The 66,555-nt window shown below is 32.6% G+C and overlaps 3 protein-coding genes and 1 long non-coding RNA gene across 4 annotated transcripts; 2 read left to right on the forward strand and 2 right to left on the reverse strand.

The window, feature by feature from the left end:
- Positions 1–17,946: 17,946 nt before the first annotated feature.
- Positions 17,947–19,635, forward strand: LOC132276387 (uncharacterized). The gene is made up of 2 exons (XR_009470878.1): positions 17,947–18,078; positions 19,436–19,635. It is a non-coding gene; the product is annotated as an uncharacterized LOC132276387 (long non-coding RNA).
- Positions 19,636–33,469: 13,834 nt separating this feature from the next.
- Positions 33,470–34,767, reverse strand: LOC132279467 (uncharacterized). Its single transcript, XM_059781449.1, has 2 exons — positions 33,864–34,767; positions 33,470–33,658 (listed from the first exon to the last, which is right to left on the reverse strand). The coding sequence occupies exon 1, from the start codon at positions 34,753–34,755 to the stop codon at positions 33,991–33,993; it is 765 nt and encodes a 254-aa protein (XP_059637432.1). The 5' UTR covers positions 34,756–34,767; the 3' UTR covers positions 33,470–33,658; positions 33,864–33,990.
- Positions 34,768–51,898: 17,131 nt separating this feature from the next.
- LOC132276390 (uncharacterized) lies at positions 51,899–53,770 on the forward strand. Its single transcript, XM_059777798.1, has 2 exons — positions 51,899–52,181; positions 53,095–53,770. The coding sequence occupies exons 1-2, from the start codon at positions 52,014–52,016 to the stop codon at positions 53,488–53,490; spliced, it is 564 nt and encodes a 187-aa protein (XP_059633781.1). The 5' UTR covers positions 51,899–52,013; the 3' UTR covers positions 53,491–53,770.
- A 491-nt stretch (positions 53,771–54,261) lies between these two features.
- Positions 54,262–60,094, reverse strand: LOC132276389 (UMP-CMP kinase 3-like). Its single transcript, XM_059777797.1, has 9 exons — positions 59,963–60,094; positions 59,077–59,137; positions 58,513–58,564; positions 57,794–57,911; positions 56,129–56,285; positions 55,858–55,938; positions 55,633–55,740; positions 55,481–55,553; positions 54,262–54,571 (listed from the first exon to the last, which is right to left on the reverse strand). Exons 2-8 carry the CDS (start codon positions 59,101–59,103, stop codon positions 55,485–55,487), a joined length of 612 nt encoding a protein of 203 aa, XP_059633780.1. The 5' UTR covers positions 59,104–59,137; positions 59,963–60,094; the 3' UTR covers positions 54,262–54,571; positions 55,481–55,484.
- Positions 60,095–66,555: the final 6,461 nt, after the last annotated feature.

Below are 66,555 nucleotides of genomic sequence, written 5' to 3' on the forward strand. Positions count from 1 at the left end.
TGCCCAAATAAGTAAAATGGTCTCCCAAAACTGTCAAAAATGGTGCGGGGTGAGGCGGGTAACCGCGGGGGCGGATCAAATTGCCATCCTTAATAAGATGTTGAGGAAGGTAAGGCAAAAACAGGGGCATGGCTGCTTCTTCACACCGACCATTAATCGCCATGGCTTTGTCTCGCTTACCATTTGGCAGGCCAATTCTCTTTTCTTCAGAGTCCTAAATATAACCAATCAATGAGGTCCCCAATTAAGTCAGTTACCACTTACTTCCCAACAAATAACCGACTGACTTACTTATTGTTAAAAAAAAAGATAAATGCTTAGCTATTCACCGGTGAGTAGGGTGAAACTACTCACCCCTATATGATCCAATAACAAAATAACACATTACCTTTAATAATTAAATAATCTACACCTTTCTCTACTTTCTTGGATCAACCACTGAATAAACGTGTTTTTATGTGTGAATTATTTTATTATTAAATGCGATGTGTTATTTTATTATTGAACCACATAGGTGTGAGTACCTTCACCCTACTCACTGGTGAGTAGCTAAGCATTATCCTCAAAAAAATAGATGACGTATCATAAAGGGTTCAAAAAGGAAATCCTCTATGATATATAATATTGTTTTTTAATTTATGAAAAAAAGGAATGCAATTAATAACAATACCCTATTATTATCTCTATTAGGATTCGGATTTAGGAGTTCACTTCTTATTGAAGACGGGTGAGTAAAATATAATTTAAAATAAATATTTAACAAAGTAATTAAATAATTGTAAATTTTAAAAGAGATAAAATATATAATTCCAAAATTGAACTTTACAAAAGGAATTCAATTATTGATAGGTGCATTTTCAAACTCCTAAACAATATCAAAATCAACACTATTTTTTATTACAATCTTCTAATATTTTATTTATTTATATATTAAACAATTATTTATAAAGATGTATAGACTAAATTATTTATATATTTTTATATGGTTCCTTTATATATTTCCTTGTCTAATAAGAAAAACTATATTATTTATTTTCTATGTGTATTTCCTTTTATTAAAAAAAAAGCTCATAAAAAATAGCTAATTTGAGTTTTATAAAAACTCTTTTAAATAGGTAATTTGAGTTTTATAGAAACTCTTCTAAATTTCTTATATTAATTTTTTAAAAAATTCATAATAATTAAATAGGTAATTTGCGTGTTATTCTAAAAAGAAACTTACATGCTGAACATATAAGTTTATTATTAAAAAATAATATACTATTGCTTGTGAGTAAAATCTAATTTAAAGTCAATATTTAATAAAGTAATTAAATAATTATAAATTTTTAAATATCCTTTAACATAAAATTTACACAAGGTAAAAGAGATAAAAATATAATTTTTAATTGAACTTTACAATAGGAATTTTTTTTTTTTTTTTTTTTTTTTTTTTCTTCCTAGTTGGGACTCACACACACTGCCTCCACAAAGTAAAAGAGAAAATATGTGGAGACTAAGTAGACTAAATTATTTATTTTTTTATATATTTCCTTGTCTAATTAGAAATACTAAATTATTTATTTTCTTTATATATTTCCTTAACGAATTAGATTTACTTTTATTATAAAAAAAAAACTCGTAATAAATAGATAATTTGATTTTTATAGATAGACTAAATTAATTATATATATTTTATTATATACTTCCTTGTCTAATTAGAAAGATTAAATTATTTATTTTCTTTATATATTTTCTTATCTAATTAGATTTTCTTTTATTAAAAATACTCATAATAAATAGGTAATATGAGTTTTATAGAAATTATTCTCAACACTTTATATTAATTTTAAAATAAAAATGGATATTTATTCATTTAAGTATTATAAATTATTTATATATTATTTGTAATATTATAAAACATGTGGAGACTAAATAGACTAAATTATTTATATTTTTTAATATATTTCTTTGTCTAATTTGAAAAACTAAATCATTTATTTATTTTATATATTTCCTTAACTAATTAGATTTACTTTTATTAAAAACCTCATAATAAATAGGTAATGTAAGTTTTATAAATAGACTAAATTATTTATATTTTTTTATATATTTCCTTGTATATTAGAAAGAATAAATTATTATATATATATATATATATATATATATATATATATATATATATTTCTTTATCTAATTAGATTTCCTTTTATTAAAAAAATTCATAATAAATAGATAATTTAAGTTGTACAGAAAATTCTTCTTCCAAACACCTTATATTAAATTTTAAAATAAAAATGGATATTTATTCATTTAAATATTAGAAATTATTTATATATTATTTATAAAATTATAAAAGACATGGAGACTAAATAGACTAAATTATTTATATTTTTTAATATAATTCCTTGTCTAATTAAAAAAACTAAATCATTTATTTATTTTATATATTTCCTTAACTAATTATATTTTCTTTTATTAAAAACCTCATAATAAATAGGTAATTTAAGTTTTATAAATAGACTAAATTATTTATATTTTTTTATATATATTTCCTTGTATAATTAAAAAGAATAAATTATTTATTTTCTATATATATTTCTTTATCTAATTAGATTTCCTTTTATTAAAAAATTTCATAATAAATAAATAATTTAAGTTGTACAGAAAATTCTTCTTCTAAACAATTTATATTAATTTTTTTTTTTAGATTTTAATTTATAATCTTTTTTTTTACAATTTGTGAGGTGTAGTTGTTGTCATTTATATATTATATATATATTTATATAATTTGATGGAATGAAAAGGTGGCAGCAAGGCAAACGTAACGAGGAAGGAAATTGAGATGGCGGGCGAGTCCCACCAAAATGATGTTTAGTGGGGGTAGGATTTGATTTACTTTTATATATATATATATATAGATTGAATGTTGAAGGTTGGGGATGAAATTGGTGAAAGTAGAGTTAATGGGTTTTGATTAATTTGCAATTGTATATTATATATACATATATATTTCGTCAGATGGAGACAATGAGATATTTTGAAGGCTGTAATGGGGTGGCTGTCGAAAGTTAAGAGCAAAAGGAGATGGTGATGCTATTTCTCATGGGTCCACTAGAAAGGGTGATTTAATGGGTTATTGGTTTTGGCATTTACTTGCATATTATATATATATATATATATACTGTGTGAATTATGGAGTGATGGGTGGAGTAGAAAGATGGTAGAAGGAAGAGAAAAAAAAAAATAGAAAATGAAAAAAAAAAAAAAAAAAAGGGAATTCGTGGGTCCCACTAATGAGACTTGTTGGCGACCTTTTTCTTTGGCAGGTTCACGTGGGTTTGGAGTGAGATTTTGTCTGTAATGATGTGAAAAGATGAACTAGTTCCCTATCTTTATGGTTTCCTAACTGGTTTAGGATTTCCTCGCCGCCGTCGAGGTTTGTGGTTAATCCACGTTTATATGGGGTCAGTGCGATGGTTTCTTCCTCTGTTCCTCTGTGATACCCCCAAATTTTTATGTGTAGGCTGACCAGGCCTATACCCGAAAATGCAAGAATATCAAAAGAATATAGTACTTAAACGAACACAGAATACAAAAGGAATAAAAAAAAATGATTAAATCACTGAATGGAATTCTATTAATAAAATTAAATCTCTTTTACAAAAATATTTTCATGAGTTTCAAATTCTGAAAATATTATACAACTCGGGAATCTCATAAGTTAAGGACCCCTAAACCAAAATCTTATAAACCATCAGTTTATACAAAACATTTAACAATAATTAACTATACTAATTAAAGGTAAACAAGATGAGTAGATGAATGACAGTCTCCCAGATGCGGATCCTCAACCTCGAGACTGAAACTTCTAATAACCTGAAAAATAAATCGTGGGTTAGATTCACGAGCAAGTTCCCTCTACCAAGCCTCTGAAAACCAATAAATAAAGAATCTCTAACCAACATCATCCTAATTAAAGTTTTAACCTTTAATATAAGATGTTACAAATATATATAAAAACTTTTATATAAAACAGTAATCCTATCAATTAATAGGTTCACTAATTTGATTAAACCATTCACCAACGATTAATTCTTAATCATCCCTAGACCAAAACCATCATTTATAAGTATTTAAATCACACAACTAGGCTTTGACAAATCATCTATGTCACCACCAGTAATATTTTGTTAACATGTATAAAATAATATACTATCCTGAAAATATTAGACTATTCTAATTTAAGAATATCTAATTAATCATATCCAACCTATACATGCAGTAATCATAGATGATATATTTTAATCATCTAACACATAGCAATAATTGAATTTTGGCAAATCAACCATGCCATTAAAAATATATTTATTTATATATTGACAATTCAACCATGCCTCATTTAAGTATATTTATTTATACCTTTGGCAATTTAACCATGCCTCTTTTAAATATATTTATTTATACATGTGGCAATTCAACAATGCCTCCTCTAAGTATATATATTTATACTAATAACCTAGCAACTCATCCATGCTTCCGATGTACATATTTTTATTCATACAAATACCTAGGCAATATAATTACGCCTATGGCAACTCATCCATGTACAAATTGTAAGTTTAATAATAACTAATTTATACATAGATATCCCCTACTGATTATAAGCACATACCTAATTTAATAACCAGTCTATCCAAATATATCAAATAAGAAAGAATAATACTAATAATCTTAATTCACATACATATATATACACATATTTAATATAATATATATGTGTATAATCTTTCCCTAATAACCCTTGGTTATTTAAATCCTATATATATATATATATATATATATATTTATATATACATATATACACATCCTTCCAAAACAATATAATAAATTATTATATTTACTCAAAAGAAATGTTACTAATCCTCGTAGTAACACTCTATAGTTTTCAAAATATCAAGACACCTCATCTAGTGGTTGTTTTCAACCCCAATAAGCTTAAAACAAATTCTGAAAATTCACCGGACCTCACAGGACCTTAATGGAACCCTAAAGAGTATCTCACGCGCCCCCACGCGCCACCACAAGCTCCTAAACACATCCCACGTGCTTCCACGCGCAACCACTAGCTGGCAGCTTCCTTCACGCGCTCCCACGCGCCTCTTACTTCTCTCTGACTGATGTGGCACACCTGCATTCGTTGGATGCATTCTTCTTTATGCAGCGCGATGCACAGGATCGGCCGCCCTTCTTCAGCTAAATCTAACCGCCAGATCCGCATGTGTACCATGTTCCTATGAACCGTACCACACTGAATCATCCCACACCCATCTACTTTAATCAACAGCCCAGATCAGCGATTGCAACCTTTCCCATGTATACGCTAACACTGGATTATTCGCTGGTCATCATGACCATCCCATGGTCTTTATTTGAGGCGCACTGAAGTTCTTTATACCGCATCACACCAAATCCCTCTCCCTATGATCAAACCGCATCCAAGGGTCAGATCCGCGGCACACCATAGTTCTTTGTACCGCGCCGCACTGGATCACACCCTCTTTTGAGGCGCCGATTCTACAGATGCCGCCTCCAGTGTATATATATATATATATAATAATACACATAAATAATTATATATATAATTTCTAAAATATCAGAAAAATATAAATAAAATCCAGAAAAATATAGAAAAATTTCCAGAAATCCTAGAAAAATTCCAGAAATTATAATTAACCCTCTTGGTTCACAAATCAAACCTATACTTAATTTTAAACAATATGCACACCTATATACATAATTAAAATCCAACGAATCCACAAATTAAATATAATAATTTATGTTTTTTTTTATTTCGATCTAACATGATTTAATTAATGATTTTAAACTAAATTCTGGCACCCAATGTGATAAATTTATGGGTCCTAAGAGAAGAGTTAGAGACAGCTTGCCTGAAGATTTCGAAACGAAATCGAAGCTTTAACCTTTGATTGTCTCTTCCAATTCCGGTATTCGCTTTCTCAGATCCGGCCTACTCCTTGTCCGTTCTCTCTTCTTCTTCCCTCTTTGTCTCTTTTATTTTTCTAACGTGAAAACTTCTTAACCCTAAACCTTATGTGTATATTTATACACATTAAACCCTAAATCCTATTCCTAGTAGGATTACAAAATAAAATAATAAACTAATATTATTTAAATAATATAATATATATATCTAAACATATATTATATTACTTATGCATATATATATCTCTCATAATTAACCATCGGTTAATTAAATCCTAAATCCTATATATATATATCCATAAACCTATATCCTTCTGTAACACTTATCAATTAATTATATTTATATATAATTAAATCAATAAAAATGATTATTTAAATAATCAAATACCCATTGGCCTTTATTAATTAACCCATCAAGGCTTCATCCAAGCCCAAGACCATATCCTTTGGTCCAACATTCCTTAAGCCCAAACCAATTAATCTAAATAAATAAAATAATTAAATAAATACTTAAATTAAAATACTAATTACATAAAACACATAAAGAAATAAGAATTTACAACTAAGTCACATCATATCAATACCCCACAATTCAATCAATAATTAAATATACACACATCAATCATCATATCAATTCAATAAATATATAATCACAAAATAAAATCTAACTAAAATGAGACAATTAATCTAAACACTCAATTAAATAAAATAAATCATTTAAAAATAAAATAAAATTCATTAATCCCAATTAATAAATCTTTTAAATTATCGGGGTATTACATTCTTCCCCCCTAACAAAATGAATTTCGTCCTCGGAATTCACGAACCCATGACATGAAACTCTAGTTATTTAATCCAAATTTTCATTCTTCCTTTTTTCGTGTGAAATTTATCCATCCACACCCACTCATACTTAGCAGACATATCTTGTAATTTATCAAGACTATGCTAAACTAATCCATACTTGTTGCATGTATGTGCAACGTGACCTCACCAACTGACATGCACTGGAATTATCCCTATTACTGTATTTTCTTGCAGTAAAATACATAAAAACTCCTTTACACAGATGGTGCAAAATACATAGTTATATCCTTGCTAACTATAGGCTATTGCCTAACAATTTAAAACATAACTCGTTACATAGTGATGTGATAATCTCATTTCCTTTCTAATCAACATTGCTTCCCCTATGGGATACAATTTGAGTAAAGACCCAAGTGTCCATATTATCTAGGACTCCTTCTTCTTTTTTTTTTTTTTTTTTTTTTTTTTTTTTTTTTTTTTTTTGCATGTACTTGCTACAACGAATAGACCACCTTGTCATCTAACTAGTGACGACCCCAATGGAAATAAACTTCCCTCACAACATGGATATTCCTACAATATTATTTGCAGAAATATCTCCCCTCCGCCACATTAATATGGAAAGTGACTGCACAACACTAATGATCTCTATTGATCACACCTAATAACGAACATACCAGATACTTTAGAAGTAATGATGGCTATTGCCACTATCATTCTTGTCTTCGATCTGAACATTCTATATTATGATACGCCTTACCTTATAGTCTACATACCTTAATATTTGTATATCTCTAATTAGTTAATTCCACATATATTTATATAATTGATAAATATAAGTACACACTAGAGACTCTCACTAGACCAAAATAGTCTCATCCGGATAGTGGGTATCTCATTCAAAACGCACCTAAAGGTGGTCACGAGTCCTCCTCCTACCAGGGCCTACACATCCATAAATCCAGCTACCCGTCTCAATCGGCAATATATGCCTCCATCCTATCCACTGATCCTGAGACTCAAGCTCATATCGTGGCACATATCTATACATATATAAAATTTATTATATCCAAGTATAAAAGTAAACTATCCAACCATATTATTTCAATGGCATGCCATCTAACTATTCCGTTGACCTAACACGAATAAGTAGGACTTAACTCTATGGTTAATCCGTTCCCTTATAAATATATAGGTAGGACTTAACTTCTTTAGTTAATCCGTCCCTAGTGCCATCCAACTATTCCGTTGACCTGACACGAATAAGTAGGACTTAACTCTATGGTTAATCCGTTCCCTTATAAATATATAGGTAGGACTTAACTTCTTTGGTTAATCCGTCCCTAGAATGCCACCGTCCCATACCGGTGCATTAAACCATACAATTCATAAATAAATAGGTAGGACTTAACTTTTTCGTTAATCCATCCCTAAAATACCTTCATATTATTTTAATGGTGCATAATACATAAAACCCATAATTCTTGCAATATATATATTTATACTTCAAATAATCCAGAAGTAATTATAATAAAAATCCGATAAATATATAATTATATTATATGCTAATACATGATTAAAATCACATAAATATACAATGAAATTGCTAGAATAATATTAAGCAACTAAATCATTCATTCACAACACATAAGTTAATTAAAATTCCATATTGTTCAAGTCCTTAGCATATTAATGTATATTATGCATTCTGAGATTTTAACCAGTCTATTTCAACCATTTAAATTACCTAATTTGATTTAAATAACCTTGGAACACTCCAATCCTCAAAACAGAACTTAAAAACCAATTGTGCAATGACATGCATCCTCCCTGAACAATCCTGATTGTAAAAGTAATAACTTCCCACAATATTCAATTATCTACTCTATCTCACATTTATGTTTACTATGTGAACATAAACTATCGACATTCGTAGTCTATGTCATTGCTCAGTTTTTACAATAAACGATTGTCTCCCTACATACTAATTTAGCATACAATCCGGGCACCTACGCTCTTGCCTCCTCAAATACCTTCCAAATCGATGTCCTACCATTTATTGACAAGACTAAACGATTTATCTTTAGGATTCACTAACGGACCGAATATAGAATACAATGAATCCTAAACTTAAGCTCTACGTAAAAGAGTACACAACGCGGAAGTCACGCAACGAAAAACACCCTAGGGATACTTGAACCTGGAGTGCTCTGATACCAACTGTGATACCCCCACATTTCCACGTGTAGGCTGGCCAGGCCCACACCCGAAAATGCGAGAATATCAAAACAATATAGTACTTAAACGAACACAGAATACAAGAGGAATAAAAAAAGATGATTAAATCGCTGAATGGAATTCTATTAATAAAATTAAATCTCTTTTACAAAAATATTTCCATGAGTTTCAAATTCTGAAAATATTATACAACTCGGGAATCCCATAAGTTAAGGACCCCTAAACCAAAATCTTATAAACCACCAGTTTATACAAAACATTTAACAATAATTAACTATACTAATTAAAGGTAAACAAGATGAGTAGATGAATGACAGTCTCCCAGCTGCGGATCCTCAACCTCGAGACTGGAACTTCTAATAACCTGAAAAATAAATCGTGGGTTAGACCCACGAGCAAGTTCCCTCTACCAAGCCTCTGAAAACCAATAAATAAAGAATCTCTAACCAACATCATCCTAATTAAAGTTTTAACCTTTAATATAAGATGTTACAAATATATATAAAAACTTTTATATAAAACAGTAATCCTATCAATTAATAGGTTCACTAATTTGATTAAACCATTCACCAACGATTAATTCTTAATCATCCCTAGACCAAAACCATCATTTATAAGTATTTAAATCACACAACTAGGCTTTGACAAATCATCTATGTCACCACCAGTAATATTTTATTAACATGTATAAAATAATATACTATCCTGAAAATATTAGACTATTCTAATTTAAGAATATCTAATTAATCATAATCCAACCTATACATGCAGTAACCATAGATGATATATTTTAATCATCTAACACATAGCAATAATTGAACTTTGGCAAATCAACCATGCTATTAAAAATATATTTATTTATATATTGACAATTCAACCATGCCTCATTTAAGTATATTTATTTATACCTTTGGCAATTTAACCATGCCTCTTTTAAATATATTTATTTATACATGTGGCAATTCAACAATGCCTCCTCTAAGTATATATATTTATACTAATAACCTAGCAACTCATCCATGCTTCCGATGTACATATTTTTATTCATACAAATACCTAGGCAATATAATTACGCCTATGGCAACTCATCCATGTACAAATTGTAAGTTTAATAATAACTAATTTATACATAGATATCCCCTACTGATTATAAGCACATACCTAATTTAATAACCAGTCTTTCCAAATATATCAAATAAGAAAGAATAATACTAATAATCTTAATTCACATACATATATATACACATATTTAATATAATATATATGTGTATAATCTTTCCCTAATAACCCTTGGTTATTTAAATCCTATATATATATATATATATATATATATATTTATATATACATATATACACATCCTTCCAAAACAATATAATAAATTATTATATTTACTCAAAAGAAATGTTACTAATCCTCGTAGTAACACTCTATAGTTTTCAAAATATCAAGACACCTCATCTAGTGGTTGTTTTCAACCCCAATAAGCTTAAAACAAATTCTGAAAATTCACCGGACCTCACAGGACCTTAATGGAACCCTAAAGAGTATCTCACGCGCCCCCACGCGCCACCACAAGCTCCTAAACACATCCCACGTGCTTCCACGCGCAACCACTAGCTGGCAGCTTCCTTCACGCGCTCCCACGCGCCTCTTACTTCTCTCTGACTGATGTGGCACACCTGCATTCGTTGGATGCATTCTTCTTTATGCAGCGCGATGCACAGGATCGGCCGCCCTTCTTCAGCTAAATCTAACCGCCAGATCCGCATGTGTACCATGTTCCTATGAACCGTACCACACTGAATCATCCCACACCCATCTACTTTAATCAACAGCCCAGATCAGCGATTGCAACCTTTCCCATGTATACGCTAACACTGGATTATTCGCTGGTCATCATGACCATCCCATGGTCTTTATTTGAGGCGCACTGAAGTTCTTTATACCGCATCACACCAAATCCCTCTCCCTATGATCAAACCGCATCCAAGGGTCAGATCCGCGGCACACCATAGTTCTTTGTACCGCGCCGCACTGGATCACACCCTCTTTTGAGGCGCCGATTCTACAGATGCCGCCTCCAGTGTATATATATATATATATAATAATACACATAAATAATTATATATATAATTTCTAAAATATCAGAAAAATATAAATAAAATCCAGAAAAATATAGAAAAATTTCCAGAAATCCTAGAAAAATTCCAGAAATTATAATTAACCCTCTTGGTTCACAAATCAAACCTATACTTAATTTTAAACAATATGCACACCTATATACATAATTAAAATCCAACGAATCCACAAATTAAATATAATAATTTATGTTTTTTTTTATTTCGATCTAACATGATTTAATTAATGATTTTAAACTAAATTCTGGCACCCAATGTGATAAATTTATGGGTCCTAAGAGAAGAGTTAGAGACAGCTTGCCTGAAGATTTCGAAACGAAATCGAAGCTTTAACCTTTGATTGTCTCTTCCAATTCCGGTATTCGCTTTCTCAGATCCGGCCTACTCCTTGTCCGTTCTCTCTTCTTCTTCCCTCTTTGTCTCTTTTATTTTTCTAACGTGAAAACTTCTTAACCCTAAACCTTATGTGTATATTTATACACATTAAACCCTAAATCCTATTCCTAGTAGGATTACAAAATAAAATAATAAACTAATATTATTTAAATAATATAATATATATATCTAAACATATATTATATTACTTATGCATATATATATCTCTCATAATTAACCATCGGTTAATTAAATCCTAAATCCTATATATATATATCCATAAACCTATATCCTTCTGTAACACTTATCAATTAATTATATTTATATATAATTAAATCAATAAAAATGATTATTTAAATAATCAAATACCCATTGGCCTTTATTAATTAACCCATCAAGGCTTCATCCAAGCCCAAGACCATATCCTTTGGTCCAACATTCCTTAAGCCCAAACCAATTAATCTAAATAAATAAAATAATTAAATAAATACTTAAATTAAAATACTAATTACATAAAACACATAAAGAAATAAGAATTTACAACTAAGTCACATCATATCAATACCCCACAATTCAATCAATAATTAAATATACACACATCAATCATCATATCAGTTCAATAAATATATAATCACAAAATAAAATCTAACTAAAATGAGACAATTAATCTAAACACTCAATTAAATAAAATAAATCATTTAAAAATAAAATAAAATTCATTAATCCCAATTAATAAATCTTTTAAATTATCGGGGTATTACATTCTTCCCCCCTAACAAAATGAATTTCGTCCTCGGAATTCACGAACCCATGACATGAAACTCTAGTTATTTAATCCAAATTTTCATTCTTCCTTTTTTCGTGTGAAATTTATCCATCCACACCCACTCATACTTAGCAGACATATCTTGTAATTTATCAAGACTATGCTAAACTAATCCATACTTGTTGCATGTATGTGCAACGTGACCTCACCAACTGACATGCACTGGAATTATCCCTATTACTGTATTTTCTTGCAGTAAAATACATAAAAACTCCTTTACACAGATGGTGCAAAATACATAGTTATATCCTTGCTAACTATAGGCTATTGCCTAACAATTTAAAACATAACTCGTTACATAGTGATGTGATAATCTCATTTCCTTTCTAATCAACATTGCTTCCCCTATGGGATACAATTTGAGTAAAGACCCAAGTGTCCATATTATCTAGGACTCCTTTTTTTTTTTTTTTTTTTTTTTTTTTTTTTTTTTTTTTTTTTGCTGCATGTACTTGCTACAACGAATAGACCACCTTGTCATCTAACTAGTGACGACCCCAATGGAAATAAACTTCCCTCACAACATGGATATTCCTACAATATTATTTGCAGAAATATCTCCCCTCCGCCACATTAATATGGAAAGTGACTGCACAACACTAATGATCTCTATTGATCACACCTAATAACGAACATACCAGATACTTTAGAAGTAATGATGGCTATTGCCACTATCATTCTTGTCTTCGATCTGAACATTCTATATTATGATACGCCTTACCTTATAGTCTACATACCTTAATATTTGTATATCTCTAATTAGTTAATTCCACATATATTTATATAATTGATAAATATAAGTACACACTAGAGACTCTCACTAGACCAAAATAGTCTCATCCGGATAGTGGGTATCTCATTCAAAACGCACCTAAAGGTGGTCACGAGTCCTCCTCCTACCAGGGCCTACACATCCATAAATCCAGCTACCCGTCTCAATCGGCAATATATGCCTCCATCCTATCCACTGATCCTGAGACTCAAGCTCATATCGTGGCACATATCTATACATATATAAAATTTATTATATCCAAGTATAAAAGTAAACTATCCAACCATATTATTTCAATGGCATGCCATCTAACTATTCCGTTGACCTAACACGAATAAGTAGGACTTAACTCTATGGTTAATCCGTTCCCTTATAAATATATAGGTAGGACTTAACTTCTTTAGTTAATCCGTCCCTAGTGCCATCCAACTATTCCGTTGACCTGACACGAATAAGTAGGACTTAACTCTATGGTTAATCCGTTCCCATATAAATATATAGGTAGGACTTAACTTCTTTGGTTAATCCGTCCCTAGAATGCCACCGTCCCATACCGGTGCATTAAACCATACAATTAATAAATAAATAGGTAGGACTTAACTTTTCCGTTAATCCATCCCTAAAATACCTTCATATTATTTTAATGGTGCATAATACATAAAACCCATAATTCTTGCAATATATATATTTATACTTCAAATAATCCAGAAGTAATTATAATAAAAATCCGATAAATATATAATTATATTATATGCTAATACATGATTAAAATCACATAAATATACAATGAAATTGCTAGAATAATATTAAGCAACTAAATCATTCATTCACAACACATAAGTTAATTAAAATTCCATATTGTTCAAGTCCTTAGCATATTAATGTATATTATGCATTCTGAGATTTTAACCAGTCTATTTCAACCATTTAAATTACCTAATTTGATTTAAATAACCTTGGAACACTCCAATCCTCAAAACAGAACTTAAAAACCAATTGTGCAATGACATGCATCCTCCCTGAACAATCCTGATTGTAAAAGTAATAACTTCCCACAATATTCAATTATCTACTCTATCTCACATTTATGTTTACTATGTGAACATAAACTATCGACATTCGTAGTCTATGTCATTGCTCAGTTTTTACAATAAACGATTGTCTCCCTACATACTAATTTAGCATACAATCCGGGCACCTACGCTCTTGCCTCCTCAAATACCTTCCAAATCGATGTCCTACCATTTATTGACAAGACTAAACGATTTATCTTTAGGATTCACTAACGGACCGAATATAGAATACAATGAATCCTAAACTTAAGCTCTACGTAAAAGAGTACACAACGCGGAAGTCACGCAACGAAAAACACCCTAGGGATACTTGAACCTGGAGTGCTCTGATACCAACTGTGATACCCCCACATTTCCACGTGTAGGCTGGCCAGGCCCACACCCGAAAATGCGAGAATATCAAAACAATATAGTACTTAAACGAACACAGAATACAAGAGGAATAAAAAAAGATGATTAAATCGCTGAATGGAATTCTATTAATAAAATTAAATCTCTTTTACAAAAATATTTCCATGAGTTTCAAATTCTGAATATATTATACAACTCGGGAATCCCATAAGTTAAGGACCCCTAAACCAAAATCTTATAAACCACCAGTTTATACAAAACATTTAACAATAATTAACTATACTAATTAAAGGTAAACAAGATGAGTAGATGAATGACAGTCTCCCAGCTGCGGATCCTCAACCTCGAGACTGGAACTTCTAATAACCTGAAAAATAAATCGTGGGTTAGACCCACGAGCAAGTTCCCTCTACCAAGCCTCTAAAAACCAATAAATAAAGAATCTCTAACCAACATCATCCTAATTAAAGTTTTAACCTTTAATATAAGATGTTACAAATATATATAAAAACTTTTATATAAAACAGTAATCCTATCAATTAATAGGTTCACTAATTTGATTAAACCATTCACCAACGATTAATTCTTAATCATCCCTAGACCAAAACCATCATTTATAAGTATTTAAATCACACAACTAGGCTTTGACAAATCATCTATGTCACCACCAGTAATATTTTGTTAACATGTATAAAATAATATACTATCCTGAAAATATTAGACTATTCTAATTTAAGAATATCTAATTAATCATAATCCAACCTATACATGCAGTAACCATAGATGATATATTTTAATCATCTAACACATAGCAATAATTGAACTTTGGCAAATCAACCATGCTATTAAAAATATATTTATTTATATATTGACAATTCAACCATGCCTCATTTAAGTATATTTATTTATACCTTTGGCAATTTAACCATGCCTCTTTTAAATATATTTATTTATACATGTGGCAATTCAACCATGCCTCCTCTAAGTATATATATTTATACTAATAACCTAGCAACTCATCCATGCTTCCGATGTACATATTTTTATTCATACAAATACCTAGGCAATATAATTACGCCTATGGCAACTCATCCATGTACAAATTGTAAGTTTAACAATAACTAATTTATACATAGATATCCCCTACTGATTATAAGCACATACCTAATTTAATAACCAGTCTATCCAAATATATCAAATAAGAAAGAATAATACTAATAATCTTAATTCACATACATATATATACACATAATTAATATAATATATATGTGTATAATCTTTCCCTAATAACCCTTGGTTATTTAAATCCTATATATATATATATATATATATATATATATATATACATACTTCCTTCCTTACTAATCATAACTTAATAAAATCCCTTTTATACACACATATAGATAAATATATATATATTTATATATATATATATATATATACACATCCTTCCATAACAATATAATAAATTATTATATTTACTCAAAAGAAATGTTACTAATCCTCGTAGTAACACTCTATAGTTTTCAGAATACCAAGACACATCTTCTAGTGGTTGTTTTCAACCCCAATAAGCTTAAAACAAATTCTAAAAATTCACCGGACCTCACAGGACCTTAATGGAACCCTAAAGAGTATCTCACGCGCCCCCACGCGCCACCACAAGCTCCTAAACACATCCCACGCGCTTCCACGCGCAACCACTAGCTGGCAGCTTTCTTCACGCGCTCCCACGCGCCTCTTACTTCTCTCTGACTGATGTGGCACACCTGCATTCGCTGGATGCATTCTTCTTTATGCAGCGCGATACACAGGATCGGCCGCCCTTCTTCAGCTAAATCTAACCGCCAGATCCGCATGTGTACCATGTTCCTATGAACCGTACCACACTGAATCATCCCACACCCATCTACTTTAATCAACAGCCCAGATCAGCGATTGCAACCTTTCCCATGTATACGCTAACACTAGATTATTCGCTGGTCATCATGACCATCCCATGGTCTTTATTTGAGGCGCACTGAAGTTCTTTATACCGCATCACACTAGATCCCTCTCCCTATGATTAAACCGCATCCAAGGGTCAGATCCGCGACACACCATAGTTCTTTGTACCGCGCCGCACTGGATCACACCCTCTTTTGAGGCGCCGATTCTACAGATGCCGCCTCCAGTGTATATATATATATAATAATACACATAAATAATTATATATATAATTTCTAAAATATCAGAAAAATATAAATAAAATCCAGAAAAATATAGAAAAATTTCCAGAAATCCTAGAAAAATTCCAGAAATTATAATTAACCCTCTTGGTTCACAAATCAAACCTATACTTAATTTTAAACAATATGCACACCTATATACATAATTAAAATCCAACGAATCCACAAATTAAATATAATAATTTATGTTTTTTTTTTTATTTCGATCTAACATGATTTAATTAATGATTTTAAACTAAATTCTGGCACCCAAGGTGATAAATTTATGGGTCCTAAGAGAAGAGTTAGAGACAGCTTGCCTGAAGATTTCGAAACGAAATCGAAGCTTTAACCTTTGATTGTCTCTTCCAATTCCGGTATCTGCTTTCTCAGATCCGGCCTACTCCTTGTCCGTTCTCTCTTCTTCTTCCCTCTTTGTCTCTTTTATTTTTCTAACGTGAAAACTTCTTAACCCTAAACCTTATGTGTATATTTATACACATTAAACCCTAAATCCTATTCCTAGTAGGATTACAAAATAAAATAATAAACTAATATTATTTAAATAATATAATATATATATATATAAACATATATTATATTACTTATGCATATATATATCTCCCATAATTAACCATCGGTTAATTAAATCCTAAATCCTATATATATATATATATATATATATATATCCATAAACCTATATCCTTCTGTAACACTTATCAATTAATTATATTTATATATAATTAAATCAATAAAAATGATTATTTAAATAATCAAATACCCATTGGCCTTTATTAATTAACCCATCAAGGCTTCATCCAAGCCCAAGACCATATCCTTTGGTCCAACATTCCTTAAGCCCAAACCAATTAATCTAAATAAATAAAATAATTAAATAAATACTTAAATTAAAATACTAATTACATAAAACACATAAACAAATAAGAATTTACAACTAAGTCACATCATATCAATACGCCACAATTCAATCAATAATTAAATACACACACATCAATCATCATATCAATTCAATAAATATATAATCACAAAATAAAATCTAACTAAAATGAGACAATTAATCTAAACACTCAATTAAATAAAATAAATCATTTAAAAATAAAATAAAATTCATTAATCCCAATTAATAAATCTTTTAAATTATCGGGGTATTACATCCTCCCTGTCCATCTTCTGGTGTGGCTGGCCGGCCGGGGATAAGGGAGTTGTGGGGATTAACATTGGGCCGGCCTTTCGCACAACGGATGGACTGTGATAGAATCTTTGATATGCTTCTCTTTTAATCCGGGTATTGTTCCTCTTTCTTTTGTTTTCCTGCTTTCTGTAATTAGTTTCTTGGTGGTTGTTATGTTCAGGGTCCTTTGCTTGTTTTTCGTTTAGATGGGACGGCTTGTGGTTGGTGACAGAGTTTTTCGGTCATCGACTTCATCAGCGGTGTTGTTTTGGGGCGGTGGTTGTTTATGTGGATGAAGTTTCATTGCCGCTGTCTTTGTCGTTGCCGTCTTGGGGTCGTTGGTGTTACCTAGCCCCTCACCCCCCTTTTTTTGGGCTCATCTGGAAGCCGACACTCCTCCTTCTTACGTCGGCGATGTTTCTGCGTCATCTGTTATGGCGCTTACCGGCCTCTGTTCTGGTTGTTCTTAGCTATGGTGCTTTCACTTTTGGTAGCCATCTAAATAATTCCTTCACGGAAACATGGGTTATTCACTGGATTTCTTATAGCCATGCCTTTACTTTTTAAATCCCTTTGATGGATATTTCTTTCTCGTTGCCGTCTTGGTCATCGGGGACGGAGAATCGATTTCTCAGTGTCCTTCCATTACGGCGTTTTCCGGTGATGATGGATTCCTCTTGCGTCATGCTGACGGTGTTTCTTTGGTGTAAGGACCACGCTGGTGCGGAGCTGAGCCTATGCGACGCTTCTAGTTCTTAGGCTTTATCTCACATAGGCTTCTTTTGTTGGACATTCGCTCTAAGTATTGTTACTAGTTGTGTGGGCTTTCTGTCTCTATTGGGCCTTTTTGTTATAACACATGAATGCCTGAGCCTAATGCATGGGTTACTTGTTTTGTGTGGCTGCTTGTACTGTTGGTTTTAAGTAATATATGTGGTTTCTTTTGTTTGCCAGGAAAAAAAAAATAAAAAAAAAAGAAGTGAAAAGATGAAGATAAGAGAAAGAAAAGTAAAGGTGGTGATGACGGGTCCCATTTGTTACCGAAAGTCTTGGCTTTACGCGGGCTGTTGTGAGTTGTAGGTCCGTGGAATTGGCTATTTAAATGTGTGTTGTGTTTAAGCCAGTAAATAAAGTTAAGGCAGAGAAGAGAAAAATGAGAGTGAGTTTGAGGACAGAGATAGTGTGTGCACATAGAGAAGCCGAGAGCTTGCAGAAGAGGCCGAAGGTTTGAGACTTTGACGATTTAGTGAGGAAAATTATTTTTCAGTAAAGGGTTTTCTATAGCTTAAATAGTTTGGAGTGGTTTTGCTTCAATGATTTTTATTAGAAATTTTTATTAAATGCATATATATTTTTTTATATATTCACCTGAATATGTTTATTTTGTGAAACTGTTATATTAAACCTTCATGAAATTCTTGTTATGGTTTTTTCTATTGGGACTTTTTGTCTCACTACCCTCCAATTTCAGGTACCGAAAATGAACTGGGATTGCTAGATACGGGCTTAGGGTGAAGAGTCGGCGTTGCAGGATTTATTTTATTTATTTAGAGAATTTTTATGTATATCTGAGAAAATTGACTTTGTATAAAAGAGGGCATATTTTTATGATCCTGGTGTATTTGGATGTATTTGGATTTGTATAAATCGAGGATTTTATTATTATTAGTATTTTCTAATGCTATATTATTAAATAAATCATATAATACTTATATTTTCTTTTCTAATTAGATTTTTATTTATTAAATTTTAATATTTCCTACTATTATATTATTATTAGTATTTTATTCTCTAATTATATTTTTTTTATTGAATTAAATAAATAATTTTTTTAATATTTTAAATTTTCTTATTGAATTAAATTTTCTTTGATTGAATTTTAGTAGTTTAATTTTTTAATATTATATGTTTTTTTCTCTAATTAGATTTATCTATATCTATATATTTTCTTCTCTAATTAAAAATAAAACACTATAATGATTTAAAATAAAATAAAATATTACAATGATTTAATAAGATTTTCATAATAATTGCTACTATTGATGTCAAAAATTTACACATTCCGGAGTCGGTGGCGATTCCTGCAAAACAAGAGAAGCGATGACCGGCGTGGTGCCGGCTGGGTGCACTCCGACGGTCAAGTTAGTACTTGACGATCTAATATCCGATAAGGATTATATATAAAATTTATGGCGTACCTTTTTAGGTTGACTGATCATTTCTTTTATAGAAGCATTGATGGTAGTAGTTGTTGAAGCGAGATTCTCCCTGATCCAAGATGATATCGTTTCCTTCTTACAGGAATGGTAACTATCGTTACACATGGTAACTAAAGATTTTTTATAATTCCATAGAGATTTTGGGGAGGATAAAGAATGTGAAAGTGTTTTTTGACCAACATCTCTTTGGCAAAAATCATTCTCTTTTAGGTTAACTCTTGTTGGGCGACCTCTTTTTGGTTGACCTCTCTTACTCCTTTAATAAGGAAACAGATTTGCCTGAACTTCATGAGCTGAGGGAGTAGGCTTTCTTAAGCTGAATGAGCTTACCTTTTAAAAAGGGAAGTATATTTACGAGCTTTACTCAGCTCGCTCTTTAAAAAGGAAAATATATTTTACGAGCTTCACTCAGCTCGCCTTTTAAAAAGGGAAGTATATTTTACAAGTTGATTTCGACCCTTTTAATACGGAGGACAACAATTACGAGTTTCATTCAGCTCAGGCCCTTATAATACGGGGCACTTTTATATCAATCCCTTATAATATGTGGAATGGCAATTACGAATTTCATTCAACTCGCCCTTTAAAAAGGAAAATATATTTTACGAGCTTCATTCAGCTCGCCCTTTAAAAAGGGAAGTATATTTTACAAGTTGATTTCGACCCCTTTTAATACGGAGGACAACAATTATGAGCTTCATTCAGCTCGGGCTCTTATAGTACGAGGCACTTTATATCAATCCCTTGTAATACGGGGAATGGCAATTATGAGCTTCATGAACTTATCCTTTTAATATGGGAGGTTCATCCGCATGAGTTTAGTCACCTCATCTTTTTAATAAGAGAGACTAATTTTCTATAGTTGCGTGAGCTTATCTATTTGATATTTCGTGAGCTCGTACCTTTAATAAGAGAGGTTAATTTTCTGCCTCCATTCCCAAGCTTGCCTCTCGCACGCAAGGAACATTAATGTTCTCTTTCTATTTGCAAGGTTATATATATATATCAGAATTGGTACAATTAAGGCAAAAACTTATCATTGAGCATCATAGGACTAAAATCATCCATTGAGCTATCAATTCTTCTCTAAAATATGAAAGTGTAATCCTGTTTTTTTTTTTTTTTAATTTTATGACTACTCCCACAAACAAGCCAAAGGTTAAACAGTTCCAATAACATAGCCAAAGGTTAAACAGTTAGGTAATAGTGGCTTTTGCTAAGGCCCTTTGCAAAGTTTCTATGTCAGAACTGCAGTCACTTTCTTTCTTTTTTTTTTTCTCTTTTTTTTCTTTTTTTTTTTTGCCCCCGGCACTATTCCCGAGGGAACAGTACTAATGAACAGTAAAAAGTTTTTTTCCACCCTGTGAACGGTATCCCCGCGGGTACTATTCATGTGAACAGTACTTGCAATTTATTTTTTTTTTATTTATTTTTTTTTTTTAAGAACTTAAAAAATATGCAATTCATCAATTGACAAAATTTCTTGCACCTATATATAATTTCCGGCACTTTAATTATAATTGTTGGAATTTATTGGTGAATGAAATATTTTAATTATTTATTTGATATGATTAATATTACTCATAGGATATAGTCATTGTAGGGATCTTAATTACAAAGGATTCATAGGATATAGTCGTTGTAGGGATCCTAATTACAATGGATCCACAAAGCGTAGTATTCTATCGAAGGGTCCCCAGGTAAACTACATCATTATTTAGGTGAACAATATTTTGCAGACAATTGGAAACACATAAAAAAAATTGTTTCTCTTTAAATCGTGTGAGGAAATGTAGACATATATTTCGATATACACGTAATGCATGAAACTTACCCGGTTAACAACGATGATGAAACAACTGCCAGCGGTCGGGTGGGGCTTTCCAGCAATTTTACCGGATTGAGCAATTGTACCATTGCTTTTGGCCATGCAATCCATGAACTGTTCTCTTTCTTTTAGAGACGTAAAGGGACTGAATAGCTTTTAAGCTTTGTCGTAGATTTCCCTTGTACGAACCATGATTTGTTAGGACTAATACACGTTTCCACAGACGGCGCCAACTGTTGATGCCAAAAATCTACACGTTTCGGAGTCGGTGGCGATTCCTGCAAAACAAGAAAAGTGATGACTGGCGTGGTGCCGGCCGGGTGCACTCCGACGGTCAAGTTAGTACTTGACGATCTAATATCCGATAAGGATTATATATAAAATTTATGGCGTACCTTTTTAGGTTAACTAATCATTTCTTTTATAGAAGCATTGATGGTAGTAATTGTTGAAGCGATATTCTCCTTGATCCAAGATGATATCGTTTCCTTCTTACAGAAATGGTAACTGTCGTTACACATGGTAACCAAAGATTTTTTATAATTCCATAGAGATTTTGGGGAGGTTAAATCCCTTACCCTTATCTTATTTTGACTTTGAGTTGCCTATTATTTTTATCCTCATCAGCTACTTACCGTGAATTATTAATATAACTTGAATCTTTATATAGTGTATCATTGTACCATTGTGATTGTAAAATGAGTATCGTGTTTTCTTTGCGAAGCTTCACAAGGTGATATCACTCTTGCAATTATCTCTGTCTGTATAATTTCTTCGTGTTACATGAACCTGCATGATTAATAATAATAAAAAAAATTAGTATTACAATTAAAAAATCTAGAAAATGAACACATAGAAACATTGATAGATAAGAGAGGCTAATAAAGTACATGAGACTATCAGAGAGTAAATTCTTTTAGTATTAAAATTACAAATTTTATACAAGCAAGAAACAGATATTGAAAAATTAAAATGTAAACACACTATGGGAGAACATACATTGGAAAATTAAAATCTAGACACAAGATCGAATGGATTTGGTTTTAGGGGAAATAGGATGGTAAAAAATTACGTTTATCTGTGTGTGGCAAATAATTTTAATAATTTTTCAAAGAGTAGAGATACTCACACTGAACACTTGTAGTGAATTGTCTAATCGAAAAATAATTTTTAATTGGCTATTTATACCAAATATAATTAAGTGGAGGGTTTTATTTTTTTATTTATTATATAATTGACTAATTAAAAGAATAGGTCTAATTACGGTGCATAAATTATTTTTCTTTTTTTAAACATTTTAAGATTAAATATGTCCTCCTCAAATCACCTTTCCTTTTATATAATTAAATATTATATATTAAAATGTTTTTTTTTTTTTTTCTAATTTGGTAATTTGTGATATTTGAAAATATATTAAATATGCCCTTCCACAATTTTGGTTTTCTTCTCTACGTGCCAAGCTAGAGTTCACCAAAGATCATGGAGAATCTCACCATGTGAAACTATTCAAGGAAACAAATTAATTATTAGTCAACTACAGTTGTCACATGCTTTCTTATTCCTTAAATAATTCCTATATTTATTATATAATTACAATTATAATTAATTTCTGTATGTGTATAAAAACTATATAATTATATAAACACTAGATGAAAAAGTGCGCTTCCATGATATTCCTTTTCTTCAAAAACTTTCGGATAGTTCATTATCATTCACTTCAGCGGAAATAAGCGACTCAAAAAGACTATACTATAAGGCCAGATCAAGTATCTAAAAAACAAGAAAAATCACAGAACCCAGAACGAGAACACCAATAAGCATCTTCGTGCTCAACGATTCATGACTGTATCAGCTTTTAAACAAATTACAGAGGACATGAGCCATGGGGAACTTACTGATTTCAACTCAGGTAGCTGAGTGAAATCAGTTTGAAAAGCCTCAATATGAGGTAACACCTCAGAATCAGAACCTATATCAGATTCATCATGGGATAAAGTCTGAATTTTAAGTCCTTGAATTTTCTGAGTAAGAAGAGTAAGAAATTCTTCATTCTTCTTAGGATGTGTAAGATTGAAGCCTTTAACTTCAATTGCAGGTTTGACCAATGCTTTGGATAAGGAAGCTTCTGGAGGAGAAGGCTTAACAGTAATACACTTAGTATTAATTGTATTTAATTTCGTGTCTATTCCTATTTCAATTCTCCCAAGCTGAGACCCTATCGTTTGTAGACAAACATTAGTATAATTGTTCTGCCTGTAAACATGAGAAATGTCTTTTTTAGTAGCATTACAGGACTGATCAATTATTTTAGGTTGGCTATAAGCCTTGGTTTCCACTTTTACACCACTGTCAGGGTCAATTCTTTTCAGAATTAAATGTTCAGTGGGAGGATGGACAGAGTGATAAACCTTATCTTCAGATGTAGCCCATGGTTTGAGAAAATCATCCAATATGTTTATATTAATAAGAGAATGATTTGTCATATAAAACCAAGAAACAAAAGATATAACCATTTTGCGTTCTTGTAGAAAGTCATAAAATTGATTTTTAAAAAGCTGTAATTGATTTTGGTCAAAAGCTTTAAAATACCAATTTCTGAATTCTTTATATTGATCATGTTGAAATTCAGTATTAATGGCAATTCTATCTGGGACAAAATCCATAAAAACTAATATTCATGAGGATCATTTATATCTGTAGGATCGTCAAATTGATCCTTCACAGATTCATTTCCGATTCCCATTTCTGATGGAGTTGGGCTGAATTCAACTCCAAATTAGCGACGAGACATACCTATTGGTGCTTTCTCGTAGACTCCTCTTGGAATTTGATTCGGAGATTGCTGTATTCCTTTCAGCTTGAGGTGATTGGAACCAACTACTTCAGGGAGATTTTCCTTTCTGTAATCTGACGAGATCGAATGGCGAGAAGGAGGACAAGAAACATGATAAGGAAGATGACTTCCTTTAGATGATGTAGATCTGGGTAGATCTAATGATTTTCTGAAATTCAGAAAAACATTACCATCCTGGTCCTAAATAACACAGTCCAAGCTATGGTTAGCAATTGGCTTTGCCGGAACTGCATTAGAAATTGTCCAATGTTCAGGAAATGTTATTTCACTCCAAGGAATCATCCTTTTTGTGGCAGCATTTGATGTGAACATATTAGTGTCCCATAACGCTGTTACTCCTTGAGAGTCTTTGCGTATGGCATTTGGACACATAGTATCAAGTACTTTGTAATGGATGCGATAAATAACACTTATCACTTCCGATCCAGGTAAATAATCATACCCATAGGTCTGAACACGAAGACTAACTGCCTCATGGATGTTTTTATCTGTTAAAGATAAATTCAGACTAGGATAGACATTAAAATAAACCGGTCCATGGCATAGATTGGTTTCCAATGCACCCATTAAAGAAGGGTGAAATTTCAGACATCGAGCATCCCGAAGGGTTGCTTGAATACAAGCATCCATACCTAGCAAGGTTAAAGGTTTAAAAGAAATTTGAATTAAACCTATATGGATGTACTTATATTTGTGCATGTGCCTCTGAAGGTCACGGGAAGACAACAATTTAATTATTGTGTCTTGAGTGCTTAATTGCATAGTCTGTTCCATGGTCTTGACAGTCCATAGATCAGCGAGATTAAGCATTCCGATTTAGTAAATGCTCTTAGCACTTACTGGAGGGATGGTCCATTTATTCAATTTATTTTGAACATTGGTCCATTCCACTAATTCAGTATTTTTTATCAATTCTGAATCCTGATTTTCCTGTATTCCTAAAGAGGAGGAAGATGGTTTTAACATGTCTGTTAAATATTGTTAATGCTTTAAGGTCGGCATAGTATAAATGTTATAATATTATATAATGAACAGTAAGTTATTATTCTGTCGTCGTTCTGCTTAAGAGAGATTCTATTACTCGTCTGTCAATGATTTACTGGAAACAATACCCTGTGCAGCAATTTAATGCAAAAAGCGGGTTAAACATTCCAACGCGACTTTTGGACAACCCATAATTAAATCTGATTTAAACATAAGTTAGACAGAAAAGTAGTCTTATTGGTCATTACATAATTACGATAATAATCATGCTACCAGTACCTAATAAGCATTAACAATAAAGAGTTAAGCCATCATGGCTCTGATACCAAAAACGGCGAGGGATCGATTATATGATCGATTATATAATTATAAACAATATAAACAATATAAGATAACAATAATTGACAAAGATTATATGAAATAACAGACTTACAGAAAACTTTTTTCTTTCTCAAACCAGTACAGAGAGAAATAGTACAAGAGGAAGAAAGGAAAATTGAAAGATACATTGAAAGGAAACTTTGCCCTCTATTTATACATAAAATGGACTTGAAATTAACATTTTGAAGTCCGCATAGTGCATGGGATCGTGTGCTTGAATAATGCAGTCGGTCGGCCCACCACTAAGTGCTGTCTCCTTAGCTGATGAAAGTAGACATCTGATTAAGGAAATACTGTAGAATCAAAGACTTTGGGAAAAAGTTCTTTGTCTTTTTCTGTCAGCAGGATAAGAGGAATCTTTACTTTTTGGGTGGATTCATCTTTTCCATTAAGTGGCCAGTGAGGGAGTCCCAATAATCGGCTACTGTGGGTTCATATTCAGAAATAAGATCTTCATTGGGATCTTGTGCATAACCAGTTAGACAGGAAAACTGATTACCTTCTTGACTGGTCTGACTAGAGACTGACACCATGGATGCATCATCTTGTACTGTAGGTGTGGAAGAATCAAAAGTTTGAACCAATTTGTTCTTCATAAAATCCATGCATTTAACCATTAAATCTGCTTCAGTAATTAATGGTTGTTGCTTTCTGATCATATCTTTAACAAGTTCAAATGGGTTAAAGATTTCTGGTTCTGGAATAGTTAATTTTGGAACATTATCCATGTATTCCATTGTTTTCTTTCTGATAAGATGGAGGAGGGCTTGAATAGAGTCCTGAGTCATGCCTGACCACCATCTGTAATAAAAGATCCTCTGAAGGACTGGTAACTTGTCAGTGGTATAACCACATTGAAAATCCTATTTCCAAATCCAAGGGATTCCAAATTCAGTAAAGAACAATAGGGTGGATTTCCCTATAGGAATATTATCCTTTCCTCTTAATTGAGGATGAAATTGTTGCCATGGCAAGTATAACTGTCGAATTGATTCTGGCAAAATATCCAGATCAGGGCCAAATATAGCCCACCAGGGTATAACCCAGTTTGGGAAATCAGCCTTAACTGATTGAGGGCATATCTTGAGGAACCAAGAATGCTTATGCTTCGGATTTTGATAAAAGAACGAATATGTCCATGCTGAGATATAATCCCAGTAATTGTAACTGTGACCATAGGATATTTTCCTTGGAAAATTAGGATTTAATCCCCAGTCACTAGGCCGTACAAGCCTTTTAAAGATAGCTTTACTATAAGTAAGAGGACTATCTTTGGAATTCGGAAATTGCTTTGTGTGGTTGATTTCCACAGAGGAAGTTTCAGTAAGAATGGCTTCATAGATATATCTATGGCTACCATCCGGTGCAACATATTGTTGTGTTTGGAAATATCTGGATTTAACTTCCCAAGGATCTGGCATCCATTGTTCATCCTGAAAATCCAGTACCAATACTCTCTGAATATACCTTTGATTAGGTATCCATGGAGTTTCTTGTTCAAGAACCTCTTTCATAGTTGGTTTCTGTTGTTTCTGTTGTGAACTGCTGCTACCTTTAGGAGGTGTGCTGAGCAGATCTGCAACATGATCCAAATATGGAAATTGATCATCATTTAGTGGTATAACCACTTTGGCCTTAGCCTTGTTTTTGCCACGAGCCTTTGGAGTATTACCCCGGCCTTGCCCATGAGGGGGCTGATTCATGAACCCTGCAAAAATTCCCGAGTTAGAAAATCAGGTAAAGAATTAGAACTGCCTTTAATATATTCAATAGAAAAATCAAAAGCAGATAAATCAGCTTGCCAACCAGCAAATATCTGTTTGGAAACTAAATTCTTTACATCTTTTTCCAGTACTTGTTTAGCAGCACTACAATCAATGCGTAACAAGAATTTCTGATTGATTAAATCATCTTGGAATTTATAAATGCATTTAACCAAAGAAAGAATTTCTTTTTTGATGGTTGAATAATTCAGTTGTGCATTTTTCCAAGTTCCTGAAGTGAATCGAACAAGCTCTTCTGTTCCTGTATTTGGATTCTTCTGTTTAAGAATACCACCATATCCAATATTGGATGCATCGGTTTCCACAATTTTGAACCATGAAGAATTGGCTAGAGCTAAGCAAGGAATTTGTTTGGCTCTGAGTTTAATCTTCTGAACTGCCTTGGTGTGTTCCAAAGTCCATGGGGAAGGAAATTTCCTTAACCTGGTGTACAAAATTGCTGTATCCTGTGCAAGATCTCTGTAGTGATTTCGAATATAATTCAAAGTACCAAGAAATCTCTGGAGTTGAGTTTTATCTTTTATTTCATCTGGAAATTTAGAAGCAAACTCAATACTGCGATCAATAGGTCTGATTTTTCCATCACAAATTTCATGACCAAGAAATCTGACCTGAGTTAAAAACAGTTTTAGTTTAGGAGCAGAAACTACTAAACCACTTCGGTAAATAACATATATATATATATATATATATATATATATATATATATATATATATATCTGTGTGTGTGTTTAGAAAAAGACTAATGGAGAGAACTTTTTATCTACTTTCTGGCCGTGGCGGCCTGGAAGAGTGGGAGGGGTTTAAAGAAACTTGTTTTATTTAGTTTTGGTTGATTTTGTGTGTGTATTGAAAAACAGTAGTCAAAGTAGTGGAAATCACGTGTGTCATACGAAAAATTATTGAATACCCCGCGTATCCCAGCCCCACCACATCCATAATCCAATGGCCTTCATTGCCATGGGGTATTCAATAATTTCTCGTGCCATACCCCCATTCTTCTCTCTCTCTCTCTACATACATTTATTTGCGTAGATCGAGAATTACCAAAAGAAGCAAATGATATTGTTGGTAGAAAAGATAGCAAGATATTATACACAGGAATACAATACATTGTATATGTGTTGTATGTGTTGTGATGTAGCAATAATTTTAGAGAGAGATTTCAGTGAGGAAGAAAAGGTGAAATTGAATCAAATAAAGGATATGAATGTTATGTTAGAAACATAGGCATTAAAAACATAAATTTTGGAAGAGATTTTCAATAGATTCTGCTAAGAATTTTTTATGAATCTATAGACGAGCGCGTTCCTCTTTACAAGGAGATGAACGTGGTATATTTACTTTCTCAAATCCGTTTCCGGGTGAATGAGAAATTAGTTCCAAAATAAGATATTTGATAAAACCTAAATGGGTTTGCAAAATGTGGGAAATGTTTGTCCCACATCGGAAAATTATTAAAACCAATTTAAGTTTAAATAAGCCTAATATGGGATTTGAATTTGGACCCAAGGGCACCCAAATTTTTAAGAGGGGAGGACCTAGGCAAGCTTGGGTCCGAACCAACTGCCATACGCGCGACGCCCGCCCAGTCCGGGCATGGGCGGGGCTTGATTGTGAAATATGTTTAATTTTTTATTAAACGAAATTGGGCTTATGCGATTGGATTTTAATTTTATTTTTGCTGGGCTTATTAAGATGGCCGAATTGGGCCTGTTTGCTGGGCTTCATAATGGATTAAAACAGTTTTGGTATTTAATTTAAATTAAAATCATAAAATAGTTTTTATGAACCAATGGTTGCACCATTTTGCAAAATAAACCACCAGCAGTTTTTTCCTGAACCATTGTGAACCAATGGTTGCACCCATTCTAAAAAGACACCATCTAGCCTATAAATACCCCTCCTTGGATTCATTCCAAATCACACCAAAATTCAAATAATTCTTCTCTTCTTCTGAATTTTCTTCTTCCTCCTTCTCTCTTTAGTCTGTGGGTTCGAGCCTTAGTCAGTCACTCCGAGTCCAAGTTCGAGTCAGAAAGTACTTCATCGAGCTGGTTCGCCTATTCCTTTGGTTTGTAGTGCTACTACCGAAGGAAGACAAATCGTTGTATCCTGGGAGATAAACACCACTGAGTCCGTTAGCACCATAACGGGGCAAATCTGTCTTAAGGACATAGAATCAAATTCTAGCCTCGACTTTTAATCAGGTTCATTATTTTATAATTTTATTTGATTATATTAAACTATATATTATAAGAAATTATATAATTATAGATTATTATTTTATATTTACAGATAATATTTAAATAAATAATACTATATATATAGTATAATTAGAATGAAGTTTTGGACAACATTTTAATTAAATAGAAATATGGGTCAAAATGAGTGACTCATATCTAACCTGTTCAATCCTCTATAACAATGGGTTGAATATGAGTCACATATTTTGACGCTGGTCCCAACGATTACTAGAAAATGGAATAGGAACTAGAACCATTGGGACATGGTAAGAGAGAAGAGTCAAGTCAACCCCATATATCTCTCCTCTGTTTATCTATTACATGGAACCAGAACCAAATCGGTTTCACGATTCCGGTTCCTTTTATTCTAATTTTAATTTTTTATTTTTTAAAAAATTAATAACTCTAAACCCATTCTTAGTGCATTTTGATATATAATATTGTACCTGAGAACATACTTTTATTATATATATGTATCTTTGTATGCATCAATACACATATATATTAGTAATTATATAATTAAAAATATAATATTTATAATTATTTAATGGTTCCTAAAAATTGGAACTTGAACCTAAGTACCGGTTCGGGTTCGGGTTCGGGTTCGGTTCTCCTGTTCTTTGTGCACCCCTAATTTTGACCCATATTTTAAAATGATTCACCCATATCCATTTTAAGGCGAGCAAATATGGGCAGGTTGATCGGACATGACCCATTTTGCCACCACTACTCATATACTTCTTGCTTTATTTTCCAAAAAAAAAAATAATAATTAAACGAAAAACTAATACCAAGACACATCCACATATATTTCCATTATCATATGTCAAAATTTTAGATTGATCTACCCAACAATAATCTCACATTAGAAAGTTTCAACTATAGCCACAAAAACTCTTTTTGTTTTTAAAAGTATTTTCAATAGATTCTGTTAAGAATTTTTTACGGATCTATAGACGAGCGCATTCATCTCCTTTCCGGGTGAATGAGAAATTAACTCCAAAGTAAGATGTTTGATAAAGCCTAAATGGGTTTGCAAAATGTGGAAAATATTTGTCTCACATCGGAAAATTATTAAAACCAATTTAAGTTTAAATAAGCCTAATATGGGATTTGGATTTGGGCTCAAGGGCACCCAAGTTTTTAAGAAGGGAAGGACCTAAGCAAGTTTGGGTCCGAACCAACTACCACACGCGCACTGCCCGCCTAGTCCGTGCGTGGGCAGGGATTGATTGTGAAATATGTTTAATTTTTTATTAAATGAAATTGGACTTGTGTGATTGGTTTTAATTTTATTTTTGCTGGGCTTATTAAGATGGCCGAATTGGGCCTGTTTGCTGGGCTTCATAATGGATTAAAATAGTTTTGGTATTTAATTTAAATTAAAATCATAAAACAGTTTTTATGAACCAATGGTTGCACCCTTTTGCAAAATAAACCACCAGCAGTTTTTTCCTGAACCATTGTGGACCAATGGTTGCACCAATTAGAAAAAGGCACCATCTAGCCTATAAATACCCCTCATTGGGTTCATTCCAAATCACACCAAAATTCAGATAACTCTTCTCTTCTTCTGAATTTTCTTCTTCCTCTTTCTCTCTTTAGTCTGTGGGTTCGAGCTTTAAAACTTGGGTTCGAGCCTTAGTCAGTCACTTCGAGTCCAAGTTCGAGTCAGAGAGTACTACACCGAGCCAGTTCGCCTATTCCTTTGGTTTGCAGTGCTATTACCGAAAGAAGACAAATCGTTGTATCCTGTGAGATAAACACCACTGAGTCCGTTAGCACCATAGCAGGGCGAATCTGTCTAAAGGATATAGAATCAAATTCTAGCCTCAACTTTTAATCAGGTTCATTATTTTATAGTTTTATTTGATTATATTAAACTATATATTATAAGAAATTATATAATTATAGATTATTATTTATATTTATAGATAATATTTAAATAAATAATGCTATATATAGAGTATAATTAGACCGAAGTTTTGGACAACATTTTAATCAAATAGAAATATGGGTCAAAATGGATGACTCATATCTAACCCGTTCTCTATAAAAATAGGTTGAATATGAATCACATATTTTGACACCGATCCCAACAATTCCTAGAAAATGGAATAGGAACTAGAATCATTGGGACATGGTAATAGAGAAGAGTCAAGTCAACCCCATATATCTCTCCTCTCCTTTGTTTATCTATTACATGGAACCGAAACTGAATCGGTTTCACGATTCCGATTCCTTTTATTTTTTAAAAAATTAATAACTCTAAACCCATTCTTAGTGCATTTTGATATATAATATTGTACATGAGAACATACTTTTATTTTATATATATATATATATATATATATATATATATATATATATATCTTTGTATGCATTAATACACATATATATTAGTAATTATATAATTAAAAATATAATATTTATAATTATTTAACGGTTCCTAAAAATTGGAACTTGAAACTAAGTACCGGTTCGGGTTCGGGTTCAGTTCTACCGGTTCTTTGTGCACCCCTAATTTTGACCCATATTTTAAAATGATTCACCCATATCCATTTTAAGGCAGGCAAATATGGGCAGGTTGACCGGACATGACCCATTTTGCCACCACTACGACTCATATACTTCTTGCTTTATTTTCTAAAAATAAAAAATAAAAAAATTAAACGAAAAACTAATACCAAGACAGATCCACATATATTTCCATTATCATATGTCAAAATTTTGGATTGATCTACCCAACAATAATCTCACATTAGAAAGTTTCAACTATAGCCACAAAAACCCTTTTTGTTTTTAGAAGTATTTTCAATGGAAAACTCTATGAGAGAGGGTGAGTACATACTAGCCTTAAACCCATCGAAGATAAATTAAATAGAGCAAGCAAATTCTTGCTTCAGGTGGTTCAACGTATCAGGATGTATTTGATCTCATGGCTGGGAAGTTTAAGAAATACGTCAAATTTCAAAGTAAAAGAATGTGGAGGATTATACGGAAACTGAAATAATTTGATGCGCATATGGTGTGGGGGTGGTAATTTGTATTTGCCTGTTATAATTGTGTCCACTTAAGGATATTACATTAATTAGGTCAACCTAAACACGTGACATAACACAACACGCATATATAAGACGGAATAAGACACAACTAAAACCAAACATTATAATTAAATAATAAATATTAGAAAAATATAAGTTCTAACTTTCAATCCAACTACTACATTGCTAAAATATTCTGGACTCTCTAGTTCAAAAGAGACTAAATTAAAAATACAGAACCAAATATTTAACTTAAAGAAGAAGAACAACAACAAACTAGAAAATCATAATCTTCATCTTCATGCTCTGTCAGCTCTTTTTTGAAACTCGATCTTTGCATATCCCCATCTTTATCTTCACAAAATGGACATCCACATTTGGCCGCAAAAAAAAACCATATGGTTAGCTACTAAATAAAACAATAGCAACTTGCACGGTAAAACAGATGTGAGAGGGCTTTTTTTATTTATAAGCTTTAAATTTTCAATTTCGGCTACCTGCTAAAGAACATTGAGCTGAACATGCATATTCACTTGCCAATGTGAGTCAAGAACTATACCTGCATTCTTTTCTTTTCTAAAAATTTCTATCTGGCAACTAATAATGTAATCTCCACCCGCCTGCTGTGAAACTTATTCGGCACATCCTTCAGATCCTCACCAAGATCTTTCAGTAATCCACTTTCATTATTTCCCAGAGTACGAAGTATTTCTCCGTATCTCCTCCTCCATCTGACTCAGTTGTGCTCTCCTTTCACTTGATTGCCAATACTCATCTAGATCAGGAATCTCTCTGGCATATCTCTCGATTTGACAAACCTCCGTTAATAATCCGCTACAAGTCAGATTCTCCACATTACATCCTGCCACATTTATCCTATTCCAGATTAAACCCAAAGGTTTATACCAAGTATACTCCTCCATTGAACCCTCAGGAAAAAAGCGAGTTTCAAGGCGGCGGCCTTGGCATGGCAATGCAGCCACAGAACACCATAATGTGATGAACTGCACACAATTTATGGTGAATACTGAATTTGCGAGTAAATTGGATGCACGGCTTTCTCCGGGAGTTGGAATGGACAATTTTGCTCCAAGCAAATCCAATTGTGAGGAGGCGGACCACTCAAGTAAATCATCAAATGGGTAGGATGTCTGTAATCTTCTAAGACCAAAGTAGAATTTGCCTTTGTGCATAGATATATAGCAGGGTGAATTTTTAAGGCATCTTATCTTCTTCCTTCCTCTCGTAAGCAAATCTTTTTGTATCAATTTTTTCAGAGATATTAACTTACAGTACTGTTCAAAAGATGTTTTGGTTGCAGAAGAAATCTGGGAATCTGAAAAGAAATAAAGATGGACAGTGAGAAATTTTGAAGGCATCTTATCTTCTTCCTTCCTTTCGTCAGCAAATCTTCTGGTAACAGCTAGCATTTGAAGGCATCTTGTAGCCATTTTTGTGCAACATTAACATCCACCGATTGATAGTAGCCTTGACCATGGATAGCAGGGTGAATTTGACTTGATGTTCAGCAGACGGTAGGTGCCCACTTAAATGCTCTCTATAAAAAAAATTACCCTTTTACTTTCATCAAATTACTAATAACGCCACTAGTAAAGATGAAGCGTATTGGATTGGAGGCTTGGTCTCCAGCGACGGGAAAAAAGAAAAATACGATGACTTTATGAACATGGATTGCAAAATTATTTTATTTATGTGTTATAACAATTCACACTCTTTCTGTTAATTTTTTTAAATGTCATTATTGTTTCCAATAATTGTATGTTATCTTAAGAGACATTGATTGTATCTTACACTTATTAATTTGTTTATTATTTTAAAAAGTGATATTGACGGTTGCATGCACTCACTGAATTCAACACAGATATATATTTTGAACGATCATTGCGACCATCGAAAAATTATTACAAGTTTCAGAATTAGAACTAAAATACAATTAATTAAAATCGGCAATTCAATTGAATGTGATTACCATTTAGTCTCGGAATATTCAATAATTTCTTGTAACAAATTCCAACGCCGATAATTAGTTTGTGATTAATTGGAGCTTGTGATGAAGAAACAATAATTCCTTTTATTTACTATTATTATTCTTTTTACCAATGCCTTAAGCATGGACCTTTTCAAAATTGAAAAGAAAACTTTAACTTGATATTTGATAGTGTGGGCAAATGAATTATATTAATTTTTCTTTAATCTATTTTAACGAAACTCAATATTGTTTAGGTTGATTTGGGATGCATTAAACATAATAAATGATTTATTCTGTAAGAATAATGTTTGTGCATGAGAATCTCAAGAGGCATGAGGCATCATTATTTAACACTAAATTAAAATAATTTATTAAAATATGTGAAAAGTTAAATAAATTCACTTTCAGGCAACCATACTTGTTTCCTCTCTTGGAAACAAACAAAAGGATAATTATTACAATTTTCTATTTTAGGATGCCCAGAGGAAAGAAAAGGACCGGGCCATGCCCTACAATTTACTTTTACTTCCACAGATAAATTTCTAAACAACTTCCAAAATTTACTTTTTTTTTTCGTCTTCTTTTTTCAAATAAAAATAGAAAAGAAGAAAAATTTAGTTGAAAACTAATCCACATTTATAAGTCATTAAGCGAGCTTAGAAAAAAGAGTTTAGGTGTTCAACTTGATTAAGCATTTAAAACATTGGAGGTCAGATTAAACTATAAGGATATTATTGTATTCCAATTGTAGCTCAAATTGAATCCATCACAGAGCAATTCCAAAAAATGGGTAGATTGGTGGCTAATGCATGTTGTAGCACTACCTCCGTTTCGTTCGGAGGTGCTGACCCGCAACGAGGCAGAGATGACTAGGTGCCCCCAAATAAAGAGCCTTGACTACTAGAAGAAAAGCACCTATACCTAACAAAATTAAGTGAATGCCTAAAGTTCCATGTACATGGGTTTGAATCAGATTTAATTTAAGGTACTTGTCATTTTGTCTTATATTATATAATTTTATTTTCGATTTATATTACTAACATAACCAACGGTTCAGTATATCAGTGGTACTGAATTCTTACCTTATATGGGTACCAAGTAAGAAAAAAATATATTAACATATATAATATCATTAAGAAATTTTATTCATTTTTATTAGACATAAGGTACATTTGTATAGTTTTCTTCTTTATCTCTCTTAAATTCATATAATGAATATTATATATGTCTATATGCAAATGAAGTAATTTTTTTCTTTTGGGTAGGGATTGAATAATAATACATTTACATTTTTATTTAACAACATTTAAGTTTTCTAAAGTATGGTTAAAAGATTTCAAGTTGATGATATTATATGAGTTTAGTGAGAAAATAAGTTAAATTTATTTTCACTCTCTATTTTTAGGTCACTAAATAAATATTTTAAAAATATTTTGGAAGGCCAGATTAAAATTTATTATGAAATAAATTTTTGTACCATAAATTAAGTTTATCTACAATAAAATTATTTTTGGGGCTACTAACTTTCTATTACCTTTAACTTTCTATCTAAGACCATATACCCTTAACTTCCTATTTATATTTTCGACCCCCTTTTTTTTTTTTTTAATGGAAGTCAAAGTTCAATAGAAAGGTGATAAATGAGTCTAAAGGCTTTTTATTTTTATTTTCATTGTTATTTTTAAAAATTGTTTAAGGGTTGGGTAGAGTGTTGAATAGCTATGCAACAGACAGTTGCTTAGAGCATCCACACTGGGCTCGCAGAAGGTCCTTTTCGTAAGCCAAACGGCCTAGAAGCGTTCTACCAGTCTCGTGAAAAATAGGTGGACCCATAAGGGCTTGCGGTCCAAATCCGATCGCTGTAATTTATTTTTGTCTTATTCACTACCAAAACAACATCGTTTTTGGAGGAGCTTTTTCCTTTAACATTATGGCACTGTTTGACTACAAGTTTTTCTTGGAAAAAACCCAAAAATGAGTTATTTTGAGCTCACTTTTTTTATATAAAAAAAGTAATTAAATAAAAAATATATTGTTTAGGCACTGTTTGTCAAAAAAAAAAAAAAATGATTTGGGCCAAAAATACATTTAAAAACCTTTTATTTTTTCCTTTCAAATTTAATTTTTTAAAAACTTTTTTTACATTAAAAAAACTTATAATTTGTGTTTTTTGTTTTTCTTTTTTAATCCATAATGAATAATGTATTGTTTAAAGTTATAATATATACGGAATATAGTCATTACAAATATAACCGTTTGAATTGTAGCGGTTAAAAATACAAGCCGTTATGAAAAAGTTAAAAAAAAAAATTAATTAGTTAATTAAAAAAAAAAATTGTAGAGCAAAAATTCGAATAGCCTGATAGAGTGTTGGTTTCTGAAGAGCAGAAGTTGCAAACGTGACTCTTGAAAAAGTTAGAGTGGCATTTTTGAGAAACTGTTGCAGATGGTTATAGAAGCAGCATACATGTAATAGTTATGTGTGATGTATAGGATTGGTGCGAGAATATATAACGTCACGTGTTGGACTTATTGAATATTTGTCTTTTATCTTAAAAGGTGACCTGGCCTATTCATAAATATATATATATATATATATATATGTGGAACTTTAAAATTATTTTTTAGGCTACTAACTTTCTATCTGGACCACGCACCCCTAACTTTCTATTTATATTTTCGACTGTGTTTTTTTTCTTGTAAGGAAGTCAAAGTTCAATAGAAAGATGATAAAAGAATCTAAAGGCTTTTTATTCTTATTCTTTTTTTAATTTTTAAAAATTCTAGAAGGGTTGGGTCGAGTGTTGAATAGTTATGCAACAGAGAGTTGCTTAGAACATCCACACCAGGCTCACAGAAGGCCCTTTTCGTGAGCCAAACGGTCCAAAAGCGTTCCACCAGTCTCGCGAAAAATGGGTGGGCCCACAAGGACTTGCGACCCAAGTTCGATCGCTTTAATTTTTTTGGTCTTATTCATTGCCAAAATGATATCGTGTTTGGAGGAGCTTTGTTCTTTAACTTATGGCTCTGTTTGACTACAAGTTTTTTTGAAAAAAACCCAAAAATGGGCTATTTTTAAGCTCTCTTTTCTTTAAAAAATATATATATATTTGATTTGGGCCAAAAATAAATTTAAAAACCTTTTATATTTTTCCTTTAAACCTTTTTTTTTTTTTTTTTTTAACTTTTAAAAAACCTATAATTTGTGTTTTTCGTTTTTTTTTTTTAGTCCATAATGGATAATGTATTGTTTAAAGTTATAATATTAATCCTAACTTTTTAAATAGTTTGAAAAGATATTGTTTGATTGAAAAATATTACCGTTGAGAAACAATTTTATCATTTTTATTATTAAAAAAACATTACATAATAAAAATTCTAGTATACGAAATATAGCCGTTATAAATATAACCGTTAGGTTTATAGCGGTTAGAAATACAGCCGTTATGAAAAAGTTAAAAAAAATAATAATTAATTAATAAAAAAATTAGAAAGCCAAAATTCGAAGAGCCTGATGAAGTGTCTGTTTCTGAAGAACAAAAACTGCTGATGTGACTTTCGAAATAGCTGGAGTAACATTTCTGCATAGTCAAAATTCGGATAAGCTATTGTAATTGGTCAAAGAAGGAGCATATATGTAATAGTTGTGATGTGATGTATGGGATTGGTGCGAGAATGTATAAAGTCACGTGTTGGACTTATTGAATATTTATCTTTTATCTTAAAAAATGACCTGGCTTATTGCCACTAGGGCTGCAACGCAAGCGGATTGGACGGATTTGAAGTATAACTTGAGCCTAACCCATTATATGAAATACTAAACCCAAACTCAACCCTAACCTATCATCAACCTTAACTACTCAACTCAAACCCAACCAATCCTTCTACTTTTAAATTCGGGCTTGTAACTCAAGCTTAGATTCCAGGTAAAAACTTTGGATTAATTCGAGTTACTCATATAGCTAATTCTTATACTGAAAATTTAATATGATCTTGAATTAGTTTTAGATTAAATAACTCTTAAACAAGAAAAAGTTTAAAGATTTTTTTGTATATTTTTAATAAATTATAAACAAATTTTTAATAAATTATTTCACCTAAATGTTAACAAGTTAAGATTTAACCAAAGAAATTGATAAGAAAAAAAGTAATCATAATTTAAATATTATATTTAATGTATTTAAAAGTAAAAATATATATGTAAATAATATTAGAATTCGAGTTCGGGTTAGTTCGGGTTGTTGGTACTTCGACTCAAGCCTAGCCCTAATTAAATTCGGGTTGAGATTTTTCAATCCAAACCCAACCTTAATTGTAAAAATAATTGACCAAACCCGTGAAAAATTGGGATGAGCTCAGGTTACCCAACCCAAGTTGTACCCCTAATTGCCACTCACTAATTTGTCTATTATTTTTTTAAAGTGATATTTTTTTGGATGGGCTATTGTTAGGGGTGGCAAAGTTTAACACGACCCGCCAACACGACTTGAGCACGATACGAGTTAAATGGGTTTGGGTTAACTTTAAACGGGCTTGGGTCATAAACAGGTCGGCACGATTAACCTGTTTAATTAATCGTGTCGTGTTTGGGTTGAGGGGTTCAACCCGTGTAACCCGTTTAATAAACAGGTTGGGTTAGAATTGAGGGTTTCTGACACGATTATTAAACAGGTCGTGTTCGGATTGAGCTGTTTAGTAAAATATCCTTAAGTCGACACGACACGATTACGACCTATGAACACGAATTACCACCCCTAGCTATTGTGAACGAAAATTATTTTATGATCCGATATTATAATTGACATATAATTAAAACTGATAATTTAATCAAATTTCATTAGCAACTAATTTCGGAACATATAATAATTTATTGTGACAAATTCAACCCATAGAATTAGTTTCAAAAGACGGTCTTGGTTCCAGAAGAAATCAGGGAATCTGAGATGGACAGTGAGAAATTTTGAAGGCATCTTATCTTCTTCCTTCCTCTCGTCAGCAAATCTTTTGGTAACTGCTAGCATTTGAAGGCATCTTGTAGCCATTTCTGTGTAACATTAACATCCACGGATTGATAGCAGCCTTGACCATAGATAGCGGGGTGAATTTGACGTGCAGATGGTAGGCGCCCACTTAAATGCTCATGAATCTGTCTATTAAAAAAATTACCCTTTTACTTTCATCAAATTACTAATAACGCCTCCAGCGACAGAAAAAAAGAAAAAAACAATGACTTTATGAACATGGATTACTAAATTATTTTATTTATGTGTTATAACAACTAACAGTCTTTCTGTTAATTTTTTAAAATATCATTATTGTTTTGAATAATTGTAAGTTATCTTAAGAGACATTGATGGTATATTACACTTACTAATTCGTCTATCACTTTAAAAAGTGATACTAACGGTTACATTCACTCACTGTCTTGAATTATTATTGTGACCATCGAGAAATTATTACAAGAATTAGAACTAAAATACCATTAATTAAAATTGACAAGCCAATTGAATGTGATTACCATTTAGTCTCGGAATATGCAATAATTTTTTGTAACCAATTCCAACACCGATAATTAGTTTGTGATTAATTGGAGCTTGTGATGAAGAAACAATAATTCCTTTTATTTACTATTATTATTCTTTTTACCAATGCCTTAAGTATGGAACTTTTCAAAATTGAAAAGAAAATTTTAACTTGATAGTGGGCAAATGAGTTATATTAATTTTTCTTTAATCTATTCAAATGAAACTCAATATTATTTAGGTTGATTTGGGATGCATTAAACATAATAAATGATTTATTCCGTAAGAATAATGTTGTACACGAGAGATCAATGGGCCAGTGGCCTAATAATATTAATTTTTTATTTTCTAAAGAGAGATCAGGGTTTAAGTCTCACAAAAAATAGGTATGTGTGAGTACCAACTAAAAAAAAAATGTTGTACATAAGCCTTTCAAGTGGCATGAGGCATTATTATATAAGAACTAAATTAAAATAATTTATTAAAATATGTCAAAAGTTAAGTAAATTCATTAAATAAAGACTTGGCAACCAGACTTGTTTCCTCTCTTGGAAACAAACAAAAGGAAAATTTTTACAAATTTCTATTTTAGGATGCCCAAAGGGATAGGGGGCCATGTCAAATTTCTTGGGTTAAGTGTAAAAAAATCTCCGTTATATAGAGTTTGTGTAGAATTAATTCCTATTTTTTAAAAATATGCATATTAATTCATAAAATTTAAAAAACGTGCAAATAAGCCCTCTAACTCTAAATATGGAAATCTTATTTTGCCCATTTAATTCTCATTTGGCCCCTCACCCATAAGTCCATGTGCCATATACCCCCTGTACCCATTTATATATATATAAAAGATACTTTACCGAATTATTAGGGGAGGAAAAACCTTATGAAAAGCTTTGGATCATCATATTCAAGCTCAGAGAAAGTTGCCAGAAGATTTAGAGACTCAGAATCTCCTATCTTTCCCCATCATTCTAAATTCGAAACCCAACCTTACGCACCACGCTATTCGAGTCTTTATTTTGATTTGATTAAAAGTCTTCCCATGGCTTGGCGAAGAAACCCTTCACAACATATCTCAAATTGCACCACACCAAATTCCTGCTATTCATGATTTGCGTCCTGCAATTCCTGATTAAAGGAGTAAACAACGTTCGACCTGAATATGAAACCGCATCTCACTCTCGTTCCTTCCGAGACGGTATCAATATCAACACTAAGATTTGGAGGCAGGTTGGAACGTGGTTAGGTAGAACCTGGTGAACCGGGCGGACGATTCTACTTCCCAACACTTTATGTCGAAATATATATATATATATATATATATATATATATATATATATATATATATTAATTCCTTCATATTCCCAATCATAAAAAGAACAACAATAAACACCAACAAGAACAACACAACAAAGAACAACTAAATCACCTCAAACACCCAGAAGAGATTACCACTTTTCTTCATCTGGGTTCGTCTCAGATATCAACAATCCAATTGTGAATATATGAGCCTTTTCGTGATGAAATTCAATTGCATTCCATTTTAAAATCATCTCGTTTGATTTGGGATTTCTTTTGAAGGAGTTTGGTGAATCATGCAAAGATTAAGGATCACATACGGTTACATATACAGTATATATGGTACGGTCTCATGCCATTAAAGTGGAGGGACGAACAGACTCTCTCTCTCTCTCTCTATAGAAAACACAGAGAGCAGGAGACACAAAAACACTACTGTGGTTATGACTCATAGACACTGTATTATAGTTATATAATAGAGTATATAAATGCAATTTTTATATTCTATCTAAGTATAATTCTATGAAATATCTTAAGCTCTGATAGACTCATACGATGTGTTATCAGAAAAAAAAAATAAAAAAGAAAAAAAAAATAAAAAAGAAAAAAGTGACCCCATTGGTAATTGACACAAATTGGTTTATGTTAGATTGTCCCAAATAAACACAATTTTACACAAATTGAATAAAATGATCATTTTATATGGTATATATTTATAATTAATAATTTATTCAATTGAAATAAAGGTATTATCGTTCTTTTATATCACACAGAGATTTATTTGTACCAAATTGATAATATAGGAGAGTTTTATACCACACAGTGACTTTTTTGAACTATATCGATAGTAGAGGGGTTTTTTACACTTAACCCAAATTTCTAAACAACTTCCAAAATTTACCCTTTTTTTTTTTTTTTTTCACATAAAAATAGAAAAGAAGAAAAATTTAGTTGAAAACTAATCCACATTTATAAGTCATTAAGCTGAGTTTAGGAAAAAAAGTTTATATGTTCAACTTGATTAGGCATTCAAAACGTTGGAGGTCAGATTAAACTATAAGGATATTATTATATTCCAATTGTAGGTCAATTGAATCCATCACAGAATAATTCCCAAAAATGGGTTGATTGGTGGCTAATGCATGTTGCAGGCTTGCAGCACTACCTCTGTTTCTTTCGGAGGTGCTGACCCGCAGCGAGGCAGAGATGACTAAGTGCCCCCAAAATAAAAGGCCTTGAATATTAGAAGAAAATACCTATACCTAACAAAATTAAGTGAATACCTAAAGTACAATCTTCATGGGTTTGAACCAGATTTAATTTAAGACACTTGTCAATTTGTCTTAGATTATATAACTTTATTTTTTATTTATATTACCAAAATATAACCAACGGTTTGGTATACTAGTGGTACTAAGTTTTTTACCTTAACCTCAATAAAGACACAAGTGTGTTACCAACTAAGAAAAATATATATTAACATATATAATATTATTAGGAAAATTTTATTCATTTTTAGTAGACATAAGGTACATTTGTATAATTTTCTTCTTTTATCTCTCTTAAATTCATATAATGAATATTATATGTCTATATGCAAATGAAGTAACATTTTTCTTTTGGGTAGGGATTGAATAATAATATATTTACATTTTTATTTAACAAGGTTTAAATTTTCTAAAGGATGGTTAAAAGATTCCAAGTTGATGATATTATATGAATTTAATGAGAAAATAAGTTAAATTTATTTTCATTCTTTATTTTTAGGCCGCTAAATAAATATTTTAAAAATATTTTGGAAGGCCAAATTAAAATTTATTATGAAATAAATTTTTGGACCATAAATTAAGTTTATCTACAATTAAATTATTTTTGGAGCTACTAACTTTCTATCTAGACCATATACCCTTAACTTTCTATTTATATTTTCCAATTTTTTTTTTCTTCTATGGAAGTCAAAGTTTAATAGAAAGATGATAAATGAGTCTAAAGGCTTTTTATTCTTATTCTAATTTTATTTTTAAAAATTCTTTAAGGGTTGGGTCTAGTGTTGAATAGCTATGCAGTAGACAGTTGTTTAGCCATCCACATCGGGCTCGCAGAAGGCTCCTTTAGTGAGCCAAACGGCCCAGAAGCGTTCCACCAGTCTCGCGGAAAATGGGTGGGCCCATAAGGGCTTGCGGCCCAAGTCCTATTGCTGCAATTTTTTTTTTGTCTTAATTGCTGCCAAAACGGCATCGTTTTTGGAGGAGCTTTTTTCTTTAAAATGCCATGAGGCCCTGTTTGACTACAAGTTTTTTTTGGAAAAAACCCAAAAATGGGTTATTTTGAGCTCTTTTTTTTTTTTTTTTTTAAATAATTAAAAAAAAAATATATTGTTTAGCCATTGTTTGTTAAAAAAAAAAAATTTGATTTGGGGCAAAAATAAATTTAAAAACCTTTTATTTTTTTCCTTTAAAATTTATTTCTTTTTAAAACTTTTTCTACTTTAAAAAATCTTATAATTTGTGTTTTTCATTTTTTTTTTTTAAGTCCATAATGGATAATGTATTGTTTAAAGTTATAATATCAATCCTAAATTTTTAAATAATTTGTAAAGATATTGTTTGATTGAAAAATATTACCGTTGAGAAATAATTTTATCATTTTTAATATTAAAAAATTATTACATAATAAAAATTATATTATACGAAATATATCCATTACAAATATAATCGTTACAATTATAATGGTTAGAAATACAACCGTTATGAAAAAGTTAAAAAATAATAATTAATTAAAAAAAAAAAATTAGAGAGCAAAAATCCGGAAAGTCTGATAGAGTGTCGGTTTCTGAAGAGTGAAAGTTACTGACGTGACTCTTAAGAAAATTAGATTGTCATTTTTGAATAGTTAAAATTCGGAAAAAAAAAACTGTTGCAGATGGTCACAGAGTAGCATTCATGTAATAATTGTGACATGATACATAGGATTGGTGCAAGAATATATAAAGTCACATGTTAGACTTATTGAATATTTGTCTTTTATCTTAAAAGGTGACTTCGCCTATTGCCACTCACTAATTTGTCTGTTATTTTTTAAAAGTGATATTGTTTTGGATGGGCTATTGTGATAGAAAATTATTCTATGATCTGATATTATAATTGACATATAATTAAAATTGATAATTTAATCGAATGTCATTATCAACTAATTTCGAAACATATAATAATTTATTGTGACAAATTCAACACATAGAATTAGTTTGAAATTTAATTGGAGTTTGTGATGGGCAATAAGAATTTCTTTTATTTACTATCATTATTATTTTTAGGTTAAATTGCAATAAAACCCCTTTCAATTATGAGCGAAGTGCAACTAATCCCTTCTGACTATAAAGGACACCTCCAAACTATTAATCCGGTCCCTTCCATCAGCGAAAAATTGTAAAGACCTTTTTACCCCTTAACAAATTAACTATTCAACTATAATGGTAAAGTTGACGAAATGATGTAGAAGATTATAATTTAATGAACCACTAAAACTTTAACACGTCACAACTTTATCACAAGAACCAATTATATGCTGACAACTCACCCAACTTAAAAGAGAGAAAGATTGACAAAAAAATTGATATATCAGGTGTATACATATACGGAGTGTATATATATATATATATATCGTGTATATCGCTCCATTCTTCAACGGATTTTGCTCCACCTCTGTCTTTTCTGAAATTAGCCAGGACGTTGTAATTCAAGAAATTGAAATTCAATTTTCAATTTTGGGGTTGAAGATGTACTGTAACTCACCGGATTGGGCCCTTCAATGACGTTCCAGTTCTGAAATGAAATTCTCTGGTCTGGACTGAAGTTCACCGGTCGGTTAGTCGTTGTTCTAAACGTTTTTCGATTTGGGTCGTTAAAATTCTTAGGTAACGATCTTCTGAAACTGTTGCTTTCACAAGATCGAAGCGTGCCGAACTGAAACTTGTGAAGCTCGCCGGAACTACTGGTGAAGAATCTGCGTTGTTCGCCCGAAATATGAATATGCGTGAAGTCAGGTTCACTGCCCTCAATCTTCAGATATCGTTTTAGCAGCTAACCTTCTATCTTAGATCACGCTGGACACCTTATTCTCCTTCGACCAGGTATTCACGTAATGGTCGCTGTCCTCCTTAGCACCCGATGGTGCTACCATCCACGACGAGAACCAGGTCACAAAAACAACCTGGTCATACTCTTTCATGACAACAAAAAAATCGCCGTGGTGTTCCGATCAAGGTCGTCGCCAGAGTTCATGGTTTTGACACTTCTGGGTTTTGGGTCTCAATTTAGTGTAGAGAATAAGTTCTGCTTTTTGGTCTTCAATGGAGATAGAAAAGAAAAAAAGAGAGAAAGTTGGGTTGAATGCACAATAATCGGTATTATAGAGGGGTAGTGTTGTATTTTTGTATAACAAAAGTTGAATGGTCATTTAATTTAGGATAATTTTATTGACACTCCTATTAGTTTGACCAAATATCAGTCTAAAATATCTTTCGAAAATAACTATCACTTGCGTTACAAACATTTACTCCGTTTTTCACTCACACCCTAAAAATTAGTTAATAGGTGTGTCAGATCACTTTTTACATGTAAAAAGACATTCTTACTCTTTGACTTTGGTTTGACCCAATAAATTATTTTTTTAATGATTAAAATTACATGTTTACCCTCATTTGACTTTAGGTTGACTATTCAAATGACATGTTTACTCTTCCTTTTCCATATACAAAAATAAATAAAGTAGGTGATCAACATCATACAGTTTAGTATTGAGGGCTATTATATGCCATACAAGTGTTAGGTTCTATTTTTTTTAAGGAAATTAATGAAATTTTAAGTAAGAAAATTTTATTTTTTTAAGAAAATTAATTAAATTTAAAAAGAGAAAGAGAAAAATAAGAAAAATTTTAAAAACTAAAATATAAAATAAAATAAGAAAAAGCAACCATTCATATATTTTTTTTAAGGAAATTAATGAAATTTTAAATAAGAAAATTTTATTTTTGTAAGGAAATTAATGAAATTTAAAAAGAGAAAGAGAAAAATAAGAAAAAATTTAAAAATTAAAATAAGAAAAATCATCCATTCATATATATATTTTTAAGGAAATTAATGAAATTTTAAAGGTTATCGTACGTTTTAAAAAATTGAATGTGTTTATATAGAGGGAAACAGAAAATGGAAGTTGTTGCAGAAAATTCCCAGTTCCTTTATTGCTCAGAGTACGAAATACTGGTTCTTTGTCAAAAAACACACTTCGTTACTCTCAGAAGAAAATAAAAATTATTCCAATTTTTTGTCAGAAGTAATGGTGGAAACTGGAAAACCAAACATTCCATGTACTCTATTTCATACTAACAATATGTATTACTAAAACGGTACTCGCATACTTGTAAAACAATATATTTCGATACTTAATACCACCAACTACAGTCATATTCTTAATTTCATTTTCTGTCCAAACATTATTTCGCAGACAAAATTCCGGCGAACTCCACTCTTGTCATTCAACAATTTCACCGGAGAGATTATGGAATCACCTGTTTTCTTTAACAACGAAACGAAATCATTTTTCGGAAATCCGAAATTGTGAGGTAGCCACTCAAGAAATTATGCCCAATTCCTTCCACCACCTCTTCTCTGCACCAACCACTTTTCCGCCGGAAATTGCAGCGATCCCGAAGACCATAGATTCAACTTCGGCCCTCTCCTCCAGAAACTTCACTGGTATTCTCTCATGGTGGTTCCTCAGAAACATGTCTCACCTTCAAACCATCGACCTCTCCAACAATTCTCTCAAAGGCTCTGTTCCAGGTTAGTTCTGGTCCGGCCCATCTCTCACCAAAGTCAATCTCTCCAAGAATCAATTCGGAGGGACCATTGGGTTCGAACCCACTTCAGATATAGCTTCATTTTCATCGATTCAAGTCTTTAATCTTTCTACAAACAGGTTCACTAACTTGGCTCATCTCTCTAGTTTTCGAAGCCTCTCTGTTCTTGACCTCTCCCATAACAATCTCAAAATATTACCCTTTAGTTTTCCCAACATAACCAAACTTCAATAACTTATCCGCCATGAATGATTCCACAGCTTCAGGTGAAGCGAACGTCTCTTCTTCTAGCAATCAAATAGTACCAACAAAATCAACATCAAAGAAGAAGCGAATTTTGGTTGTCGGCGGCTTGGACAGCCGGTACTTCACCCACTGGTGAGTGAAGGGGAACAAGGGGAAATTTGGGTCTGGGAGATAGAGGAGAGAGAAACAATGTGTGTAGGGGTACAAAAGTCATTTCTATTATCTAATATTTTGGAATAAATATGATTAAAAAATTAGGGACAAACATGTCTTTTCCCATATTTTTAACGGAGGCTGTAATGGAAAAACGAAAATGGACCTAAGTGATAGTTATTTTCGAAAGATGTTTTAAACTGATATTTGGCCAAACTAGTGGGGGTGTCACCTTTAATTTTAGTATGCTACTCACGTGACAGACTCGCCCAATTTAACGGCCAAAAACAATCCTCTGGTGGCCGGATTGGGTAAATTGCCACCAGACCCCTCAGTTCAGGGTAAAATGCATATTTATTACTTTCAAGGGGTTATTTGTTCATAAGACCATAGTTGAAGGGGATTTATTGCACTTTATCCTTATTTTTATAATAAATAAGTATGGAACTTTTCAAAATTGAAAACAAATTTTAACATAAGTATTGGCAAATGAGTTACTATATATATATATTTTTCCCAAGTCTATTTAAATGAAACTCAAAATGTTTGTTCTGTGTGATGCATTAAATTCAATAAATGAGATCAAGTTTGCTTTATTTAGTAAGAGCTATAAATAACTGAACAATTTTACAAAGGAGTCATATTCGTGTCGTGGTCGTGTCGAACACTACTCGGACCCGTGTCCGACACTTCATATACGTGCCCGTAAATAATTTTTTTTATTTATTTGGACAAGTACACTTTTGGACACTTCTTCGACACTCGATACTTAAACCGACACTTCTAAACATTTTTAAGACTAACCTACATGGCAATCTTCAAAATAATAATATAAACACATTTTAAAGTGTGCAACTATTTTCTTTTAAAAAATTGATATTATACACAAATGATCACAAACGAAACATTAAATAATATTTGTTCAATTAAAATAAAAATGCTACTATGGCAATGTAGTGAAATAATTGTAGATATTATATAAAAGTCAGTACTACTTAGTATAAAAATTAGAAATGAATTAAAATTTTATAATACTAATACTCAATAAATGTATATAAAAAAAAATTCATACTTATATATAGTCGTACTCGTTTGCTACTTTTTAAAAATTTGACGTATCGATGTATCTGTGTCGTGTTGTATCCTTATTTCATGTCTATGCTGTATAGAGTAAGAGTAATGTTATTCATGAGAGTTCTCCTCTAGAGACACGAGCCTTTATTATTTAATCATAAATTCATATTTATATATAGCCGTGTCTTATTTTTTAAAAATTTAACATGTCGATATATCTATGTCATGTCATATCCGTGTTTTGTGTCCATGCTGCATAGAGTAAGAGTAATGTTATTCATGAGCCTTTATTATTTAATCACTAAATTAAAATAATTTATTAAAATATGTGAAAAGTTAAGTGAATTTGAATTTATATTTTCTGTGATTAAATAATGGCTGAAGGTGCATGTTGGAAGACTTACGGCTATAAATAACTAGAGGCTTTTGCCTCAAAATGCAATTATAGAGTGCAAAGAGCTCAAGCAGCATTCGGAGAGAGATATTTGTGAGACTCTAAATCTCTTTGTATTATTGGGTGTGAGTCACAATTTGTGTACCCTCTCGATCTTCGTAATGAAAAACTTTGCTCAATTTGTATTGTAGTCAAATAACCGAACCACATTAAATTTTTGCCTCCTATTTTGTGAGCACTTATTTGCTATTTTCTTTACCATTATTGTTGTTTTCTTTTCTCTCCATTATGTACTGTTGTAACATAACCTATATTATTGGTAACACGAATTCATGAATAAGGGATTTTGATTCAGACCATACATCATCCATAATCAATAATTTAGGATTTGTTCTTGTTTCATTCGGGCTCAGCAAGTTTTCCAATTTGTCAATTGCTTCATCGTCATTTTGTTTATTCGTAGTTGAAAAGTGTTTTGTTGAAACATACCTGAAAAATTAAATAAGTTGTTTAATAACACTTTTAATTTATTGATTAAATAAAGAGGACATTCAAGATAGCATTACTTATCCTAATATTATTTTAAATATCCTAATATTATTTTAAAATAAATAATTTAGATAAAATTAAAAATTTATTTAATTTGTCATTTAAAAAATAATTTTCAATAACTCATAATTTTTTTTTTTTTAAATTACAAAAGGGTTCACTAAAATATATATATTTTTAACTGAATTTTTAGAAAACAATTCTTAGAAATTAAATAAACATATTTTTGTACAATTTTAAAAATTTTAATTTTCAAGAAATAGAATACTAAACCAACCAGACTAACCAGGATGAAGTTCAATCCATGCTTCTTACTCTTGATAGCAGAGCCATGTCACACCATGACAATATATGTGGTCTTTGCCAAAATCATCCAGAGTCACATCAACGCCTATTCTTTAATTGTTGTTTTGTCTCTCCAATCTGGTGATTTATCGAACACAAATGTAAATTCTATACTGCAATTACAAGTTGGGAGGACTTGATACATCCGATAAGCTCACAATGGAAGAGGAATTTACTCACAAACCTGTTTCGCAAGGTTTGCTTAGGGATGGTAATTTCCTCCAACCCAACGAGTTTCTGCCAATGGGAGGGATTTGGTAGTCCCTTAAATAATTTTGGGACGAATATGATAAAATAATTGAAAATTCGAAATGGGTTTGGGGTAAGGGCGAATTTAGTGATGAACCTGCCCCGCCCCTGCTTATATATGTGCCTTTAATATATATATATATATATATATATATATATATATATATATATATATAAATAATATATTTAATATTTTTAAGACACTTCTTAGTTTACTAAAAATGTCCGTTAATATATTAATATTCACTATTTAGTAATTTAAAAGATAAACTAACTTATTTATTAGCTCAATTTGAGCACATTGGGCTAGTTTTGTTTTAGTAAATATTAAAAGTGGCATAACCCACCCTACCCCACAATTAAATGGAGTATGCGGGACGGAGTTGGTACTTTGTCTGTCGGAGTAGGGTTTCGCCTAAACAGCCCCATTGCCATCTCTGTATGCTTCTCATCTATGGTGTACCACAATTGGGAAGAAAGAAACGATGGATCTTCTTCAAAGGGAATAAATCTAGTCAGAGAATGGTTCTTGCAAGAATCAGTTCCACCATCACTGCAATTTTAAATTTGGGCTTCTTACGTGATTGTCCCTCATCGAGACGAATCCTTACTGACTGACGGGAACCTTTCCCCTGCTTGCTATTGTCCTCCACCGAGACCGCCAGATTGAATGTTGCGTGGATGATCTTCTTTTAGGGCTATCAACCGGAATGAACACTAACAACCACCATTAACGGCTAATCAAGTCGTTAACTGCGATTATTAGTTCAAAACCTTAGTCTTGAGCTTCTCCCATGTTGGGCCTCTCTTTGGGCTTCAGTTTTCCCTTTATTTGGGTTGTATTTGGCCAAATGGCCCACCATAGTAATTATTCTTATTTTTATATCAGTTGCTTAATATTTGGACATGAGTCACAAGAATTTCTCGCTTACTGGAGGTTTTTGGGGAGTGGCTTTTTAATGGAAAAAAACAAACTCTGAAATAGAAAAAAAGAGGCTGAATCTCTGCATCTCCTGATAAGCTCAGCCATGGCCGCCTGCATATCTTCTTCACCATCATCATCGATTCTTCTCTCCTCTCAGTTCTATGGCGGTCGCAGAGAGAAACCCACTTCACTTTCATGGTCGTCTTCATTTCCCCAGTTGAACCTATCCCCAAATTCAATCACAAACCCTTTTCACTTCACTCCTAACAAGGTATGTAAACTACCCCATTTTTCTACAAATCCAATCTGTTTTCTGTTTCTCTTTCTTTTGGTTTTGCTTTCTATTAGAGGTTATTCATCAATATCTCCTTTAGCTAACCCATATCCCTGTTTTTGCATTAATGTTAGGGTTTGTATTAATTCCTTTATCCGAAGATATAATATTCTGTGTGTATTTATAATATTCTTGGTGGGTGATGTTCGGATTATGTGTACATGGACTGAACCAGATAGAATAGAAAAACCTAATTGATCATCTAAGACAGCCTAATGTTTCAATGGAGCAGAAGACCCAAATTGTCAAATTTAAAAGAAATATTTACGACACAGTTCGAAATTTCAGTATTTGGAGTGTCTTTATGAGGTGTGTAGTGGTAGTCAGTTGACTAAACCAGAATTTTATTTAATTTATGAAATATTATTTAGAAATTTGCTGCTAAAGCCTAAAGATGGTGAAATGTTAACCCATTTCTATACTTGTTTAACTAAAATTACAACGGTGTTATCTTACAATCTAATTAAGTGTCATTAAATATCTTTTGAACTTTGATTTTGGCATTTTTTTTCATAAAATTTCGCTATCAGACCTGCCCAATTTAACCTTGAAAACCTAAAAGGAGTGTTTTTGTTTCAGAAATTATGGATTTTTTCAACTTTGTGTTCATCAATCTTTACTCAACACAACGTTTTTGAATAATCTATTCCTTAAAAAAATTCCAACCATATCATGTATTTATATCCTCTCTATATTCCATTGTGCATACCAAAATTTTAGGTAAAGTACTCAAATTTCTTTGAGAAGTGGATAGTTTATGAGTTAATAATGCCTGCTTTGTATGATCTCTTTTCATCCTTTCTGAGAAAAAAATAATAGAAAAATCAATTTCTCTTGTTTATAATTGCAGGATTTTGTTGTTCATGCTGCCTGGACACGGAGGTCTCGAGGTGAAGCCGCGAACAGGCCTAACAAGAAATCATGGAAACAAAGGACAGATATGTATATGAGGCCATTTCTACTCAACGTTTTCTTTTCAAAGCGATTTATCCATGCAAAAGTTATGCATCGCGGAACCAGCAAAGTGATATCAGTTGCTAGCACAAATGCCAAGGATTTGAGGAACACGTTACCATCACTCACGGATAACGATGCATGTAGAATTGTAGGGAAGCTGATTGCCGAACGATCAAAAGAAGCTGATGTATTTGCAATGTCTTTTGATCTCAGAAAGGGCGAGCGAGTTGAAGGTAAGCTTGGGATTGTTCTTGATACCATCAAGGAGAATGGGATTATATTTGTTTGAACCTGTACCATATAGATTTTGGTCTTAAATTTGTTAATTGCTTCATCATCTGCTGAGAGAGGTTTCTATTAAAATGTTGAAAAAACAGGATGCTGCACGAAATTTCTGAAAATTAATTGAGGACATAGTTATGCGTATAATGTCGTGTAATTTCAGAATTCCGTGCAATGCAAAGAATCAGCCTGTTAAGAATCTATGTATGTGTATAAATGTATAGTATATGTTTTGTTTTGATGAGAACTGAATGTCAAAATAATTTCAGAGAACAGCATTACGGTAATATTGTTCTTTGTGATAACAATGGTAGTAATCATGGTCAGTGCACGAGTTCTCAGACCACCTCAGGGAGTCTGAATGGAGCATATTTTTTCATTTTGGAGTCATCTAATGATTAGTAAAAGCATGATAAATGGCTTTAGTTTGCTATTAAGATACATGTCTGTTCTGAAAATGGTAGAAGTTCCAGGTCCCAGTGACAGATCTCAATGAAAGAATATCCCTAGAGCTTATGTCTCTTAGCATATTAACTACATGATATATATAGACCTCATGTTCATTAGCAAGCAAGGGTTATAGACCTCATTCTCACAATCAACTAATGTGTCCTTAATCCTTCCTATTCGATTGGTATCGAGGTTGAGGAGGTACATAACAAGATCAAAACCAACCTTTGTAATAGAAGTTCCGCTAACTGCTGTGAGAGAACAGGTACAATCCAAGTATATTGAACAAAATTTGCGCTATTTATCATCAGAAGTGCCAGTGGAGAAAGAGCATAATTTGAAGTATAAATCTTATTATTCAAATTCAATCACAATAATAAGAGTGCAGAGGTAAAATTACCTCAGTTACATTAAAATGTAACTTTGTTTATCAAATAATAACCTATAATAATAATAAACTGTAACATTCTATGATAAGTAACAATACCTCAGTTACATTAAAATGTAACGTTGTTTATCAAATAATAACTATAATAATAATAAACTGTAACATTCTATGATAAGTAACTAAACACAGGACCGGACTGGTTCCATGAAAGCTGCTGACAAAGTACAAGGTGTGCGAAGTAAAGAACCACCTGGTGAAAGAGCGAAAAAAAAAAAAAAAAAGAAAGAAAAAAAATGAGAAAATTTACTTGAAAGCAGTAAAATGTTTAGAAGCAAAACAATTCAAAATTATTGCAGAACATTGCAATCTCAGTGATACTTGTCAATCTACAAAACCTACTCCTGAATACTAGTGACAGATAATCATTTATATATCAAAGAAAAAAAATCCTCTCAGTACAAAGAAAAAACATTTTATGAACTTTGCATTTGAACATTTTAGAAAAAAATTATTTAATCTTTTAAGTCCACTGAAGACTGTCTTGTAAATAAGATCCTTGGTTCAGTGACTGGACAAGTAACGTGTCCACAACCTCCGAAGCCTAACATCTAGCTCAGTAGTTTGTGAGGAACACAGCAAATATCTTGAAGTTCCATACTCTTCATGCTTCAAGAAGTGTATTCTCAAAAGAAGGGTTTGTCCTCAGAACAGTATGTGGGCAGAAATGGCTGAATTCTGTAACTTAGCTAAAGTTACCTTTTTCTTTTAAGTGAGCATAATTGCGCATTTTCTTGTTTCACATTACATCATTCAATAACTATCAAATTATTCATAAAGTTCCATGAAATTTCTGAATTTTCCCTAACATACATTGCTTTTCCCCCGTGAATCCATTATTTAAGTTTACCCACAACTCCACAATATCTGTTTCAATTAGTCTTTCTCCAAATTGTTGGCAGCAGCTAAGAATCCTTAATCCCGTAATCTTTCACCATTTAGAAAATTAAGCATATTATTAGTTTATATAATTATCATGCCATTTATCATCAAGAAATTGCATGCTTCATCCAACAGCACTGATGCACCCCATTTTCAGATTTTATATTCCATCTAAATTGACGGGTTTTAGATCGAACAAAATTCCAAGGAGCTGATTTACCTTCTCATTTGGTGGGGGTGAAAACGGCTCTAACTGCTTCAAATACCTCTGCAATAGGCTTTGCAGCATCAATCTGAGGGCAGAAGCAACATCAGTAATTGAAATAAATAATGCAGAAAGGTTGTAAAAAAGGAGTATCAATAAAATATTACCTTGCGAACCTTCCCCTTAGAGTTGTAATACTCGATCACAGGGAGACTAGATTCCATGTAAACATTGAATCGCTTCCTTATTGTTTCAATGTTATCATCTGCCCTTCCCTTTATTACAAGAAGGAAAATGAAAAGAATAAATTTTAAAAATGAAAAAAGTTACTAAGCTTTAAAAGAAACAGAGATAGGAAGAGATGAACAGCAAAACTAATAGGTATGGTTAACCTGGTTTCGCCCCAGAAGGCGCTTCTCCATCTCTTCCTCTGAGCAATCGAAAAACAGGACAAACTCTGGTGCAATTCCAGTCTGCAAACCATCAAAGTGTATGGCAATCAAGGCAATGTATTGTATCCTGAACTTGCATTTTCAAGAACAAGAAAACGATAATTGAACCATTTTGAACTGGGTATTACAGTCAAAGCGATTCTACTTGCAATATTGCATACATACAACTAGTGAAATTCAGATTTAACATGGAGCTGTATAGAGGACTTACAACAGACTCAAAGGCTGCACGGTTTTCCTCGTTACGAGGAAAGCCATCAATAAGAAATTTGTCATTACCATTTTCCTGCATTGCTCGTTGGAGAAGCTTAATTGTTACTTCCGAAGGGACAATCTTTCCCTCCTTAATCATGTTCTGAATCATGGTCCTATAAGTTATCAGCGAACATAATATTTAGAACCAAGGTTCGGCGCAAAATTATTAGAACCCAAAGCTTAAGATAAAACAAGTTGAACACATCATAGTTGGAAAGAACTATATATGGATAAGTAGATGAATAAACAACTAACTTCTTTATGGGCTCTATGCCTTAACATCCCACATGCAAGTTATGCAACACATGGAGGAGAAAAAAATGCATTTGAAGCATACAGAATATGAAAAATACAGAACAAACTTCATTATCAATGAAAAACAGTAACCATTTGATTTGTGGAAATACTGGACTAGCCAAAGGAAAGATACTGAAAATACAAAGATTTCGTCTTTTAATATATAATTCATTTCCTAGCAAGACAGTCGATACAAGTTTCCTTTGAATAGCAATTAGCACTCGCTAGACCGGGACGAATCCTGTTTGTTCTTAAATTGAACGATTTGCACCTGAGCTTGAAAAAGAGTTTTCTTCTCAAAGGTGAGAAAAATTGATCAACAAGAAAGGTCTAAAAGCCATGTAAATGATCTTTCCAATTAAAACAAAAATCTTTTCTGCCAAAATAACTTAAATAAAGGTAACCTGAGGGTTAATTTATCTATCAGATATTGTCCAATCAGGTCAGTTCCTAACATAAGGTATTTCCAAAATGAGACACATCAACAAAAGGGACTCAATTCTATCCTCCTCCCCACCCAAATCAAAGGGACTCAATTCAGAATGTCACTCGTACGGAAAGGTAAACTTAGATGGCCATTGAGCATATCCCTTGGCAAGGACTCAAACCCTGAATATCAAATTCGAAGGGCACAACAAGAAGGTGGATGGGAAGGCCAAAAAAAAAAATGACCTATTTTCGTAGAAAATTTATAATAAAAAACTAGAGGTTATCTTCAAAATGATCATACCTACACCTTAAGAGAGGCATGCTAGAATGTATCCTCAAATAGAAGGGAGGGTAATGGCTCATAGGATATAGATTTGTCTACACCAAAAGCAGACCACAGGGGACAATACTAATTGTGTCATTTATTTTGTTTGCTTCATTAAATGAGCATGCAAAGATGCCCAAGGCACTTCCTTACTCAAAAAGGATATATATGGAAAAAATGGAATCTAATAAGAAATTCTTACCAACACAATCAATATCTCAATATAGACAAATCCAAATGTAAGAGATAATATGATTTGTTACACATGATTAGACTAATTGACCTAAGAATTATTGGAATGCAAGAGGCAAAATATATAATTCAAGCACGAGGTTCAGCCAAAATCATCCATATTAACAACTAGATGATGACTCCACATTTTATTGAGTACCCAATGTGAAAAATGATAACTAGCCCATTTTAAAATTAATGCCCACTATAAAGTTGATTCTTCTTATATCATTGATGATAATCACAGTGAACCAAGAAGCACTCTACTTATTCAACCGTCGAGGAATGTGAACAAACTGTGGATGGCTAAGCCAGAAAATGACAGAAAGAAAATTGTACCCATTTTCAGAACCGGATTTAATTTCTGCTCGGAGAAGATCTCCAGCACTGAGATGGGTGTACCCAAAGTGTTCAACAATATTTGTACATTGGGTGCCCTTTCCACTGCCTGGGCCACCTGTTCAATTAAAAGTGAAAGAAGCAGATCAATTCAGAAGTTAAACTTGCTGCTAATGTTTTTCTTTTAAAGACAAGGAAAGCAGACCTAAAAGCTAGATATTGTTAACTGGCACAGAAGTGACAAGGAGTAACATTGAGCTCAATTCAATTCATAAACAAACTAAGCTCAACCAAAAAAAAAAAAAATCACACACAATAAGATATTCTTTATATTATTGATGCAGGTTTGAATTAACTACTCAAGGATGGAAACATATCGAGGAGCAAGAATATCATGTTAGTTCAAAGAGTAAGGAATACCATGTTAATCAGAAAAAGAGTACCATTTTTTTTTTTTTTTGACAAGTAAAGACCATGTTAGAATATACAACCACTAGAATTTTAAAGAATATACTACCAGATTTCTTTGTGGGTTCAAAGTGACTTCAAACCCTATTACTAATCAACAAGAGGAATTAAAAAAAGAAAAGAAAAAGAAGTCTTCAATAGTAGTGATGCATACTCATATTGGATAATATCATACTTTATGAGCAAAGACCCAACTGAAAATATCATACTTTAAAATATTTGTACATAGATACAAAAACCAAAGTGCTCACCCAAGACAAAAACAACTGTAACCTTCTTAGTTAGCAAGCTCCCATTTGTTTCCTGCAATCCAACATATTTGTCAAATAATAACTCAGAATCATATGTGTATGCATGAGTTGGTATCAGATGAAAAAGAACAAGATAGACATTCATGCTAGAAGGATTAGTCTTTCTTAGCTAATATATCTAGTCTGCCATTAGATAAAGTGAATTAAAAAACACATAACCTCTATATTCCTCAGACATCACAATCTCCAACTGCTTGACTGGTTTAAATATACCAAGAACCTCAAAATAAAAAGTAAAGCATTTCATTTCACAAATTGATTCGGATTTCACCAGGTTAGGTATTTTAAAATTCCGGGTTGATCAAAGTTTCCCAAGCTGGAAAACAATAAATCAGGCTGATATCAATCACAAGAATAATAATAAACAACTCTTTCCTTGCATTGAACTAAATATCCAGAAGGACTTTCTCTTTCCTTGCATTGAACTAAATATCTGAAAGGACTTCTCTTTATAGATCAGACTTTTCAAAAGAACATGCAACAAGAAAAGAAATCAAAAGCTACCTTCGCAACATCAACAGCAGTCCCCATGAGTGCCAACTAAATTGTGTTTTAAAGTAATTATCTGCATAACAATAGTAAGAAGACAATTTAAGAGCTTGCCAAAAAGAAATTTGTAGAATTCATTTGTTTAATTAACAAACAAGAAAGTCATAAAACATAAGGCTGGTGCACAGCAAAATTTTGAAACGATCAGACAAGATGTCAGCATAAATAGATATTACAAACAAGAATATACGAAACCTTAAAAAATAGGAACACAAAAAATACTACCAAATGGGTTCTTCACCAACCAAGATATAGGAATTCTTAATAAGCATTTGATCTAATGGGTCACTAATAATTACTTATCGGTACAATATTTTGTTGAAATCGTGAAATGCCTTTACTTTGATAATTCAGGAAGACAACATACGGGCCCTTTTCGCCCCTACCCAGAAACACAATTGTCTCTATAATAAAACGTCATGGAATTTTTACAATTTCACTAATCCTCTTTATATAAAATGAAAGTCCCGACGCCCTATACACATGTAGAACAGGATCTCTGAAATTCAGAAATATATTTTGACAACACAACTCGAATTGACAGAAAAGAGAGCACTTTTGCAGTTAATATCACTACAAATGGCTGATGAGAAGCAAATTATTAGATCAAAATCCTTACACATTCGAATCTCACTAGATCTAATAAGCAAATACCATAAAACATCAAATTGAACAAAGATCAATTGAATGACAACTCAAATCAAAGGGAAATAACAAAACTGGAAAAGGTAAACCTGAAATTCGGCAAAATTTGAATAAATATGCAAACTTGAGAAAGAGAATGAATAGAATCATCAGATCGGACAGTAAGAGATTGGCGAGGGCGAGATCTGGGGCATACCTGCGAAAGAAGAAGCTCGTATAGAAGTGAATGTTAGAGAGAGAAAGTTGTGGAGAGAGAAAGGAAGGAGAAATGGGAGGGAAATGAGATCTAACCAAAAGACAAGGTGCTGAGAGCTCGGTGACCCTTTTTTATAGTGTTTAAACGGCACGTAATTTCTCGCTCTAAAATTGAGCGTTGCGGTCGGTGGAGAGAGAGAGAGAGACTAACGGACGTAGCGTAATCTTAACGGCTAAACCGCAAGTTGACTCATTATGGGACTTTCGACTTTAATCGAAGTATTAATTAATTTTTTTTTTTTTTTTTCTTATTGAATTTCGACCTTCTAAAATTATGTAAATACAAATTTTCAAGTTTTTTTAAAGCAACCAAAACCTTGTCTTGTTTTATTATTTAAAGCAGCTCTCAAAAACTATGAAAACTTTATAAGGATTTTCAAGAACTACTTGATAATTAATGAATGAAAAATGATAGACAACTATCAGGAAACGATTTTCATAATTTTATTACTAATAAGATATGACATAATTAGTTTTTTTTTTTTCAGAGCCAGAAAGAGAAACTCTCACTTAGATTTTGTTTTGGGAGCTAATTTCCTTTTTATTGAATCATTCTTCTATTTCTTTTTGGAAGTTATCAGCAGCGATCACACGACTTAGTTCTAGATTTTTACTTGAACATAGTGTGTGTATTGAAGCTATGCATAATTAACTATGAAGAGAAAAGTATGTAAATAATTTTTATGCGTTGGTCTGAAACTATAACTCCAAAATTTAGAATTATGTTTATATCTCTTTCATATAGTTAAAGTTTGGGATTATAGATGATTACTCAAAAAATTTAAGGCATCTTCAATATTGATGTTGTGATGAGTATGGTAGATGAAAAATATGAATATGTATACTTTTGGAAAGAGAATATTGAGAGAGTAACTATGGAAAAATTGACTTTAATAGAGAAATACAACATCGTATTTACTATTTTTATTGTGAATTTTTTTTCAGGAATTAAAGATTAGTTTTTCTAGATTGAATTTAATACTTCACCAATTTTACGTAAATTACACTTTAAAATTTTATAGATATGTTGTCATTTTTAAATCAGTGCATTTCTTTGTCTATTTAATGAATATGATGAAAAAGTGTGAAAATTTTGAAACACTCCATTGAATTCCTTTTTCATGAATATCACGAGGTATGCTATCTCACCATTTAAAACCAAATCATTATGTTCTCGAATCACAAAACTTGCAGTCCTTTCAAAGTCTTAAAAATAAAATAAAATAAAATAATTCCTAAATATTAAAAATAGCCTTTGATCTTCTCGCATACTAAAAAAGATATGGTAAGACTTCTATTCCCCAAATAATAACAATAACCTGCTGTACATACATATACATTTAATTTTGTTTTCATGCTATTAAATTGAATTTTATTTTCATTTTATCAAATTGGCCGGAAAGTGGAAATTTCTGAGTCCTTCCCCTAATGTCTAAGGATGGCCATGACAAAGATTGGAACTTTTGTACTCTTTTTGTGACGTACTAATGTACTATATTTATTTATATATATATATGTGTGTGTGTGTGTGTGTGTGTAACAATTAAATCAGATACTAATAATTGACTAATCAGGTGCATTAACTACCGTCTAAATTGCTTATCGTCCCTCCCTAAACTTATTTTCTACAATGACACGGTATGCTTACATAACAATCAAAGTCGAAGTGTTGTTTTCTAGGTCATAAAGCTTAATATTCAATTGCTCCTAGAAGCATTTTCTTGGATTTTCCTTCACTATCCTTCTCATCAATTTTCTTTTCCTAGAAGCATTTTGGAATTTTCTGGTCGTTTTCTCGAGACGACATGGATAGTGAGTGGATATGCTCTTAGGTCTATTCCTGTTCATGGTTTCTTCCCTTTTGGGTTAGTGTTCTCATGTCACACATGGGCGTGCCGGATGTTTTCGGTGTCCTATGGGCTAAGCTTTAGGCTGTCGGTGTGCTTCAGCTATGGGATCCTGGGGGTGGTCTCTGGGTTAATGGTCTTCTTCATCCATGAGATCCTATTGGTTTCTTTCATGGAGCTTGCTATGTACATCTCTAGGTGTGGCCTCACATCTTACTTTGGGACCTCATGTTTGTTTTTTTCATCTTTTCTGGTATCAAGTTCTCTGATTTGGGTTCCATGCTTTCTCCTATTCTCATCGTTATTCCTATAGAAGATCAAATCGGTTTATCGGCTTGGATACACCGGTACCGACTTTCTATTGGGGGTTGTGTCGTTACTCGGTTTTTAGCATCGGCAATTTCAGCAGGTTTATCTTTGTCTCTCTTTCCTTTTGATCCTGCTATTGTTTCGGTTGTTTTATTATTCTTTTTGGTGCTAAATTTCAATTTGTGTTGTTTTGGGTCCTACCTTCTGTATTGGACTTCCTTCGTTTCTTTCCATCCAAGTGTTACCTCTCTATGGGTTTTCATGATGGATCTACAGCTCGGTAGTGATGTACCAAATCATGGAGTTTGAACTACAGATGGGTGTTCTAAGACACCTTTCAACGATGGGCAAGCTTTTGGTTCATGGAATTTCTGATGCTTTCTGGGATTGGTGGAGATTTGTTATGGTCATAGGTGTCTCCGATGCTCAAGTATCGCCGACAAACATGTCATTGTCATCTTGGGTTCCGGTGATCATTTCCTATATTCTATTAATGAGAAATACTGTGCACTTGTCAAAGGCAATTAAGACTTTGTCACTTGTGCGTGAAGGACAAGCTATGTTTTTAGGGCTATTATTAGTTCATGTGGCCCTATCTCTCTGCCGGTACTGGCTTTGGCAGTCTACTTGGTCAGTGCACCAATATAAAGGATTGCATTTTCATGTTATGTTGTGGGGGTATGCTTTGTGGTACTTTTGATAAGTTTGTATGTGGTCTGGTCCATTCCTTGCCTTAGCAAGGGATGACTCGTGTATTGCTTTTATGTTTTTATAAAATGTTATATGCTTGTTAGGGTAAAAACAAAAAATAAAACTTAATTTTTGTTTCAGGATTCTCTTTTTCGTGATTAATGAATTTAATGTATACAAGAAAAATAAATAAATCATGTAACCAAATTTAAGTAACTGATATTTATTTATTTATTTTTTATTATTATTATTTGCAATCGGTTGAATAAGAGTAATAAAGTAGCTCTACTCCACTACACCGATTCTATCCTCTCTCTCGCAGTCAGGTGTCTAAAAATTTGGTATAAAATTTATAAGGTGTGGAATGAATGACAAACCTAACCTTTGTATTGTTTTTACAACCTTCGAACTTAAAAACTTTTACTGTTGCATCTAACAATGACTCCTTTCGTTGTTAATAGACAAATGCAACAAATTTACGCCATGAACTTATGGTCACTGTCGCCTATTATTAACTTGCCAATCACACGCTTTAAAGTCCATTCAAATAATAATGCTATCCGGAAAAAAAATACAAATACAAATTTAATTCCTCTCAATCTGTCCATAATTCATTCCATTAAATTACTAAAAATAATAATAAGCAATTCTAAGGTTTTATGTGAGTGAGAGATGACATCATTCATTGCTCACACAATTTAGTCGAATATATTCAACTTTCGAACTTTGTATCATTATTCAATTGCTAACACTTTTAGACCATGTATCATTATTCAATTGCTAACGACTTTACTACAATTTCTATCTTTGATTTACGAGAATACGGGCCTCAAAATATTCTCTCTTTGTTTCTCTTTTCCCGTAACAAGTTTGTAAATCACTTGCAAGGTAAAATTTGAACCTTACTTTAATTTGTTTTCACGTGCGTCAACTTCCAAAAATAATAGATCTTGTCCTCCCGATTTTTGATGCTTTGTTGCTATTTAAACTAGGAAAATGATAAAATGAACGACTAGGTTTAACCGGAAAAATACCTTGAATTGGTACAACTGGCACGCCCTTCTTCCCCACGACTACCCAACTTTACTCTCACTCCTATCCTGTGTATGCATAATCTCTATGGTCACGGCTCTCTCACTCCTCTGCACAAACCTCTACTCTCTTTTATGATTTTGGGCTCATCCCTTTTCTTCTTAATTGAATTTATCTGATATGTTTTCTTTAGATTTTTTTTTAAATTTTTTTTAATTTTATGCTTTCAAATGCAATTCCACATGAATATTGATCTTGTTCACTCCTTCATTCCATTCCAGTGTCTTCTTAAACGTCAATAGGGCATATCAAAATAAAAAATTTTGCATCAGGATATCGACAATAGCCTGTAACATGTATGGATAAATAATGATTGATTCAGAAACCCTAACCCTTAATTGATAGACGAATTGTGAGTTATGCAAATTGGAAGGGAAAAAAGTGTTTATAAAGAATTACATGTTTCAAAATTCCTGCTAGTTCTTCAAATGCAAGAAATGGGAAAATACTACATTTCTTGTGAAGATAGAGATGAATAGTTGCCGATGCTTCTTGTGAAGATGAACAGTGCGGATATATTTGCGGTTTTACGATGCTCCATAGTTAGAAAGCCACGAAGGAGTTGTATTTTGTAGGTTGTTTATTAGTCGGGTAAAATAGCAGCACTCTTCAAACTATGCTATTCTAGGATTTAACCGATCTGGATGCAATTGCCCTAAAGAAAAAAACGAAGATGAGAGGAACATCAGGTACACACATTGCGATTCTCAGCCAAAATTTTACACACACACATACACAAACGAGGCTCGACCATCCAATGTTATCAACTAAGCTTGAGCACAAGCCATTTCGATCTCAAACTCAATTCAACAACCTTTTTTGAAGCACAATTACCTGTGCAAAGCCAAACATGTCCTTTGCCATCCAAATCTAAAGTCCACAATCTCCATTTCCAACTCAACAAGATGGTCATTTTCTGTAACGACCCACTCCACCACATGGTATGATATTGTTCGTTTTGGGCCTCAGTCCGCACGGTTTTGCTCTTGAGCTATACCCCAAAAGGCCTCATACCAATTAAAGTGACACAACTAAATAGAAGCACTTCACATTTCCCTTACCCAGACGATGTGGGATTGTGCACCCGTAACTCGCTCAGTGTGGTAGCTTGCTAGTGTCTCGCACCCGTTCATAGGGTCATCACAATCCACCCCCTTGGAAGCCCGATGTCCCTGTCGGCACACTTCCGGTTAGTTCAGGCTCGATACCATTTGTAACGACCCACTCCACCACATGGTATGATATTGTCCGCTTTGGGCCTGAGCCTGCACGGTTTTACTCTCGAGTTTTACCCCCAAATGCCTCATACCAATTGGAGTGACACACCTACATATAAACAATTCACCTTTCCTTTATCCATGCGATGTGGAATTGTGCACCTGTATCTCGCTAGTATGGTAGCTTTCCAGTGTCTCGCACCCTCCCACGGCACACCCGCCCATAAGGTCATCACAATCCACCCCCCTTTGAGGCCCGACGTCCCCGTCGGCACACTTCTGCCGACTTTCCCGTCGACACACTTCCAATTGGGTCAGGCTCTGATACCATTTGTAACGACCCACTCTACCACATGGTATGATATTGTCCGCTTTGAGCATGAGCTCGCACGATTTTGCTTTTGGGCTTTACCCTAAAAGGCTTCATACCAATTGGAGTGACACAACTACATATAAGAACTTTACCTTTCTCTTACCCAGGCGATGTGGGGTTGTGCCGACGGGAACGTCGAGTCTCAAGCGGGGTGGATTGTGGTAACCTTGTGGATGGGTGTGTCGTGGGCAGGGGTGAGACACTAACAGGCTACCACACTGGCGAGCTACGGGTGCACAATCCCATATCGCCTGGGAAAGGTGAAGTGTTTATATGTAGGTGTGTCACTCCAATTGGTATGAGACTTTTTGGGGTAAAGCTCAAGAGCAAAACCGTGTAGGCTTAGACCCAAAGCGGACAATGTCATACCATGTGGTGGGGTAGGTCGTTACAAATGGTATCAGAGCTTGACCTAGTCGGAAGTGTGTCGACGGGGACGACGAGTCTCCAAGGGAAGTGCACTGTGATGACCCTGTAGGCAGGTGTGCCGTGGGCGGGTGCGAGACACTGACAGACTATCACATTAGACGAGTTACGGGTGCACAATCCCATATCGTCTGGGAAAGGAAAAGGTGAAGTGCTTATATGTAAATGTGTCACTCCAATTGGTATAAGGCCTTTTGGGGTAAAGCACAAGAACAAAACAGTGCGGGCTCAGGCCCAAAGCGGACAATATCATACCATGTGGTAGAGTGGGTCGTTACAAATGGATTGTGATGATCCTGTGGGCGGGTGTGCTATGAGAGGGTGTGAGACACTGACAGACTACTGCACTGAACGAGCTATGGGTGCACAATCCCACATTACCCGGGTAAGGGAAATGTGAAGTGCTTATATGTAATTGTGTCACTCCAATTGGTATGAGGCTTTTTGGGGTAAAGCCTAAGAGTAAAACCGTGCGGGTTCAGGCCCAAAGCGGACAATATCATACCATGTGTTGAAGTGGGTCATTACAAATGGTATTAGAGCCTGACCTAGTCGGAAGTGTGCTGACAGGGACGTCGGG

Source organism: Cornus florida, unplaced genomic scaffold (assembly GCF_030987335.1).
Source record: "Cornus florida cultivar Cherokee Brave unplaced genomic scaffold, ASM3098733v1 CherokeeBrave_3.0.0_Hap2_Chr10, whole genome shotgun sequence".
Classification (NCBI taxonomy): domain Eukaryota; kingdom Viridiplantae; phylum Streptophyta; class Magnoliopsida; order Cornales; family Cornaceae; genus Cornus; species Cornus florida.

What these genes read in the sequence shown, in the direction of transcription:
- LOC132276389 (XM_059777797.1), bottom strand. Translation starts at nt 59,103, where the DNA reads ATGGGGACTGCTGTTGATGTTGCGAAG. An exon ending in CTGCTGTTGATGTTGCGAAG is followed by an intron (nt 58,565 to 59,076) that starts GTAGCTTTTGAT and finishes GTTGGATTGCAG; the next exon opens with GAAACAAATGGGAGCTTGCT. An exon ending in AAATCCGGTTCTGAAAATGG is followed by an intron (nt 56,286 to 57,793) that starts GTACAATTTTCT and finishes GATAACTTATAG; the next exon opens with GACCATGATTCAGAACATGA.
- LOC132276390 (XM_059777798.1), top strand. Translation starts at nt 52,014, where the DNA reads ATGGCCGCCTGCATATCTTCTTCACCATCATCATCGATTCTTCTCTCC. An exon ending in TTCACTTCACTCCTAACAAG is followed by an intron (nt 52,182 to 53,094) that starts GTATGTAAACTA and finishes TTATAATTGCAG; the next exon opens with GATTTTGTTGTTCATGCTGC.
- LOC132279467 (XM_059781449.1), bottom strand. Translation starts at nt 34,755, where the DNA reads ATGGCTACAAGATGCCTTCAAATGCTAGCTGTTACCAGAAGATTTGCT.